At 44.1% G+C, this 72,089-nt stretch overlaps 4 protein-coding genes and 1 pseudogene across 4 annotated transcripts in view; all 5 read right to left on the minus strand.

Annotated features, from left to right (window-relative positions):
* Window positions 1-801: 801 nt before the first annotated feature.
* On the minus strand, window positions 802-2,059 carry LOC116198042 (annotated as a pseudogene).
* A 30,856-nt stretch (window positions 2,060-32,915) lies between these two features.
* On the minus strand, window positions 32,916-34,404 carry LOC116197953 (50S ribosomal protein L20-like). Its single transcript, XM_031528240.1, has 2 exons — window positions 33,984-34,404; window positions 32,916-33,107 (listed from the first exon to the last, which is right to left on the minus strand). Exons 1-2 carry the CDS (start codon window positions 34,167-34,169, stop codon window positions 32,916-32,918), a joined length of 378 nt encoding a protein of 125 aa, XP_031384100.1. The 5' UTR covers window positions 34,170-34,404.
* A 3,501-nt stretch (window positions 34,405-37,905) lies between these two features.
* LOC116197754 (50S ribosomal protein L20-like) lies at window positions 37,906-41,608 on the minus strand. Its single transcript, XM_031527988.1, has 2 exons — window positions 41,188-41,608; window positions 37,906-38,174 (listed from the first exon to the last, which is right to left on the minus strand). Exons 1-2 carry the CDS (start codon window positions 41,371-41,373, stop codon window positions 37,983-37,985), a joined length of 378 nt encoding a protein of 125 aa, XP_031383848.1. The 5' UTR covers window positions 41,374-41,608; the 3' UTR covers window positions 37,906-37,982.
* Window positions 41,609-49,453: 7,845 nt separating this feature from the next.
* LOC116197422 (50S ribosomal protein L20-like) lies at window positions 49,454-50,709 on the minus strand. Its single transcript, XM_031527568.1, has 2 exons — window positions 50,519-50,709; window positions 49,454-49,645 (listed from the first exon to the last, which is right to left on the minus strand). The coding sequence occupies exons 1-2, from the start codon at window positions 50,702-50,704 to the stop codon at window positions 49,454-49,456; spliced, it is 378 nt and encodes a 125-aa protein (XP_031383428.1). The 5' UTR covers window positions 50,705-50,709.
* Window positions 50,710-71,090: 20,381 nt separating this feature from the next.
* The window catches only part of LOC116193664 (50S ribosomal protein L20-like), a 2,798-nt gene continuing 1,799 nt past the window's right edge, over window positions 71,091-72,089 (minus strand). The window contains exon 4 of the mRNA XM_031522403.1: window positions 71,091-71,333. Within this exon, the coding sequence (XP_031378263.1) occupies window positions 71,091-71,333 (243 nt within the window). The remainder of the gene's footprint in view (window positions 71,334-72,089) is intronic.

A 72,089-nucleotide genomic window follows, 5' to 3' on the forward strand; every position in this document is an offset into this window, starting at 1 on the left:
AGGACAAGCAAATCGTACCATTATGATAAAGTGTTGCTAATTTTATTTTAATTATTTTTGGTTATAAACGTACACGTAATCCTCATCACACGAAAAGCGGGTGTTGTGATTTATAATTAGAATTTAGTAAATCTCTATATATTCTTCATGACGACAATGTGTGCATTCCATCTTTCATGTTTAAACTGGTGTTGCTGATGTGTGTTAAATTCGTGTTGTGTGTGTGATTCCGACAGAGAACTGCGATGGTTTCTAAAATCACAGATAAGATGTATAGTATAGGTTGATGCCTGGAGAGTGACTATAAGTAAACTTCTCTGTAATAATTTGTTTGTTCCATAAGCTCTCAAATGGAACTTTATCTGGGATATACGAGATCTCATGCTTATGGCAAATTCACAGGATTCTAGGACTGACCCATGTTAATCCAACAAGAGTTCATCATGAACCCGTTCTGTTCATCAATATGATGTCTCCCTTGGCTAGCAAAACCAGCCAAGCCTTGATTCAACATCAAAACAATGTCTTACTGAGCTTGTGTAATAGTCGAAATCAAACCTCTTCCTCCATTGCCCTTCATCTAATTCATATCTTCCTCATATCACAAAAGGGAATGAGAAGCTCCGAGAACATAGAATGCAGAATATTTGAGAGAACATGCAAGCAAAAGATGATTGAGTTCTCAAAGTTCAGGCCGTAAATCTTTCTAAACCAGTAGAAGCTTTGTAGGAACCACGAAACAATGGTTCAAACATCGAGCTCAAAAAAGAGAAACAAGAGACACAAAGCGACCACAACATACTAGACACTGACTGAAATGCTTACCTTCCTGGGAGGATGAACCACATTCTTGTTCCCAAGGAAGCATTACGGGAGATGTCCACAAGGGCCTTGAAGCTAAGTGGCTCATGCATGGACAATTTTGACAGAACTTTCCAGTTCAGCGGGATGTTCTCCTTCATCAACCGTGCATGAAGTTCCCGTAATTGACCTGAAAATCAGTACAAAATGGTCGTAAGACTATGAGATTATATGCAAAGTTCATCCACTGCAAATGCCCCGTGTTGTTTTGGAAAAAAATTAATATGTTGATGAGGTAAATAACCAATTTCAAGAAAACAATTGGTGCTCAAGCACAAGCCAACAATTATCTAATAAAAACCACCCAAATATCCAACAAATAGTTCATAAAGTTCTGGTATAACATCTGTGCTTAACCATGACATATACACGCATATATAAGAAATGCTAAGATGATTTGCAGGGCTAGTTTGAAATCTCAAAGGACTAAGTTTCTTGAATCCTTAAAAAACCGCTATTTCTTATCCTCCAATAGAACTTCGGCTTACACAGCAGAGACAGGGGATGAAAGTCATTAATTGAAAATGTTTTTTAACTCCCATTGAAGCGAGCAGAAGATACCGTTTTTACATCTTAGTTCTCATCTCAGCGTTCATGAAAGACCTCTATAGCAGTTGATGTTACTCATGAAACACCTATTTCTTTTGATATATGAGTCAAACATGGCATCAAGAGAATGTTCAGAAAGTAGAAAAGCCAAGTCGGAACGAGCACAAATGAACTACTTTCCATGCCTACAGGCAAAGAATACTCATCACCACACACCAATACTCATCTCTACAATTGGGAGATTCATGGATGAAGCTTACTCATCCCGGCAAGGGTAAATAACATGATATCGTCAACGGTATTATCCAAAGTTCCATTTAGCTCATATTCAGAATAAGTGCTTCAAGCCGATAACGAAACGAAATATATGAGACACAAGTAGGGCAAAAATCATTTGAAAATTTAGAACAAGCAGTCTTTCGATATATATGTAAAAAAGAAAAGTCGGACGGGTACGTACTGAGTGGAGGGGAAGCGAGTGCCGGCGTTGATGCGCTGGATCCAAAGAGACTGCATATCACGCTTCTTGTTGCGGCGGGGGTCTCTGTAGAGTACTGCTGGGCCTTCTCAACCCTCTCCCTCGCGATTCTAATGAGTCTTCGCCCTGCCTCAAAACCTTGGCCAGGTTGAACACCTTTTTCTTGTTCATCTTCTTTTCCTGCTTTCCTTCTCTTTTTCTGTGAACCAATCCTTTTACACCTCGCAGAAGAACAACATTTAACTTGCAATCAGGCAAGAAACTTCGTAAATCCATCTACCTTCTCCCCTAATTAGCCAAGAAATTAAGAATCTACAAACTAGAAAACCCTGAAAATTAAAATTCTCACTTTTTGCAGTTCAGCCGGGGCAACAACGACCGAGCTGCTACGAAGGCGGAACAAGCAGTCCCGTTTCCGTTCAGAGACCGTCCAGACTGAGAGAGGGGAGAGAGGGGGGAGAGAGAGAGAGAGATGCGAGGGAAGTAGAGAAAGCCTCAATGGTGAGAGGAATTCAGCCCGGCCCCAATAAAAAGTGTGTGGGCTGCCCAATAAGAGTAGAAAGCACTTTGCCCCTCGATTTTTGGGGCTAGGAAGCATTTACCCTCCGACCTCTATGAAAAATAGGCACTTACCCGTTCAGTCAATTTCCAGCCAAATCGTGTCATGTGCGGTTGCATATGATATTTTCAGGGATAAATTCGTCATTTTATCTCATAAAAAATAATAATAAATTAGAAAAAAGAAGTTGTGGGAGGAATGGATAAAGGAGATCAGACTCGGGAGAAGGAAGATGTACGGGGACGTCTCAAGCTGCAACCCTTACAACTAAGAAGACTCTACCTACATCCCTCATTCCCGATTGAATGGCGGTTGCCTTATTCATGATTATTCCTCTCCTGGTTTCAAAATTTTGGATCTTGGTGACAGTGGAGGGGGTTTGCTCCTACTCAGAGCTTGCCTTAGAGCATCGGCTAGAGAGGACATTGAACGGACCTCCTGTACATGACTAGGAGTTCGCCTCAGTTCCTAAGCTAGCCGCCCTCGCTGGAGATAGCCATGTAGCCGAATGCGGCCCCGCTTAGGTCGAAGTGGACCCGCCTCTTGGAGCAATATCCCCTCGGGCACTCGTCGGTGACAATGATGTTGACGGCTCGCGCGGGGGGAGCAGATGCTCCTATCGAGGCACCTGACCTTGTAGCAGGCGCCGCAACCCTCCCCTGGAATTTATATGGCATATATGTCGGGATTTTGGGTTCATTTCTTCTTCCAGGTACCCGCCTGAAAATCGGGTCATTTTTAAGCGGGTATTGGCCCCAAGTGGGAGAAAGACGGGGATCCCAATATCATTCTTTTGGCCCGCCTCAGCACATGCGAGTATGTGCTCGTCAACATTCAATTTCATTTTTTTTTTATTAGTGATTTGCTCACTGATATTAGCTTTAGATGAAACCAATATGAATGACCAATGTATCTTGTGGAATGCCAGCTGGAATGCAGCATCTAACAACCTTTAACTACTTTTTTTTTTCGTTTATTTTCAATTTATTTACGAGTTATAGTATGTATAAGTAATAACGTGATGTCACTGCTCCATAAAATACCTTAAAAATTATGATTCCTTTTATATCCTATATCAAACATAACACACATTAAATTGATATACTCTAAATTAGTTACAGCTTGTTACGTACATTGCTAAGTATAACCGAGACAACTTCTATAGTAACCGAGTATTTAAGCCAAGTTTCCACCTCCAAGAATAGTGACCACACTTATAGATGGCTGCAACATCATTCTCAAGGTCAAGGTCTTATTCTTCCGACTAGCACAATGGCAAGTGGTACGCATTCAATATGTGCCAAGAGTCTACACTCGCCATGCATGATTTTCATTGCTAACCCCATTGTCGCTCTATAGCGATATTTACGTTGTTGAAAGTGAACTAACTCGGGTCGTTATTTTATTAGCCTTCTCATTTCTGTGTAATTGGAGTTGACTAATTTCAGTGCATTTCTATGCACATTGGTCTTGAATGAAATGTTTAAACTCTATATGAAGGATGTCACTGTATCTTCTACTGGGAATGGTTAAAATTGAGTGGATAAATAAATTTGATTGCTGCTGCAAAAAAATTTAAGAAAAACTGAAATTTGATGTCCATGCAAAAAAGTTAAGATCCAGAATAGATCGCTAACAAGAATATCCTCAAAAATGTCAGAACACGAAGTTTTGGCACCAAAAATTAAATAAAAACTGGGTTGCAAATTAACATCTATGGATAAAGAAAGCTCTGAAACGTTGATCCATGTTCTCAGAAGCTCAAAGGTGATGAATAATCTTTAGCTCAGATTCCGTCATAAAAATCGTCTACTTATTATCTTCATCGTCATCTGCTCCAGCAGCTGAGTTGATGGCATTGAGTCACTCGATCAAACGAGCCTTCCTCTCCTCATATGCTAGCTTCTTCAAGTTGTATACGTTGTTGAAGAAGATGGGTTAAATTGATTCAATACCCACCAGAATCGAGAGTCCCCTAACGTAATCCCGGCAGTTAGGGGCCTCAATCCCGACAACCCACCCCCTACAGGGGTCACCAACGCCATCTGTGGTCACCAGCGACCACAACTGAGGGAGTTAGTGGTTGATAGTGAGGCCCCCACCGCTGACCACCGCCCCTCCTCCATCCCTTTGATTTTGCTCTTTTGTGATTTCTTTTTTTTCTAGAAAAACATTTTATTGTTACATAAAATATTATGGGTCCTACTTGAGCTATCATCATAAGCCACGTGGTATCGGTAATAAGCATAAGCATTTTCCATTCAAATTAACGGAAAAGTCGACTTCGTACTAGAATTTGTGTCAAATCAATAGTTTATGCATTTTTTAATTAAGGAAAAAATCGTACCAAATTGATAAAGTGTTGATTTATTTATTTATTTATTTTTGGTTATTAACACAGTACATTATACTTCACAAGCAAGCGGGTGGGACTAATGAATTTAGAATCCTCTATATATTTCTTCATGAGCCGACAATGGTGCTTCATCTTTCATTGTTAAACTAGTGTTCGGTGATGGGTTAATGATCTTTGTTGTGGTCATTCCGAGAACTGGGATGGTTTCTAAAATCACAGATAAGATGTATAGTATAGGTTGATGCCTGGAGTGACAAATAAGTAAACTTCTCTATAATTTGTTTGTTCCATAAGCTCTCAAATGGAACTTTATCTGGGATTACGAGACCTATCCTTACGGCAAATTCAAAGGATTCTAGGATTGACCCATGTTAATCCAACAAGAGTTCATCATGAACCCGTTCTGTTCATCAATATGATGTCTCCCTTGGCTAGTGTCAAAACCCATTTCGGTCCATCGGCTCGAGAGCCAAAATCGTCATTTTTTTCCAATTTATTACATTCTAAAAAAAAAGGGGGTCAAGTCGGTCAGACCGGTCTGACCGACATGACAGATGGGCAGGGTCGGTCAGAGATGGTCTGACGACCCATGCCACCATAAAAGGTCAACGAAACAAAGTCAAAGTTCACTTCCTTTTCTCCTTTTCGCCTTACCTTCTCCTTTGACTTCTTTTCCTCTTTCCTTTTCTCTTCCTCCTTCATTTTTCATTCTTCTGGTCCCTTCTTCTTCTCCTCGCGAAAACCCTAGCCGGGGGGGGGGACTCCAAACAAACCGAGCTCTAAAAAAAAATTTTCTCTCCGTTCCTCTACTCTTTCTCTCTCTCGGGTGACCTCTCACGCTGTCGTCCAGGATCCACTCACGAACGAAACCCCCGAGCTCTCTCTCTCTCTCTGTCACGGTTCCGGAACTCTGAGCTCGACCTCAAAAGGGAACTGCTTTAGCTCATCCACGGACACGACCCCCAGCTCCGAAACTCCCTCAGCTCCAGCTCTCTCTTCCTCCTCTCGCCCTCACGCTCTCCCTCGCCGAAACCCGCAGCTCGTTTTTTCCTTCTTCTTCCTCAGCTCGTCTTCACAGACCGCGACAGAGAGCTTGACCTCACGCCCGAGAACCGCAGCTCGACCTCTCACCCGAGACCCGCAGCTCCCGTCCTGCCCTCAGCTTGCTGCCCGACGCCCGGTCGCCCGAGTCCTCCCTTTTTGCTCTCGGTTCCCCGTTCAACGCTAACCGGGTTGATTTTTTTTTTGGCTTAACCTGGTCCAGCAGCCCAGCCCCTGGTTAGCAGCGGCTCAGCCCACGTCCAGCAGCCCAGCGCCAGCCATCAAGCAGCGGCCAAGCCCACTGTCGCGGCCCTGTTCGGTCCAGCAAGCCCGTCGGCCCAATCCATCCCAGTCCACCCCCACCGGATCTCGGCCCGGCCCAGCTCGTCCAGCATTTCAATTTTTTTAATTTTTTTTATTTATAGAATCGCCCCACAACTTCCCAAACTAGGTAAATTCTCGACTTAGTGGCATGATTAGGGCTCCATTCCTGAATATTAATGCTTGTTTGATGGATATGATGTGAAATAAGCAGTATGGGGTTGCGTGGGTGATCGGATTTGTCTCGAGCTCGATTTTACGAACTTTTTAATTTGTCTCATTTCAGTCCAGAGGACTCATTTTTATTTTTTCAGATCTGTCCCAAATTTTAAAATTATTTTCAGCCAAGTCCCAATCATTTTTATCATTTCCCATTCAGTCCTTGAATTTTCCAGAATTTTTCAAGCATCCCAAGGAACTTTTCAAGTTGTTTCAGTTTAGTCCCGGGGCCATTTTCGCCCTTTCAAATCTGCCCCGAATTTTAAAATTATTCTTAGTTAAGTCAGGCCATTTTTAATATTTCCCAATCAGTCCTTGAATTTTTCAAAATTTTCTAACCACTCCTAGAAACTTTTTAAGTCGTTTCAGTTGAGTCCCGGGGCTATTTTTTACCCTTTTCAGATCTGTCCCGAATTTTAAATTCGAATTTTCTACCCTTTTCAGATCGGACATTTTCTAAAGTATCCGACCCTTTCCTACTTGGATCACCCACCGACAATGTATGTGCCATGTTTAAATATTTTATTTTTGTAATTATATGTATACAACGTGACCGTGTCGGAAATTAGAGTTTATCGGGTGGTCAACTAATGGAATCTCGACGATTCGAAATCCGTAGATTAAAGCATTCGGCAAATTTTTTTAATTAACCTAAAATTCTACATACGGGATAATTGGGACGTTAAATTTGGCTAAATTAAATCACTTGATTTCTTTAAATAAATTGTACGAACCGATTAACAATCTGTAATCACGTCGACAGTTCAAGAACTGTTAGCCATGCCCTTTTCAAATTCACAATTTCAAAAGCACCGAGATATATGCAACGTAATCTTTATTTTCATACACACACATATTTACCGATTCAAGGGCATTACTACCGGTTCTTGTCCTGCCGTAACCCTAGCGTAAGTTTGTGCATAGAATTGGTCAAAACATGGGAAAACAAATTAATCACAAACTCGGCATAATCAACATGGGCAAATAGTCAAGTAGAGGGTTAGGTTTTTGGGTTTTATGTGAAAATACTCTTAATCTGTAAAAGCCATATTGCCACTATCAGCACCCCATTTCGGTCCATCGGCTCCAGGGGGCAAAATCGTCATTTTTCCAATTTATTACCTTTTCTAAATAAATAAATAAATAAATAAATAATTTAAATTTAAATTAAATTAAATTATATATATGCATGTAAAAAAGAAAAGAAAAGAAAAGAAAAGATTCGGGCACGGCCGGGCAAGCCATGCAACGTTGACTGGCTGCCCGTGACCGCCGGCCTTTTTATATATAAAAAAAAAGAAGATTCGGGCCGGGCAGGCCGCGCAGCGCTCGTCGGCTGCCCGTGACCCTAGCCGGCCCCGGAGATCCCCACAAAGAGAATTTCCGTGATTTTTCGCGAAATCGGCCGAAATCTTAACGGAAAGGGAATGGAATTGCAATTAAATGGAACATAAATAAGATTCGGATGGAAACGAACACGACCCAGCAAACAGAAACGGAAAATTTGCTCTCGTTTTAAGGAATTTGGAGATCGGAGGAACTCGGGAACCGTTGTCGGAAAATCGCGAAATTCTCTCTGATCCCGACGGTTTTAACTCCGGTGAGGCCCAGATCGACCACGGCGAAGCGTCGACGGTGTCCAGAACTGTCACCGGCGTCCATTCTGGCCCTCACCGCGGCGTCCAGGGGCGAGAACCGCCGCCCGCAGCCGCATCGCCGCTGTTCCCGGCGACCCCGATCGCCCGCCGGCTAACCAGCCTCGGCCCAGTTCACTTTCTTCGCAGGTCCAGCCCAGAAGTTCAGCCCATTTCGGCCCAACGTCCCTAGTCCGGCCCAGCATTCTTCCGGCCGGTTTCTCCTTTGGGCGGGCAGTCCGATCCGATCCGATCCGACCCAATTCGCCCAACGATTTTTTTTATTTTTACAGAATCACCCCTCAACTTTCCGAACTAGGTAAATTCTCAACTTAGTGGCATGATTAGGGCTCCTTTCTTGAATATTATTGCTTACTTGATGGATATAATGTGAAATGACTGTTCTTGGGTCGCGTGGGTGATCGGATTTGTCCCGAACTCAATTTTACGAACTTTCTGTTTTGTAACATTTCAGTCCAGAGGACGTATTTTATTTTTTTAAGATCTATCCCGAATTTCAAAATTATTTTCAATCAAGTTCCGGCCATTTTACTATTTTCCAATCAGTCCTTGGATTTTCCAAAATTTTTCCAAGAATCCCAATGAACTTTTCAAATTGTTTCAGTTTAGTCCTGGGACGATTTTTCACCCTTTTCAGATCTACCCTGAATTTCAAAATTATTTTCAATCAAGTCCAGGCCATTTTACTATTTTTGAATCAGTCCTTGCATTTTCTAGAATTTTTCCAATAATCCCAAAGAACTTTTCAAATTGTTTCAGTTTAGTTCTGGGACCATTTTTCACCCTTTTCAGATCTGCCCCAAATTTCAAAAAATTCTTTTCAATCAAGTCCCAGCCATTTTACTATTTTCCAATCAGTCCTGGAATTCCCAGAATTTTTCAAGCATCCCAAAGAACTTTTCGAGTTATTTCAGTTTAGTCCCTAGGCCTTTTTTTTGTTTTCAGATTAGTCCAGATTTTCAAATTCATTTCAAATAAGTCCTAGAATATTTTCAATAATTTCTACATAGTCCCCAATTTTTTTAGAATTTTCAAATCAGTCCCCAATTTCTTCAGAATTTTCAAATCAGTCCCTGCTCTTTAAAATCGTTCAATTTTGTCCCTTGGACATTTTCAAAAATATCCGACCCTTTCCTACTTGGATCACCCACCGGCAATGTATGTGCCCCATTTAAATATCTTATCTTTGTAACTATATGTATACATTGTGACCATGCCGAAAATTAGAGTTTATCGGTCGGTTAATTAATGGCTATCTCGACGACTCGAAATTCGTAGATTAAAGCATTCGGCAAATTTCTAATTAACCTAAAATTCTACATACGGGATAATCGGGACGTTAAATTTGGCTAAATTAAATCACTTGACTCTTTTAAATGAACTGTACGAACCGATTAATAATCTGTAATCGCATCGACAGTTCAAGAACTGTTAATCATGCCTTTTTCAAAATTCACAATTTCAAAAGCACCAAGATACGTACAACATAATCTTGATTTTCATGCACACACATATTTACCGATTCAAGGGCATGATTACCGGTTCTTGTCCTGCCGTCACTCTAGTGTAGGTTTGTGTTTAGAACGGGTTAAAACATGGGAAAACGAATTAATTTCAAACTCTACTTAAATCAAACATGGGCAATAGTCAAATAGAGTGTTATATCTTTTGGGTTTTACGTGAAAATACTCTTAATCTGTAAAAACCGTATTTTCACGATATACAATAATCTAAAAACAACCTACACATTCGAGACTTGACTATAAACATCATGTCTGTCGGGTCCGTTAAAATAATGTCGAATGCTACATACCCTATCCATCATCCCTTTTGTTTGCTTAAGGTAGGATTTGTATGCCAATATATCCCGGTTAATAATCAGTTAATTCACGTAAATTCAGCGATAATAGAACCCCGTTGTTTGTTTATTTGAGCTTGCTTGTTACATTTTTATAATTATTTGTTATGCGGATCGAGCCCGATCCTTTAGGACATGATCCTCTAGTCATAGCATTCTGAAAATGGTCAAACCGAGTCTGATCAAAAATAGGCAAAAAAATCCCTACGCGGGTCACAAGCGTAGCCGCCCTCCGGTACCTTGACGAGAAGGGTCCTAAGCCGACGGGCGTGTCGAATAATCGACAGAGCCGCTAGGGTATCATTGAGAATGTCTCGATATGCTCATGCATGACCAACAGGAGCCTTGGAGGGCCTCACATTAAGGCCTTCGAAAATAGGATCTCATTCGCATCGCCAAAGCAAAAACTCTCTACTGGTTGCCCAGGCGACCCGAAACTGAAGAACATGCATCGCGAACACATTCTTTTACCTGTGCTTATAAATTGCTAATAATCCCATGACTTACTAATGATATCAGGATCACAGGTACAACAAACGCCATAACTACGGCGGACTCTGATTCCCCATCCCTCGGGGTACGTGGGCACTTCGTCTAGAACTCGAGTCATTCATCGCAAGACCGGGGCGTCCCCATCAAACTACAATCGCCCTTGCGACAGAGTCAGCATCTGGCAGAGCAACGAGCAATCGCCCTAGTGGTGAGGTTGGTTTCTGGTAGATCAGACGTAAAACCGCCCGAGGGGCAAAGCGGGCCTCCAGCAAAGCACAACCACCCCGGCGGCAATGCAAGCCACGCCTACCACTGCACCATCCCAACAAAGCCATGACCCAATTCCAAGCGCCCCTCTTCGGCGCCCCGCGCCATTCCCTAACACTAGTCATTGCTTCTACATTCCCTGCATTTTCGCATCATGCCCACATTTACTGCTTTCTGGACTTCGTGTCTATCTTTACTGCTTTTCGGACTTCGCGTCGAGGACTCCGTGTCCACCTTTACTGCTTTTCGGACTTCGCGTCCAGGACTTCGTGTCCACATTTACAGGTCTCTGAACTTCGCGTCCACGGACTTCGTGTCCACATTTACTGCTTTCCGAACTTCGCGTACACGTTTACAACTTTCTGGACTTCGCGTCCACGGACTTCATGTCTACATTCACTGCATTTCCGGACTTCGTGTCCATATCTACTGCATTTGGACTTGGTATCCTCATTTACTACTTTCCGGACTTCGTGTCCACATTCACTGCATTTCGGACTTCGTGTCCGCATCTACTGCATTCCGGACTTCTTGTCCACATTCACTGCATTTCGGACTTCGTGTCCGCATCTACTGCATTCCGGACTTCGTGTCCACATTCACTGCATTCCGGACTTCGTGTCCGCATCTACTGCATTCCGGACTTCGTGTCCGCATTCACTGCATTCCGAATTTCGTGTCCATATCTACCGCATTTCGGACTTCGTGTCCTCATTTACTACTTTTCGGACTTCGTGTCCACATTTGAAATTCTCCCCGATCCCGACGGTTTTAACTCCGGTGAGGCCCAGATCGACCACTGCGTAGCGTCGGCGGTGTCCAGAACCGTCACCCGTGCCCATTCTGGCCCTCACCGCGGCGTCTAGGGGCGAGAACCGATGCCCGTAGCCGCATCACCGCCGTTACCGGCTACCCCGACCGCTCGCCGGCTAATGGGCCTCGGCCCAGTTCACTTTCTTCGCAGGTCCAGCCCAGAAGTTCGGCCCATTTCGGCCCAACGTCCCCAGTCCGGCCCAGCGTTCTTCCGGCCGATTTCTCCTTCGGGCAGGCAGTCCGATCCGATCCGATCCGACACGATTTGCCAAACGATTTTTTTTTTATTTTTACAGAATCACCCCTCAACTTTCCGAACTAGGTAAATTCTCAACTTAGTGGCATGATTAGGGCTCCTTTCTTGAATATTATTGCTTACTTGATGGATAAAATGTGAAATGAGTGTTCTTGGGTCGCGTGGATGATCGGATTTGTCCCGAACTCGATTTTATGAACTTTTTATTTTGTCACATTTCAGTCCAGAGGACGTATTTTATTTTTTTAAGATCTATCTCGAATTTCAAAATTATTTTCGATCAAGTCCCGGCCATTTTACTATTTTCCAATCAGTCCTTGGATTTTCAAGAATTTTTCCAAGAATCCCAAAGAACATTTCAAATTGTTTCAGTTTAGTCCCTGAACCATTTTTCACCCTTTTCAGATCTACCCCGAATTTCAAAATTATTTTCAATCAAGTCCCGGCCATTTTACTCTTTTCCAATCAGTCCTTGGATTTTCCAGAATTTTTCCAAGAATCCCAAAAAACTTTTCAAATTGTTTCAGTTTAGTCCCGGGACTATTTTTCACCCTTTTCAGATCTGCCCCGAATTTCAAAAATTCTTTTCAATCAAGTCCCAGTCATTTTACTATTTTCCAATCAGTCCTGGAATTCCCATAATTTTTCAAACATCCAAAAGGACTTTTCGAGTTGTTTCAGTTTAGTCCCAGGGCCTTTTTTTGTTTTCAGATCAGTCCAGATTTTCAAATTCATTTCAAATAAGTCCTAGGACATTTTCAGTAATTTTTACATAGTCCTCAATTTTTTTAGAATTTTTAAATCAGTCCTCAATTTCTTCAGAATTTTCAAATCAGTCCCCAATTTCTTCAAAATTTTCAAATCAGTCCCTGCTCTTTTAAAAGCGTTCAATTCAGTCCCCTGGACATTTTCAAAAATACCCGAACCTTTCCTACTTGGATCACCCACCGGCATTGTATGTGCCCCATTTAAATATCTTATCTTTGTAACTATATGTATACAATGTGACCATATCGGAAATTAGAGTTTATCGGGCGGTTAATTAATGGCTATCTCGACGACTCGAAATCCGTAGATTAAAGCATTCGGCAAATTTCTAATTAACCTAAAATTCTACATACGGGATAATTGGGACGTTAAATTTGGCTAAATTAAATCACTTGGCTCTTTTAATTGAACTGCACGAACCTATTAATAATCTGTAATCGCATCGACAGTTCAAGAACTGTTAATCATGCCCTTTTCAAAATTCACAATTTTAAAAGCACCAAGATACGTACAACGTAATCTTGATTTTCATGCACATACATATTTACCGATTCAAGGGCATGATTACCGATTCTTGTCCTACCGTCACTCTAGTGTAGGTTTGTGTTTAGAACGGGTTAAAACATAAGAAAACGGATTAATTTCAAACTCGACTTAAATAAAACATGGGCAATAGTCAAATAAAGGGTTATATCTTTTGGGTTTTAGGTGAAAATACTCTTAATTTGTAAAAGCCGTATTGTCACGATATAGAATAATCTAAAAACAACCCACACATTCGAGACTTGACTATAGACATCATGTCTGTCAGGTCCGTTAAAATAATGCCGAATGCTACATACCTTATCCATTATCCCTTTTGTTTGCTTAAGGTAGGATTTGTATGCCAATATACCCCGGTTAATAATCAGTTAATTCACGTAAATTCGGCGATAATAGAACCCCGTTGTTTGTTTATTTGAGCTTGCTTGTTACATTTTTACAATTATTTGTTATGCGGATCGAGCCCGATTCTTTTAGGACATGATTCACACGGGGTCCAATGCCCCCACACACCGAGTGCGCATTTAATTTAATTTTCGGTCTTTTCAAAAGCCATACGGTGAGCATGAGTGAAATAATGGCCGATCGCGAACCGACCGGGATTCAGTCATTGTAATTTATCTTTTATTTGAGAGAACAATACAAGATTTTATATTATACATATATTCATGTAAAATCCTGGTCGGAGAGTGGATGGTCAGAGTGTCTCTTCGAATTTACGGTGTCAAAACGCATAAGATGAGCGGAACTTAATTAAGCGGTATTTAAATTAAAATGGCAAGCCTAGACAAGCTATAGTACCGAAAGGGCGTGTGGGATATAGGCCCACACGTAATAGAACCCCCGAATTCGGGATTTTCGGTTCCGTACAGACCATTGCCTTAGCATAATAGGTGTACCCCGTACTCCTAGACCCGGGTAACTTGCCGGCCATCGACCTTCGGGTCATAAAATGGTAAGTGACGACTCCTTCTCACGTGCGTCCGTCGCGCGTCCCCGGGAAGGTGGACACTCCCAAGCCGTGTTGCATTTAGGCGCGCGCATGCATGCCCCGACGAGACGAAATTCGGGTGTGCACAGCCACGATACAGAATAATCTAAAAATAACCCACACATTCGAGACTTAACTGCAGACGTCATGTCTTGCGGGTCCGTTTAAAATAATGCCGAATGCTACATACCCTATTCACTTCCCTTTTGTTTGTTTTAAGGTAGGATTTGCATGCCAATATACCCCGGTTAATAATCAGTTAATTCACGTAAATTCGGTGATAACAAGAAACCTATTGTTTGTTTATTTGAGCTTGCTTATTACATTTTTGCACTTGTTTGTTATGCGGATCGAGCCCAATCCTTTAGGACTCTATTCACACTAGGTCTAACGCCCACAACCGTCGATCACAGAGTCCAATACCCCCATACACTGAGTGCGCATTTAATTTAATTTTCGGTCTTTTCCAAAACCATACGGTGAGCATTAGTGAAATCATGGCCGAATGCGAACCGACCGGGATTTAATCATTGTAGCTTGTCTTTTATTTATTTGAGAGAACAATGTAAGGGTTTATGATGTATATTTATTCATGTGATAATCCCGGTCAGAGAGCTGACGGTCGGAGAGCTTCTTCGAATTTACGGTGTCAAAACGGGTGAGTCAAGTGCAATCCTAAATCATGCGGTAAATAAATAAAATGGCTAGCCTAGCAAGGTAGAGTACCGAAAGGGCGTGTGGGACATAGGCCCACACGTAATAGAACCCCCGAATTCGAAATTTTCGGTTCCGTACAGACCATTATCTTAACATACTAGGTGTATCCCACACCCCTAGACTTGGGTAACTTGCCGGCCCTCGACCTTCGGGTCGTAAAATGGCAAGTGGCGACTCCTTCTCACGTGCGTCCGTCGCGCGTCCCTGAGAAGGTGGACACTCCCAAGCCGCATCGCATTTAGGCGCGTGCATGCGTGCCCCGACGAGACCAAATTCGGGTGCGCACAGCTTGGCGACTCCACTGGGGATACTTAGAGGGTTCGGGCTCGTTCCCGCTTGCTTTGTTTGCTTATTTATTAATCGCTTTTCGCAATTTCCCGCTTATCTACTTTACGCACTTTTATTTCTCGCACGCACATTGCATATCATACTAGCTTCAGGTACCTACGGGTCGCGTCCCACGACCGATTTTAGGAAACAAAGATTAGATAGGGGTTCCGAGTAAGGGTACGTCGCACGGTTGGACCGTCAATTAGGCACCCAAAGATCCATGCTCGATTTCAAGGAATTGACACCTTTGAGTCGGGAGCCCCCATACTTATGTAACACGGTCCCTGTAATACTAAAACCATGCATCCTGCAAGAGCTCCACGCCATCCTCCAACCCGATTCCAACAACAGTCCTTGAGTCGGCCTGCGCGCCAATTTGAATCTTTCTGTTCTTGAGAGAGATGTGCGATGTATACTATTCATTAAGCCGTTGGCATTTTATTTTTTACATGCATGTATCATCCAATTTCAAAATTAGGGTGTCATTCATATGTGTCAGCACCCCATTTTGGCCCACCGGCTTCCCGCACAAGGATTCCCGACTGAAGCTCAGGACACTATTCATCGCCCGGCAATCGGAGGCAAATAGGCAGGCACGGGGTCATGAACAATAAAGGAAAGCACGGTCCACTGAGAAAGGCGGAAGAAAGCAGTCAGAAGAACAGATGAACGAGGAATCCCGAAAACAACGGAGCTGGCACTGTGGCACTATTCATCACTGAGTCACCGAAGCACCGAAAGGTGCCCAATATGGGGCTCCAAAAATCCCCCTCAGTGCCAAAGTGACCAATGAAACGTCCGGGCGCATTTCCGGGACATCCTGCTTAAGCCGGGACACCCCGATCCCCCACGGACGCCTTTTCTGACAGAGCTCCCGGGGTTCGCTCCACTGACAAGCAAACGGCCCCTCAAAGCAGGCCTACAGGCACCCAGGGACCATCAAAGTCGGGGAACAAGCTTCAGATGACCTTCCGGAACCCGACTCGGCCTCCCGAGGGACGTCTCAGTGGTCATGAACGTCTCCCGGCGAGCCTTCGGGAATTTCCACGGAAAGCAGAGACCACAACGATCTTCGAGCACCTCACAATAATCCCCGAGCACCTCAAAGCATTCAGGGCACACTGAGAGAATCCCGGTCGAAGTCCCTAGGCCTTCCCGGGCCAACGGTCCCCGACCGAGGACAACGGGCCAACGATCCCCCACGGGGCAAAAGGATCGCCAAAACGAATGCAAGGATTCACAGAGATCAATCGGAGGTCAAGGGGTGTTAAATTCCACTCCGAACGTCCAAACAGGGCAAAACCGACTCCCGGGGCGCCATGTCGCCCGAACGCTCGTTCACACGACGTATGGCGATATTGGACTCATTCAAATCCTCGTAGTTCAAGCATTCCAAATCTTCAAATTAATTGGACATCGGAGATCGGATGCAAGCTCAATCAAGTCTCAAGCGTTTGCCGGCTTTTCTCCTAATCGGATGGGACCCACAGCCAAGCCAAGCCAAGCCATCAAGCCGCGGCTCAACCCCAAGCCACGGCTCAACCCTCGGCTCGGATTAGACAGCCCAAGCCGCTCAAGCCCTCTCACCCATCGGCTCCAATGCTCTCCCACCACACATTTTGAATTTTCCCCCCATCCATCACCTCCCTCCATCCATCCATCACCTCCCTCCATCCATCCATCACATCCATCACCCCTCTTGCTTCCCCTACACTCAATGTGACACTTTCCCTTCCCTAAACCCTTCTTAAAACTCGGCAGCCACATTAGGGTCCCCTTAACCGCAATTAAATTCCCTCAATCAAGCCATTAGTCATCCCTTTATAAGCCCTTGCACCATTAGACTTAATGACTTCTTCAACTTCACTCTCTCTCCAGCCAATCTCTCTCAAGAACTCTCTCAAACCTCAGCCCATCCCCTCACTTCCGTCCACCCCTTGCCAAGGCCGAAACCGGCCAAAACCGCCGGAAAACCACCCGGTATTCCGGTAACCACCCGACCCGACTTAACCCAAAAATTCTCAAACTTCATAGCCTACATATTTCCTACCCCCTAAGTCTATTTCCGGACTTGGATTTTCGATTTGAGGTCCCCAAGACCCCGTTCCAGCCGAAATTGCAATCGGGTCCCTAGACCCTCACCGTGCGTACCGAACACTAACGGCGTGCCATTTCATCCCACGACCTCGGAGAGTCGTGCCATCACATTTAAAGGGTTCCTCACAACCCTCACCCTCTCTCGTGAAGAGGTGGTCACGATCCGAGGGCCGACCCACCGTGCACGACCTCCGTTTTGCCCATTTTTACTAACCAGTTTTCTGTGTTTTCAAGAGAGGCATGACCGAAAATCCCGAGGCGGGCGGTCGTGGCAAAAGGAGAGTTCATCCTCTTTAGGTTGAGAGGTGCGGCCCCGAGGTGGGTGACCGTAGCAAAAGGAGAGCAAAACGAGAGATAAACAAAACAGTCGCCCGAGGCTCTCGCACCCTGCTCGAGCTAGGGATCCCCAAGGGAAATGGCCAGGATGTCTACTCCAACGCGATCCCCGATCGGCTCTTCAACATAAACTCAACTTTCTAAGGTGGATTCTTCCCCAGGCGTAGTGGACAACCGAGCACGCCATCTGAGGAGTTTGGCGCAGCCCACACCGCGAAAAGACAAAAAGGGGGTACATTTCGCTGCAGGCGTGAACCCGTGTATCCTTTTAGCTTGGGGCAACGTGCTCCCCAAGCTTTCTCTTTTCTCTTTGTCATTGCACAACTCCAAAATGGGTCACATTCACCCTTCAATCGGCTACCACAAAGCCAAAATCCTAGACATTTCTTTCCGGGAGTCTAGTCATAACACTCCGGAAATGACTAGACCGAGGTCTAACCAAAATTGAATAAAATTCCCCATGCGGGTTACAAATGCAGCCGCCCTACGGCACCCTGATAAAAAGGGTCCAAAGTTCACAGGCGCGTCGAACAACCGATAGAGCCGCTTGGGCACCTTTGAGAACGTCTCGATATGCCCATGCAAGGCCAACAGGAGCCCCGGAGGCCTCACATCGAGGCCTCTGAAAGCGGGATCCCATTCGCATCGCTAAAACAAAAACTCTTTGAGGGTCGCTCAGACGACCCGAAACTGAAGAGCGTGCGTCTCAAAGACATCTTTTTATCCGCGCTTACACGTTGTTAATAACCCCCATGACTTACTAATGATGTCAGGATCAAAGTACAACAAACGCGGGAACTACGACAGACTCTGATTCCTGACTCTTCGGGATACGTAGGCACTCTACCCCAGAGTCCGAGTCCCTCATCGCACGACCGGGCATCCCTAGCGAACTACAATCGTCACTGCGACAGAGCTGACATCCGGCAAAGTAACGACTAACCGCCCCAGCAGCAAAGCCGGCTTTCGGCAGATCAAACACACCGCCACCCCAAGGGCAAAGTATCGACGAAGCAACTTTATCGCAGCAGCAACGCCAATCTACCGCAGATCAACACCTTTGGGACAGCATCAGCCCTGTACACTTGGCGCGCACCACTGTCCACATGGCTAACGAAGAGTTATGCTCTTCTCTGCAGATACGCATGGAATCCCAAGAGGCATCTCCTTCTTGATGAACACGCGTTTGGCTTGTGCGGCAGATCAGGGCACCAAACCAAATGAGGGGCAGGATAAGGAACCCTTTTGATCCTGGCTCAAGGAAACGACAAATGACAAGCTCGACTTGGAACGGGACAATCTGCCTCTGCCGACGTCCCCGACGAACCGCTTAGCATCCTTTCCCGCCCTTACTTCCTCTCGCTCTCTCTACTTTATTGCTTTCCACGGGCTTCGGCCTAGTAACTTTACTGCTTTCAGGACTTCGCGTCCCCGGACTTTGCGTCCGGTTACTGCTTTCCGGACTCCGCGTCCACTTTACTGCTTTCAGGACTTCGCGTCCCCGGACTTCGCGTCCGGTTACTGCTTTCCGGACTCCGCGTCCACTTTACTGCTTTCAGGACTTCGTGTCCTCGGACTTTGCGTCCGGTTACTGCTTTCCGGACTCCGCGTCCACTTTATTGCTTTCAGGACTTCGCGTCCCCGGACTTTGCGTCCGGTTACTGCTTTCCGGACTCCGCGTCCACTTTATTGCTATTAGGACTTCGCGTCCCCGGACTTTGCGTCCGGTTACTGCTTTCCGGACTCCGCGTCCACTTTATTGCTTTCAGGACTTCGCGTCCCCGGACTTTGCGTCCGGTTACTGCTTTCCGGACTCCGCGTCCACTTTACTGCTTTCAGGACTTCGCGTCCCCGGACTTTGCGTCCTGTTACTGCTTTCCGGACTCCGCGTCCACTTTACTGCTTTCAGGACTTCGCGTCCCCGGACTTTGCGTCCGGTTATTGCTTTCCGGACTTCGCGTCCACATTTACTGCTTTCCGGACCTCTCGTCCATTTTACTGCTTTCTGCGGGCTTCGGTCCTTCACCTACCACTTCGCATTCTCTAAATCCCGCTCACACCACCATCTCATGACAGGGGAAGGGCGAGCTATCACAGAGAGCGACGACAGAAGCGGTCGCCGGGACCAAAAAGGGTGCCTCTCATGGTCTTTGGCTACATCCTCTAACCGAGCATGCAACCAAAGAGGGGCAAGCTGTCAGCACCCCATTTTGGCCCACCGGCTTCCCGCACAAGGGTTCCCGACTGAAGCTCAGGACACTATTCATCGCCTGGCAATCGAAGGCAAATAGGCGGGCACGGGGTCATGAACAATAAAGGAAAGCACAGTCCACTGAGAAAGGCGGAAGAAAGCAGTCAGAAGAACAGATGAACGAGGAATCCCGAAAACAACGGAGCTGGCACTGTGGCACTATTCATCACTGAGTCACCGAAGCACCGAAAGGTGCCCAATATGGAGCTCCAAAAATCCCCCTCAGTGCCAAAGTGACCAATGACGCATCCGGGCGCATTTCCGGGACATCCTGCTTAAGCCGGGACACCCCGATCCCCCACGGATGCCTTTTCTGACAGAGCTCCCGGGGTTCGCTCCACTGACAAGCAAACGGCCCCTCAAAGCAGGCCTACAGGCACCCAGGGACCATCAAAGTCGGGGAACAAGCTTCAGATGACCTTCCGGAACCCGACTCGGCCTCCCGAGGGACGTCTCAGTGGTCATGAACGTCTCCCGGCGAGCCTTCGGGAATTTCCACGGAAAGCAGAGACCACAACGATCTCCGAGCACCTCACAATAATCCCCGAGCACCTCAAAGCATTCAGGGCACACTGAGAGAATCCCGGTCGAAGTCCCTAGGCCTTCCCGGGCCAACGGTCCCCGACCGAGGACAACGGGCCAACGATCCCCCACGGGGCAAAAGGATCGCCAAAACGAATGCAAGGATGCACAGAGATCAATCGGAGGTCAAGGGGTGTTAAATTCCACTCCGAACGTCCAAACAGGGCAAAACCGACTCCCGGGGCGCCATGTCGCCCGAACGCTAGTTCACACGACGTATGGCGATATTGTACTCATTCAAATCCTCGTAGTTCAAGCATTCCAAATCTTCAAATTAATTGGACATCGGAGATCGGATGCAAGCTCAATCAAGTCTCAAGCGTTTGCCGGCTTTTCTCCTAATCGGATGGGACCCACAGCCAAGCCAAGCCAAGCCATTAAGCCGCGGCTCAACCCCAAGCCACGGCTCAACCCTCGGCTCGGATTAGACAGCCCAAGCCGCGGCTCAAGCCCTCTCACCCATCGGCTCCAATGCTCTCCCACCACACATTTTGAATTTTCCCCCCATCCATCACCTCCCTCCATCCATCCATCACATCCATCACCCCTCTTGCTTCCCCTACACTCAATGTGACACTTTCCCTTCCCTAAACCCTTCTTAAAATTCGGCAGCCACATTAGGGTCCCCTTAACCGCAATTAAATTCCCTCAATCAAGCCATTAGTCATCCCTTTATAAGCTCTTGCACCATTAGACTTAATGACTTCTTCAACTTCACTCTCTCTCAAGCCAATCTCTCTCAAGAACTCTCTCAAACCTCAGCCCATCCCCTCACTTCCGTCCACCCCTTGCAAAGGCCGAAACCGGCCAAAACCGCCGGAAAACCACCCGGTATTCCGGTAACCACCCGACCCGACTTAACCCAAAAATTCTCAAACTTCATAGCCTACATATTTCCTACCCCCTAAGTCCATTTCCGAACTTGGATTTTCGATTTGAGGTCCCCAAGACCCCGTTCCAACCGAAATTGCAATCGGGTCCCGAGACCCTCACCGCGCGTACCGAACACTAACGGCGTGCCATTTCATCCCACGACCTCGGAGAGTCGTACCATCACATTTAAAGGGTTCCTCACAACCCTCACCCTCTCTCGTGAAGAGGTGGTCACGATCCAAGGGCCGACCCACCGTGCACGACCTCCGTTTTGCCCATTTTTACTAACCAGTTTTCTGTGTTTTCACTGAAACTTCTCTCATCATTTCCGACTTATTCAGGGTTCGGCACGCTCGGAGCTTTCCGTGCCCACCTAGGTCTGCCTCTTAGGAGTCCAACGAGCCCAACCTTGCACCGTTCCGTGATCGGAGCGAGCGTGCCAAGCCGTTTTCCCGTGGTTGCCGCAGCCGCGCCCACCCGAGTTGCCTACTGCCCTTCGCCCTAACCGAGTCTTGCGACTCTCAAGGCCACTTCCCCGACTCTTCTCCTCGCACACCGAGGCTAGGTAACATCTCTTTGCGACTTAGAGAAGCTAGGATCCTTGATATTTGTTTACATGAAACGTTAAAATAGATTAAAGACTCGAAATGCATGCAAGTTCCCATTTTTCTTTCGGATCTATCTATTTCATGCATTTTCATGCAACGTACATCCATTATCTTTTCATGCACGACCTTGCCGTGCCTACATGATGTCCAAGTTCGCATGTCATGACGGGAAACAACCCGGATCCGGAGGGAAGAGGTCCCCTTGGCCACGGGTTGAGCCATGGGACTCACGGCCGAGTCTCTAGGGAGAGACCCGTGAGCTCCCTTGGCCCACCCGTGGCTAGATAGGTCTCCTCCTTCCCGAAAGAGGGTTGGTTCCCGTGTTTCCTTTACCGTCGAGCATAGATGACGTGATAGCATGACGGGAAAAGGCCCGAATCGGGACCGGAGAAGTCTTCCCGACTCATGTGGGCCATGGAAGCTCACGGCCTCCCTTGGAGGAATAGGGCCGAGAGCTTCCTCGGACCACACGCGTCCGGGAGGTTTTCTTCCGTCTCGAGACGGGTCGGTTCTCGTGTTTTATTTACTTCGTTATCATTCGAGTCAAGATCGTCTTGTTATTTCCGTTTAAATGTCTCGATTCATGCACGTTTGTGTGATTCCATGCAATTATGTTGTGGTGGTATCGAAGTTACTAAAACATGCGTTATTATCGTGGTTGATGTATTGTGTATGCAAGAAACGATTAGAACCGGTGCGGGAGATCTCTCAAAATCCGAGACAAATCAAGGGCCATTCGGCCCCTACCTTCGGGAAGTGGCCGAGAGTCCCCGGATTCCTCCCGGGTTTAAGGCGAACACCCTAGTCGTTTCGGATCGCTCCTTGGAATTGGGTGTCTTAATATTCGGGTCTTATCATTAGCTATATGGCGGTTACGTGATCGGCGCGTTGATTGTGGATAATCACTCGCCGAACCCGATGCCCATAATGTTGGACCATCATCATCGAATAATTTCACAAACGGGAAAGCGGGACGAATCATTCGATTAATCAAATCATTCGGACTAAATAATTGGGTTAATTGAACCCCCAATTTGTAAACGCATTGACGACTTATGGAATGGTGAGAATGCCCTTAAAAATTCACAATTTCAAAATACCGAGTCGTGTAACACGTATAGGATTGAGGTCTAGGGAGTACTCACATGCCATGACTCGAGTCCGGGCCCGATTTGAGGCGGCCCGAGTCGGGGCACGAGAGTCCTTCTTAGACCCCTTCGTGTGACACGATCTCCGATTTATACATGAACATCACGATTTTATTATTCAAGGGCATAATTATCATTCTTTGATTCACCGATACCCTAGGCAATAGGAAGTCGGAAACACCTCGATCTATGGACGAAAAAGGGCTACCCGTTCGGACATGAGTCTCATTCGTGCGGCCTATTCCGTCCATTTTCGGTGTTTCTGTCTCCCTATTGTAGATTCAGTGGGGAGCATTTTATTTCATATGTAAAACACGAACAACCGGATTAATCGTGCATTTGGCCTAACCAAACACTAGATAATGAATAGGTGGGATAATAGATCCCAATCTAGAGTCAAAACACGAGTTTGGTTAATTTGGTGAAACCGCAGTGACACTTAACTGAATAAGAGTCATAAAACAAAACACGCACATGTAGCCGGCCTAGAACCCTATTCTAATCCACCATCTACGTTTGCCTAGGTTAGATACATTGTTTCCTAATCAACTCCGGTTAATAACTGATTAAATCACGTATATTCGGCCTAATACATAATTCGTTTGTATTCACCGACACTTATTAGTAATTGTCAGTTGCTTTCTGTATTGTGTCAGTTATATCAGTTTTCTTCTGTTTTATTCTTGCTTTTGATGATTTATTGCGGTTCGGGCCCGAACCCATAGGTCACGTGTTACATGGGGTCCAACGCCCCAAATCACCGAACACGAGGTCCAACGCCTCTTGACTCACCGAGCGCGTGCAACCCGAGTGCGGAATGGGATGTAGCCTCGATTCACCGTCACACTCCGAATACGGCCTATGTGGAAGGCGGATTCGGATTGAGCGCGTGAAACGTGTTTAGATATCACCCGGGAGCTCGATCGGTCCAACGGTTACAGTGGGGATTAATCGGTTCTCCTGCAAACCGTCGGTTTGATTGGACCCGACCCCCGGCTCCTTGAGCCCGCGTTGCCTTAATTTGTTTATCGGTTATTCGAAACACACGATGAGCCGGAGTGGAATATTGGCCCAATACAAACCGATCGGGATCCATTTATTTCATTCAGTTGTATTCTGTACATTTATTCATATACTTGTAAGGATCCCCGATCGGTGAGCAAGAGGTCCGAGTGTCGAGTCGGTTAAGTCGGTCTATCGTCACCAAGGGATGAGTAAGCTCGAATAATCATGGTCTTGGTTCGCGCAGGGAATCGACCGTCACGGTTCGAAGAACTGTAACGCTAAGATAGCGAACCGATTCCTTGACTCACAAGCCTACTCATCTTTCGGATTCTTGGCCCAACTCAATCGATTCATCGATTTTACGGTGTCAAAACGGGCGAGTCGAGCACAACTCTAAATTACGCGGTAAATAAACAAAATGGCAAGCCTAGCAAGCTAGAGTACCGAAAGGGCGTGCGGGATATAGGCCTGCACGTAATAGAACCCCCGAATTCGGAATTTTTGGTTCCGTATGACCATTGCCTTAGCATTTAGGTGTACCTCGTACCCCTAGACCCGGGTAACTTGCTGGCCCTCGACCTTCGGGTTGTAAAATGGCAAGTGGCGACTCCTTCTCACGTGCATCCGTCGCGCGTCCCCGGGAAGGTGGACACTCCCAAGTCGCGTTTGCTTAGGCGCGCGCATGCGTGCCCCGACGAGATGAAATTCGGGTGCGCACAATATGGATGAGTCCTAAGTCAGTCTTCTTTTCGTCTTGGTAAGAGACGCCTTGCTCGGCCTCTTGTTCGTGCCTCGACAAAGTCCGTCAACACATGAAGGTCCCACCGAGTCTCCACAAACCAAGATCGGCGCACCTGCCAGGACATCCCCCACTTCAGGCACATCCACTATAGTCGACCTCACCAACAACAGGATCGATCACCTTCGTCGGTAAGCTGCTGAGAAAGATGAGGAACTGGTCGGCCAATCACAACTTCAGAGGGAGCTCGCTCAGACCCACGCCAAACTACAAAAATGCAATCTGCGCTCGCTCAAACTCCGAGTGTGGTATAAGATTGGCTTAGGGTTTTATTTTACAAAATTTACATTGTATTTTGAACCTTTTGAATCAATTTGAATGGCGGCATTAGTTTTGGAAAACTCACGCATCGCATACATCCTATTCATTTACTGTTTTGCATAACAGCTAACATCCCACCATACAAGTGAGTGAAGACCTCCTTCGCAGGTAGACCAACCGCGACCTTCACCTTCCCTCCAGGGCAAGGCGAGCCGTGGCCCGAGTACTAATGCACCTTCCTTGGCAAAGCTAGCTTCTCACAAATCCCACACAACTAAGCGTCATCGCGTGATCGCGTGATCGCGCACACGTCTCTTCGCGCAACTGAGTACATCCACCAGCACAACCGAGTGCGTCCTCCCGCGTCGTGCGAGCATGCCTTCACCTTACCCGTGCACACACCCCCGACACGCTCGCACGACGCCTACCAGGCTAGTTCGATCCCCCCACGCCATTGCGTTAAAATTGCGAACATAGTTTGCTTTTTCATCGTTCCCCTTTCCCCATTGCAGGAAATAACCGACAAGAAGGCAACATGAATCCCAAACGACCACAATCGAGACAGGAAACACTTCTCTGCTACCTCATTGGACTCCAAACATTGAAGACCGACCATCCCTCCACGAAAGATCACAGGCGACAGCTCCAACAAACATAGCATGTCCCAGCCCACCCGCCACGAAGCTTCTAGCACGATCACACTGCCGATCGAAGAAGGGGGCCAACCCACCCTCCGCTATGGCCACCAACCTGCTACCGGGCAACACATACTCTCCTTCAAATGCTCTTTTACTTTTATTCGCATTTCCAAACAAACTCTCGGCATGAACAAACCATTCAAGGGGCACTTGAACAGTCTCGAAGACGCCCTATTGGTTCTGTCGGACCTGTCCGACTTACATGTCCCAATGGGATTCTGCTCCTCGAGCTTTTTCTTAAGACGGCTGCACAGACCAACCCGCAATCGGGGAAAGTACAACTATGTGGTTCCCAGTCACAGTCTAACTGCTCCAGCATGGCGATGACCGAACTCCCGAAATTAAGTGTCCCCCACGCGTGGCACCCAATGGGCCGCGCGCTGGATGGGGGAATTTCCCATGGGTTCACCTTACATTTCTTACCACATATTTCACCGTATAATCACCTAATACATCATCTTCTTTATCATCCTTCGCAGGGGCATGTCGGCTACAAGCGAAGAGCGATACACGGGTTCACACCTCCACGAGAACTCCTATCGAGTCTCTCTCCCTCTACTTCGACAGGAAAGAGGCTTGATGCGGAAGTACCCCCCTTTTAACGAAGCCGAAGACAAAAACGACTGAGTGAGCCACATGCTGTCAACCCAACCATCTTAGTCGATAGCAAGCATGGCCCCCGAAGCAAAGCACGTATGTCAACTTCAAGAGCACCTATCCTCCTAGGGGCACCCTCCACGGGAGCGACAAGACACGGTCAGGAACGGCGTCCGACGCAGACCACGAAGACCGGGGCATCCGCGTTCAACACTCATGCTGGGGCAACCTCGGTCACCTGCACCCCAGGGAAAATCTTATTCTTCTTCTTAGATGATAGGGGAAATCATTTGTAAAGTTTGCAAGGACGAGCAACACGAAGTTCGGCTTCTGAATATCCAGGAGCCAAACCTCCATGAAAGGCCGGCCCTCACGAAATAAGGCGAAGCACACCAAAGCGACCACGCATTGCAAAGTCGAGGAGTTTCCAACAAATATACGGGGGACAAAACAAATCTCAGCTGCAAGAAAAAAAAAGGAGCGAAAAGAAGCATGAAAAACCGGCCAATGAACAAAACAAAGCACCACCGAGATATAAAACTCTGGCGCTGCCAATTCGAAAAAGAAATCAACAAACCCCGACAAAAAGGAGAGCAGCAGACGCAACTCCTCAATGGAAACAGAACACAACGCACTCAAAGGTCGAATCCTTCGAACCCTTCGTCCTTGCAAACTCGAGAGACAAAAGAGTCAAGCCCGCTAGGTCGAAAACCCTTTTCGGGGTAGCCTCGGCAAAAGTTAGGGCACAAGAGAGGCACGACCGGAAACCCCTTGTGGGTGGCCGTGGCAAAAGGAGAGTTTATCCCCTTTAGGTTGAGAGGTACGGCCCCGAGACGGGTGACCGTAGTAAAAGGAGAGTAAAACGAGAGATGAGCAAAATAGTCACCCTGAGCCTTCATTGCGCGGACTAGGGATCCCCAAGAGAAATGACCAGGTTATCTACTCCGACACAATCCCTGATAAACTCCCTAATGCGGCTCAACTGTCCTAGGCGGTTTCTTCCCCAAGCACAGTGCACAAGCAAGCACACCATCCGAGCACTTCACAATAGCCTACAGGACAAGAAGTCGAAAGAAAAGAGGGGTACATCTCGCGACAGGCGTGAACTCGTATGTCCTTTTAGCCTGGGGCAGCGTGCTACCTAAGCTTTCTCTTTTCTCTTTGTTAATCGGATAACTCTAAACGGGTCACAGCCACCCTACAATCGGCTACCACAGAGCCAAAGTCCCAGACATTCATTTTCGGGAGTCTAGTCATAACACTTTGGAAATGACTTGATCGAGGTCTAACCAAATTTGCACAGAAATCCCCATGCGGGTTACAAATGCAGCCGTCCTATGGCACCCTGACGAGAAGGGTCCCAAGCCGACGAGTTTCGTCGAACAATCGATAGGGCCGCTGGGGCATCATTGAGAATGTTTCGATATGCCCATGCATGATCAGCAAAAACCCTGGAGGCCTTGCATTGAGGCCTTCAGAAACAGGAATCCGTTCGTATTGCCAAAACAAAATTCTTCATGGGTCACTCAAGCGACCCGAAATTGAAGAACATGCGTCGCAATTACGCCTTTTTACCTGTGCTTACACATTGTTAGTAACTCACCACTGATTTACTGAATTTATCAGTACCACGGATACTTCAAACAATAAGAACTACGGTGGACTCTGATTTCCGATCCTTCGGGGTTCGTAAGCTCCAACCGAAGTTTGAGTCCCTCGTCGCAAGACCGGGGCATCCCCAGCAAACTACCACCGCCCATACGATAGAGCCGGCATCCGGCAGAACAACGAGCAACCGCCCCAGCAGCGAAGCCGGCTTCCGGTAGATCAAACACACTGCCGTCCCAGGGGCAAAGCACCGACGAAGCAACTTTATCGCGGCAACAACGTCAATCGATAGCAGATCAACACCTTTGGGACAGCATCAGCCCTGTACACTCAGCGCACACCACCGTCCACATGACTAACGAAGAGTTATGCTCTTCTCTACAGCACCGCCTCTCTACGATAACATTCACAAGCTACTGGGGCATCCTCGATGCGCATGGAACCCCAAGGGGCATCTCCTCCTTGACGGACTCATGTCTGCCTCATACGACAAGATCGCAATCTCAAACTCGAGCGAAAGGCCCTCAAGGAGGCACCTGGCACCATCATCTGACAAATCCGTCAGCATCAACGGCCCAAGTCAACTCTCTCCCGTTCTCGGGCCATCTTCGATGACCGAATCCTTTTACTGCTTTGGGTTTGGACACCCACCTTTACTACTTTGGGTTTGGACACCCACCTTTTACTGCTTTGGGTTTGGACACCCACCTTTACTGCTTTGGGTTTGAACACCCACCTTTTACTGTTTTGGGTTTGGACACCGACCTTTACTGCTTTGGGTTTGGACACCCGCCTTTTACTGCTTTGGGTTTGGACACCCGCCTTTTACTGCTTTGGGTTTGGACACCCCCCTTTTACTGCTTTGGGTTTGGACACCCGCCTTTACTGCTATGGGTTTGGACACCCGACATTTATTGCTTTGGGTTTGGATACCCGACAAAATGCTTTGGGTTTGGATACCCACCATTTTGTTTTGTGGTTTGGACACCCACTTTTTTACTTTCTTTGGGCCCGTAAACCCATCTTTACTACTTTCAGGGCCATAAGCCCATCTTTATTGCTTTTGGATCCATAAACCACCTCTTCACTACTTTCAAGTACATACGTTTATCCAACTCCCTCCCATAAATCCAAAATCAAAGAGAACAAGTGGCCATGGGGAAAGATGCCACGACGATCGTCGAGATCAGACAGGGTGCTTCTTATGGTCTTTGGCTGCATCCTCTATTCGAGCACACAACCAAAGAGGGGCAAGCTGTCAGCACCCCATTTCGGTCCATCGGCTCCAGGGGGCAAAATCGTCATTTTTCCAATTTATTACCTTTTCTTAAAAAAAAGGGGGGGTCAAGTCGGTCAGAATCGGTCTGACCGACATGACAGATGGGCAAGGTCGATCAGAGCTGGTCTGACCGGCCGTTGCCCACCACAAAAAGAAAAAGGTCAAACGACCACTTTGACTTCCTTTTCTTCCCTTCCCGCCCACCTCTTTTCCTTTTCTTCTACTTTCCTCCTTCATTTTTCTTTCCTTTCATTCTGGTCCCTACAACCAAACCAGGATCTTCTTCTAATCTTTCGCAATTTCCGGCGAAAATCTCGCCCGATCTCCGTTCCGTTTCCTTCTTCTTCTTCCTCGCGAAACCCTAGCCGGGGGGGGGGACTCCAAAAAAAAAATCGAGCTCTCTCTCTCTCTCTCTCTCTCTCTCTCTCTCGGGTGGTCCCGGTTCCGGAACTCCGAGCTCGACCTCAAACGGGAACTCCTTTAGCTCGTCCACGGACACGGCCCCCAACTCCGAAACTCCCTCAACTCCGGATCTCTCTTCCTCCTCTCGCCCTCACGCTCTCCTTCACCGAAACCCGCAACTCGTTTTTTCCTTCTTCTTCCTCAGCTCGTCTTCACAGACCGCGGCAGAGAGCTCGATCTCATGCCCGAGAACCGCAGCTCGACCTCTCACTCGAGACCCGCAGCTCCCGTCCTGCCCTCAGCTTCCTGCCCGACGCCCAGCCGCCCGAGTCCTCCCCTTTCACTCTCTGTTCCCCGTTCGACGTTAACCAGGTTGATTTTTTTTTTTGGCTAAGCCTGGTCCAGCAGCCTAGAAGCCCAGCTCGTGGTCAGCAGCGGCTTGGCCCACGTCCAGCAGCCTAGCGGCAGCCATCAAGCAGCGGCCCAGCCCACTGCCTCGGCCCTGTTCGGTCCAGCAAGCCTGTTCAGCCCAATCCAGCCCAGTCCACCCCCACCGGATCTCGGCCTGTCACAGCCCGGCCCAGCTCGTCCAGCATTTTATTTTTTTAAAATTTTTTTATTTACAGAATCGCCCCACAACTTTCCAAACTAGGTAAATTCTCGACTTAGTGGAATGATTAGGGCTTCATTCCAGAATATTAATGCTTGCTTGATGGATATGATGTGAAATAAGCGGTCTGGGGTTGCGTGGGTGATCGGATTTGTCTCGAGCTCGATTTTACGAACTTTTTAATTTGTCTCATTTCAGTCCAGAGGACGCATTTTTATTTTTACAGATCTGCCCCAAATTTTAAAATTATTTTCAGCCAAGTCCCAGTCATTTTTATCATTTCCCATTCAGTCCTTGAATTTTCCAGAATTTTTCAAGCATCCCAAGGAACTTTTCAAGTTGTTTTAGTTTAGTCCCGGGGCCATTTTCGCCCTTTCAGATCTGCCCCGAATTTTAAAATTATTCTTAGTTAAGTCCGGCCATTTTTAATATTTCCCAATCAGTCCTTGAATTTTTCAAAATTTTCTAACCACTTCTTGAAACTTTTCAAGTCGTTTCAGTTGAGTCCCGGGGCTATTTTACACCCTTTTCAGATCTGTCCTGAATTTTAAATTCATTTCAGTAGACTCCCGGCCGTTTTCAGCATATTCCCATCGGTCCCTAAATTTTTCAGGATCTTTAAATCAGTTTTGAAAACTTTTTCATGTTATTTCAGTTCAGTCCCTGGGGCATTTTTCACTTTTTAGATCTGCCCGAACTTTCAAATTCATTTCAAAAAAAGTCCTGGGACATTTTCAATAATTTTTACACAGTCCTTAATTTTTTTTCAGAATTTAAAAAATCAGTGCCCTAAACTTTATCCGAATTTTCAAATCAGTTCCTGCTCTTTTAAAATCGTTCAATTCAGTCCACCTAGACATTTTCTAAAGTATCCGACCCTTTCCTACTTGGATCACCCACCGACAATGTATGTGCACCGTTTAAATATTTTATTTTTGTAATTATATATATACAATGTGACCGTGTTGGAAATTAGAGTTTATCGGGCGGTCAACTAATCGCTATCTCGACGATTCGAAATCCGTAGATTAAAGCATTCGGCAAATTTTTTTAATGAACCTAAAATTCTACATACGGGATAATCGGGACGTTAAATTTGGCTAAATTAAATCACTTGATTTTTTTAAATAAATTGTACGAACCAATTAACAATCTGTAATCACGTCGATAGTTCAAGAACTGTTAGCCATGCCTTTTTCAAATTCACAATTTCAAAAGCACCGAGATATATGCAACGTAATCTTTATTTTCATACACACACATATTTACCGATTCAAGGGCATGACTACCGGTTCTTGTCCTGCCGTAACCCTAGCGTAGGTTTGTGCATAGAATTGGTCAAAACATGGGAAAATAAATTAAGCACAAAACTCGGCATAATCAACATGGGCAAATAGTCAAGTAGAGGGTTAGGTTTTGGGTTCTATGTGAAAACACTCTTAATCTGTAAAAGTCATATTGCCATGATACAGAATAATCTAAAAATAATCCACACATTCGAGACTTGACTACAAACGTCATGTCTAGCGGGTCCGTTTAAAATAATGTCGAATGCTACATACCCTATGCATCTTCCCTTTTGTTTGTTTTAAGGTAGGATTTGCATGCCAATATACCCCGGTTAATATTCAGTTAATTCATGTAAATTCGGCGATAACAAGAAACCTATTGTTTGCTTATTTGAGCTTGCTTATTACATTTTTGCACTTGTTTGTTATGCGGATCGAGCCCGATCCTTTAAGACTCGATTCACATTGGGTCTAACGCCCACAACCGTCGATTACGGGGTCCAATGCCCCCATACACTGAGTGCGCATTTAATTTAATTTTCGGTCTTTTCCAAAACCATACGGTGAGCATGAGTGAAATCATGGCCGAATGCGAACCGACTGAGATTTAATCATTGTAGCTTGTCTTTTATTTATATGAGAGAACAATGTAAGGGTTTATGATGTATATTTATTCATGTGATAATCCCGGTCGGAGAGCTGACGGTCGGAGAGTTTCTTCGAATTTACGGTGTCAAAACGGGCGAGTCAAGTGCAACCCTAAATCATGCGGTAAATAAATAAAATGGCAAGCCTAGCAAGCTAGAGTACCGAAAGGGCGTGTGGGATATAGGCCCACACGTAATAGAACCCCCGAATTCGGAATTTCCGGTTCCGTACAAACCATTGCCTTAACATACTAGGTGTATCCCACACCCCTAGACCTAGGTAACTTGTTGGCCCTCGACTTTCGGGTCGTAAAATGGCAGGTGGCGACCCCTTCTCACGTGCGTTCGTCGCGCATCCCCAGGAAGGTGGACACTCCCAAGCCGCGTTGCATTTAGGCGCGCGCATGCGTGCCCCGACGAGACGAAATTCGGGTGTGCACAGCTAGCAAAACCACCCAAGCCTTGTATTCAACATCAAAACAATGTCTTACTGAGCTCGTAATAGTCAGAAATCAAACCTCTTCCTACATTGCCCCTCATCTATTCATATCTTCCTCATATCACAAGGGAATGAGAAGCTCCGAGAACATAGAATGCAAAATATTGAGCGAACATGCAAGCAAAAGATGATTGAGTTTCCAAAGTTCAAGCCGTAAATTCTAAACCAGTAGAAGCTTTGTAGGAACCACGAAACAATGGTTCAAACATCGAGCTCAAAAAGAGAAACAAGAGACACAAAGTGACCAACATACTAGACACTGACTGGAATGCTTACCTTCCTAGGAGGATGAGCCACATTCTTGTTCCCAAGGAAGGCATTACGGGAGATGTCCACAAGGGCCTTGGAGCTAAGTGGCTCATGCATGGACAATTCTGACAGAACTTTCCAGTTCTGCTGAATGTTCTCCTTCATCAACCCGTGCATGAAGTTACCATAATTGACCTGAAAATCAGTACAAATGGCCGTAAGACTATGAGATTATATGCAAAAGTTCATCCACTGCAAATGCCCGTGTTGTTTTGGAAAAAAATTAATATGTTGACGAGGTAAATAACCAATTTCAAGAAAACAATTGGTGCTCAAGCACAAGCCAACAATTATCGAATAAAAACCACTCAAATATCCAACAAATAGTTCATGTTAAAGTTCCGGTATAACATTTGTGCTTAACCATGACATATACACACATATATAAGAAATGCTAAGATGATTTGCATGGCTAGTTTGAAATCTCAAAGGACTAAAGTTTCTTGAATCCTTAAAAACCACTATTTCTTATCCTCCAATAGAACTTCGGCTTACACAGCAGACAGGGGATGAAAGTCATTAAATGAAAATGTTTTCTAACTCCCATTGAAGTAGAAGATACCATTTTTGCATCTTAGTTCTCATCTCAGCGTTCATGAAAGACCTTCTATAGCAGTTGATGTTACTCATGAAAAACCTATTTCTTTTTATATATGAGTCAAACATGGCATCAAGAGAATGTTCAGAAAGTAGAAAAGCCAAGTTGGAACGAGCACAATGAACTACTTTCCAAGCCTTACGGGCAAAGAATATTCATCAACCACACCACAATACTCATCTCTACACTTGGGAGATTCATGGATGAAGCTTACTCATCCCGGCAAGGGTAAACAACATGATATCGTCAATGGTATTATCCAAAGTTCCATTTAGCTCATATTCAGAATAAGTGCTTCAAGCCGATAAAGGAAACCAAATATATGAGACACAAGCAGGGCAAAACTAATTGAAAATTTAGAACAAGCAGTCTTTCGATATATATGTAAAAAATAAAAGTCGGACGATACGTACTGAGTGGAGGCAAGTGCCGGCGTTGATGCGCTGGATCCAGACAGACCGCATATCACGCTTCTTGTTGCGGCGGTCTTTGTAGGAGTACTGCAGGGCCTTCTTGACCCTCTCCCTCGCGATTCTAATGCAGTTCTTCGCCTTGCCTCGGAAATCCTTGGCCAGGTTGAACACCTTTTTCTTGTTCATCTTCCTCTTCCTGCTTTCCTTCTCTTTTTCTGTGAACCAATCCTTTTACACCTCGCCGAAGAACAACATTTAACTTGCAATCAGGCAAGAAACTTCGCAAATCCATCTACCTTCTCCCCTAATTAGCCAAGAAATTAAGAATCTACAAACTAGAAAACCCTGAAAATCAAAATTCTCACTTGTTGCAGTTCAGCCTGGAAACAACGACAGAGCTGCTATGAAGGCGGAACAAGCAGGTCCCGTTTCCGTTCAGAGACCGTCCAGACTGAGAGAGGGGGGAGAGAGAGAAAGAGAGAGAGAGAGAGATGCGGGGGAAGTAGAGAAAGCCTCAATGGTGAGAGGAATTCAGCTCGGCCCAATAAAAAGTGTGTGGGCGGCCCAATAAGAGTAGAAAGCACTTTGCCCCCCGATTTTTGGGGCTAGGAAGCATTTACCCTCCGACCTTTGAAATTTTGTACAATGCCTCCCGACCTTTATGAAAACTAGGCACTTTACCCCATTCAGTCAATTTTCCAGGCAAATCGTGTCATGTGCGGTGCATATGATATTTTCAGGGATAAAGTCGCCATTTTATCTCATAAAAATAATAATAAGAAATTAGAAAAAAGAAACTATAGGAGGAATGGATAGAGGAGATTGGACTCGGGAGAAGGAAGATGTACGGGGACGTCTCAAGCTGCAACCCTTACAACTATGAAGACTCTACCTACATCCCTCATTTCCGATTGAATGGCGATTGCCCTATTCATTGATTCTTTCCTCAACTGGTTCGAAATTTTTTATCTTGGTGACAGTGGAGGGGTTTGCTCTGACTCAGAGCTTGCCTTAGAGCATCGGCTAGAGAGGACATTGAACGGACCTCCTGTACATGACTGGGAGTACTCCTTAGTTCCCGAGCTAGCCGCCCTCGCTGGAGATAGCCATGCGGCCGAATGCGGCCCCGCTTAGGTCGAAGTGGACCCACCTCTTGGAGCAATATCCCCTCGGGCACTCGTCGGTGACAATGATGTTGACGGCTTGCGCGGGAGCAGGATCTCCTATCGAGGCACCTGACCTTGTCGCAGGCGCCGCAACCCTCCCCTAGAATTTATATGGCATATATGTTGGGATTTTGGGTTCATTTCTTCTTCCAGGTACCCGCTCGAAAATCGGGTCGGTTTTAAGCAGGTATTGGCCCCAAGTGGGAGAAACACGCGAGGGGGAGGGGGGGGGGGGAGCAACATCATTCTTTTGGCCCACCTCAGCACATGCGAGTATGTGCGCATCAACATTCAATTTCGTATTTTTTTTTGCTTAGTGATTTGCTCACTGATATTAGTTTTGGATGAAACCAATATGAATGACCGATGTATCTTGTGGAATGCCAGCTGGAATGCAGCATCTAACAACCTTTAACTACGTTTTTTTTTTTTGTTTTTTTTCAATTTACGAGTTATATTATGTATCAGTAATAACGTGATGTCACTGCTCCATAAAATACCTTAAAAATTATGATTCCTTTTATATCCTATATCAAACATAACACACATTAAATTGATATACACTAAAGTAGTTACAGCTTGTTATGTACATTGCAAAGTATAACCGAGACAAACTTCTATAGTAACCGAGTATTTAAGCCAAGTTTTTACCTCCAAGAATAGTGACCACACTTGTAGATGGCTGCAACATCATTCTCAAGGTCAAGGTCTTATCTTCCGACTAGCACAATGGCAAGTGGTACGCATTCAATATGTGCCAAGAGTCTACACTCGCCATGCATGATTTTCATTGCTAATCCCATTGTCGCTCTATAGCGCATCTATTTAAGTTGTTGAAAGTGAACTAACTCGGGTCGTTATTTTATCAGCCTTCTCATTTCTGTGTATATTGGAGTTGACTCATTTCAGTGCATTTCTATGCACATTGGTCTTGAATGAAATGTTTAAACTCTATATGAAGGATGTCACTGTATCTTCTACTAGGAATGGTTAAAATTGAGTGGATGAATAAATTTGATTGCTACTGCAATAACAATTGAAGAAAAACTGAAATTTGATGTCCATGCAAAAAGTTAAGATCTAGAATAGATCGCTAACAAGAATATCCTCAAAAATGTCATAGCACGAAGTTTTGGCACCAAAAATTAAATAAAAACTGGGTTGTAAATTAACATCTATGGATAACGAAAAACTCTGAAACGTTGATCCATGTTCTCAGAAGCTCAAAGGTCATGAACGCTCCGTTTGTTTTCAAAGTCGTGATTTAAGATTTTAACTTTAACTTTAACTCAAAACACTACACAACAAAACACACATTTCAAAAGTCAAATTGGTGGGCCCCATATATTATTAAAATACAATCCCATTATAATTAATTATCTATACCTTCCATTCATTTCATATTTCAAAAGTCAAACTGGTGGGCCCCATATATTTTTGTCTTCTTCTACAATCACAATCACAATCACAAATTCGTGACTTTAACTCCGAAAACAAACGCATTGGAATAATCTTTAGCTCAGATTCCGTCATAAAAATCGTCTACTTATTATCTTCATCGTCATCTGCTCCAGCAGCTGAGTTGATGGCATTGAGTCACTCGATCAAATGAGCCTTCCTCTCCTCATATGTTAGCTTCTTCAAGTTGTATACGTTGAAGAAGAGGGGTTAAATTGATTCAGTACCCACCAGAATCGAGAGTCCCCTAACGTAATCCCGGAAGTTAGGGGCCTTAATCCCGACAACCCACCCCTTACTGGGGTCACCAACGCCATCTGTGGTCACCAGCGACCACAACTGAGGGAGTTAGTGGTTGACAACGAGGCCCCCACCGCCGACCACCGCCCCTCCTCCATCCCCTTTGATTTTGCTCTTTTCTTGATTTTTTTTATTTTCTAGAAAAACAATTTTATTGTTACATAAAATATTATGGGTCCTACTTGAGCTATCATCATAAGCCATGTGGTATCGGTAATACGCATCAGCATTTTTTATTCAAATTAACGGAAAAGTCGACATCGTACTAGAATTTGTGTCAAATCAATAGTTTATGCATTTTTTAATTAAGGAAAAAAATCGTACCAAATTGATAAAGTGTTGATTTATTTATTTATATCTTTTTGGTTATTAACACAGTACATTATACTTCACAAATAAGCGGGTGACTAATGAATTTCGAATCCTCTAAATATTTCTTCATGAGCCGACAATGGTGCTTCATCTTTCATTGTTAAACTGGTGTTCGGTGATGGGTCAATGATCTTAGTTGAGGTCATGCCGAGAACTGGGATGGTCTCTAAAATCACAGATAAGATGTATAGTATAGGTTGATGCCTTGGAGTAACATATAAGTAAATTTCCCGGTAATTTTGTTTGTTCCATAAGCTCTCAAATGGAACTTTATCTGGGATTACGAGACCTATGCTTATGGCAAATTCACAGGATTCTAGGATTGACCCATGTTAATCCAACAAGAGTTCATCATGAACCCGTTCTGTTCATCAATATGATGTCTCCCTTGGCTAGCAAAACCAGCCAAGCCTTGTATTCAACATCAAAAAATGTCTTACTGAGCTCGTAATAGTCAAAAATCAAACCTCTTCCTACATTGCCCCTCATCTATTCATATCTTCCTTATATCACAAGGGAATGAGAAGCTCCGAGAACATAGAATGCAGAATATTGAGAGAAGATGCAAGCAAAAGATGATTGAGTTCCCAAAGTTCAGGCCGTAAATTCTTTCTAAACCAGTAGAAGCTTGTAGGAACCACGAAACAATGGTTCAAACATCGAGCTCAAAAAGAGAAACAAGAGACACAAAGCGACCAACATACTAGACACTGACTGGAATGCTTACCTTCCTGGGAGGATGAACCACATTCTTGTTCCCAAGGAAGGCATTACGGGAGATGTCCACAAGGGCCTTGAAGCTAAGTGGCTCATGCATGGACAATTCTGACAGAACTTTCCAGTTCAGCTGGATGTTCTCCTTCATCAACCCGTGCATGAAGTTACAGTAATTGACCTGAAAATCAGTACAAATGGCCATAAGGCTATGAGATTATATGCGAAAGTTCATCCACTGCAAATGCCCGTGTTGTTTTGGAAAAAAATTAATATGTTGATGACGTAAATAACCAATTTCAAGAAAACAATTGGTGCTCAAGCACAAGCCAACAATTATCAAATAAAAACCACCCAAATATCCAACAAATAGTTCATGTTAAAGTTCCGGTACAACATCTGTGCTTAAGCATGACATATACACACATATATAAGAAAAGCTAAGATGATTGGCATGGCTAGTTTGAAATCTCAAAGGACTAAAGTTTCTTGAATCCTTAAAAACCGCTATTTCTTATCCTCCAATAGAACTTCGGCTTACACAACAGACAGGGGATGAAAGTCATTAACTGAAATGTTTTCTAACTCCCATTGAAGTAGAAGATACCGTTTTTGCATCTTAGTTCTCATCTCAGCGTTCATGAAAGACCTTCTATAGCAGTTGATGTTACTCATGAAAAACCTATTTCTTTTTATATATGAGTCAAACATGGCATCAAGAGAATGTTCAGAAAGTAGAAAAGCCAGGTCGGAACGAGCACAATGAACTACTTTCCATGGCTTACGGGCAAAGAATACTCATCAACCACACCACAATACTCATCTCTACACTTGGGAGATTCATGGATGAAGCTTACTCATCCCGGCAAGGGTAAATAACATGATATCTTCAACGGTATTATCCAAAGCTCCATTTAGCTCATATTCAGAATAAGTGCTTCAAGCCGATAAAGGAAACCAAATATATGAGACACAAGCAGGGCAAAAATCATTGAAAATTTAGAACAAGCAGTCTTTCGATATATATGTAAAAAAGAAAAGTCGGACGGTACGTACTGAGTGGATATTCAGTTAATTCATGTAAATTCGGCGATAACAAGAAACCTATTGTTTGCTTATTTGAGCTTGCTTATTACATTTTTGCACTTGTTTGTTATGCGGATCGAGCCCGATCCTTTAAGACTCGATTCACACTGGGTCCAACGCCCACAACCGTCGATTACGGGGTCCAATGCCCCCATACACTGAGTGCGCATTTAATTTAATTTTCGGTCTTTTCCAAAACCATACGGTGAGCATGAGTGAAATCATGGCCGAATGCGAATCGACCGAGATTTAATCATTGTAGCTTGTCTTTTATTTATATGAGAGAACAATGTAAGGGTTTATGATGTATATTTATTCATGTGATAATCCCGGTCGGAGAGCTGACGGTCGGAGAGTTTCTTCGAATTTACGGTGTCAAAACGGGCGAGTCAAGTGCAACCCTAAATCATGCGGTAAATAAATAAAATGGTAAGCCTAGCAAGCTAGAGTTCCGAAAGGGCGTGTGGGATATAGGCCCACACGTAATAGAACCCCCGAATTCGGAATTTCCGATTCCGTACAGACCATTGCCTTAACATACTAGGTGTATCCCACACCCCTAGACCTAGGTAACTTGTTGGCCCTCGACCTTCGGGTCGTAAAATGGCAGGTGGCGACCCCTTCTCACGTGCGTTCGTCGCGCGTCCCCAGGAAGGTGGACACTCCCAAGCCGCGTTGCATTTAGGCGCGCGCATGCGTGCCCCGACGAGACGAAATTCGGGTGTGCACAGCTAGCAAAACCACCCAAGCCTTGTATTCAACATCAAAACAATGTCTTACTGAGCTCGTAATAGTCAGAAATCAAACCTCTTCCTACTTTGCCCCTCATCTATTCATATCTTCCTCATATCACAAGGGAATGAGAAGCTCCGAGAACATAGAATGCAAAATATTGAGCGAACATGCAAGCAAAAGATGATTGAGTTCCCAAAGTTCAAGCCGTAAATTCTAAACCAGTAGAAGCTTTGTAGGAACCACGAAACAATGGTTCAAACATCGAGCTCAAAAAGAGAAACAAGAGACACAAAGTGACCAACATACTAGACACTGACTGGAATGCTTACCTTCCTAGGAGGATGAGCCACATTCTTGTTCCCAAGGAAGGCATTACGGGAGATGTCCACAAGGGCCTTGGAGCTAAGTGGCTCATGCATGGACAATTCTGACAGAACTTTCCAGTTCTGCTGAATGTTCTCCTTCATCAACCCGTGCATGAAGTTACCATAATTGACCTGAAAATCAGTACAAATGGCCGTAAGACTATGAGATTATATGCAAAAGTTCATCCACTGCAAATGCCCGTGTTGTTTTGGAAAAAAATTAATATGTTGACGAGGTAAATAACCAATTTCAAGAAAACAATTGGTGCTCAAGCACAAGCCAACAATTATCGAATAAAAACCACTCAAATATCCAACAAATAGTTCATGTTAAAGTTCCGGTATAACATTTGTGCTTAACCATGACATATACACACATATATAAGAAATGCTAAGATGATTTGCATGGCTAGTTTGAAATCTCAAAGGACTAAAGTTTCTTGAATCCTTAAAAACCACTATTTCTTATCCTCCAATAGAACTTCGGCTTACACAGCAGACAGGGGATGAAAGTCATTAAATGAAAATGTTTTCTAACTCCCATTGAAGTAGAAGATACCGTTTTTGCATCTTAGTTCTCATCTCAGCGTTCATGAAAGACCTTCTATAGCAGTTGATGTTACTCATGAAAAACCTATTTCTTTTTATATATGAGTCAAACATGGCATCAAGAGAATGTTCAGAAAGTAGAAAAGCCAAGTTGGAACGAGCACAATGAACTACTTTCCAAGCCTTACGGGCAAAGAATATTCATCAACCACACCACAATACTCATCTCTACACTTGGGAGATTCATGGATGAAGCTTACTCATCCCGGCAAGGGTAAACAACATGATATCGTCAATGGTATTATCCAAAGTTCCATTTAGCTCATATTCAGAATAAGTGCTTCAAGCCGATAAAGGAAACCAAATATATGAGACACAAGCAGGGCAAAACTAATTGAAAATTTAGAACAAGCAGTCTTTCGATATATATGTAAAAAATAAAAGTCGGACGATACGTACTGAGTGGAGGCAAGTGTCGGCGTTGATGCGCTGGATCCAGACAGACCGCATATCACGCTTCTTGTTGCGGCGGTCTTTGTAGGAGTACTGCAGGGCCTTCTTGACCCTCTCCCTCGCGATTCTAATGCAGTTCTTCGCCTTGCCTCGGAAACCCTTGGCCAGGTTGAACACCTTTTTCTTGTTCATCTTCCTCTTCCTGCTTTCCTTCTCTTTTTCTGTGAACCAATCCTTTTACACCTCGCCGAAGAACAACATTTAACTTGCAATCAGGCAAGAAACTTCGCAAATCCATCTACCTTCTCCCCTAATTAGCCAAGAAATTAAGAATCTACAAACTAGAAAACCCTGAAAATCAAAATTCTCACTTGTTGCAGTTCAGCCTGGAAACAACGACAGAGCTGCTATGAAGGCGGAACAAGCAGGTCCCGTTTCCGTTCAGAGACCGTCCAGACTGAGAGAGGGGGGAGAGAGAGAAAGAGAGAGAGAGAGATGCGGGGGAAGTAGAGAAAGCCTCAATGGTGAGAGGAATTCAGCTCGGCCCAATAAAAAGTGTGTGGGCGGCCCAATAAGAGTAGAAAGCACTTTGCCCCCCGATTTTTGGGGCTAGGAAGCATTTACCCTCCGACCTTTGAAATTTTGTACAATGCCTCCCGACCTTTATGAAAACTAGGCACTTTACCCCATTCAGTCAATTTTCCAGGCAAATCGTGTCATGTGCGGTGCATATGATATTTTCAGGGATAAAGTCGCCATTTTATCTCATAAAAATAATAATAAGAAATTAGAAAAAAGAAACTATAGGAGGAATGGATAGAGGAGATTGGACTCGGGAGAAGGAAGATGTACGGGGACGTCTCAAGCTGCAACCCTTACAACTATGAAGACTCTACCTACATCCCTCATTTCCGATTGAATGGCGATTGCCCTATTCATTGATTCTTTCCTCAACTGGTTCGAAATTTTTTATCTTGGTGACAGTGGAGGGGTTTGCTCTGACTCAGAGCTTGCCTTAGAGCATCGGCTAGAGAGGACATTGAACGGACCTCCTGTACATGACTGGGAGTACTCCTTAGTTCCCGAGCTAGCCGCCCTCGCTGGAGATAGCCATGCGGCCGAATGCGGCCCCGCTTAGGTCGAAGTGGACCCACCTCTTGGAGCAATATCCCCTCGGGCACTCGTCGGTGACAATGATGTTGACGGCTTGCGCGGGAGCAGATGCTCCTATCGAGGCACCTGACCTTGTCGCAGGCGCCGCAACCCTCCCCTAGAATTTATATGGCATATATGTTGGGATTTTGGGTTCATTTCTTCTTCCAGGTACCCGCTCGAAAATCGGGTCGGTTTTAAGCAGGTATTGGCCCCAAGTGGGAGAAACACGCGAGGGGGAGGGGGGGGGGAGCAACATCATTCTTTTGGCCCACCTCAGCACATGCGAGTATGTGCGCATCAACATTCAATTTCGTATTTTTTTTTGCTTAGTGATTTGCTCACTGATATTAGTTTTGGATGAAACCAATATGAATGACCGATGTATCTTGTGGAATGCCAGCTGGAATGCAGCATCTAACAACCTTTAACTACGTTTTGTTTTTTGTTTTTTTTCAATTTACGAGTTATATTATGTATCAGTAATAACGTGATGTCACTGCTCCATAAAATACCTTAAAAATTATGATTCCTTTTATATCCTATATCAAACATAACACACATTAAATTGATATACACTAAAGTAGTTACAGCTTGTTATGTACATTGCAAAGTATAACCGAGACAAACTTCTATAGTAACCGAGTATTTAAGCCAAGTTTTTACCTCCAAGAATAGTGACCACACTTGTAGATGGCTGCAACATCATTCTCAAGGTCAAGGTCTTATCTTCCGACTAGCACAATGGCAAGTGGTACGCATTCAATATGTGCCAAGAGTCTACACTCGCCATGCATGATTTTCATTGCTAATCCCATTGTCGCTCTATAGCGCATCTATTTAAGTTGTTGAAAGTGAACTAACTCGGGTCGTTATTTTATCAGCCTTCTCATTTCTGTGTATATTGGAGTTGACTCATTTCAGTGCATTTCTATGCACATTGGTCTTGAATGAAATGTTTAAACTCTATATGAAGGATGTCACTGTATCTTCTACTAGGAATGGTTAAAATTGAGTGGATGAATAAATTTGATTGCTACTGCAATAACAATTGAAGAAAAACTGAAATTTGATGTCCATGCAAAAAGTTAAGATCTAGAATAGATCGCTAACAAGAATATCCTCAAAAATGTCATAGCACGAAGTTTTGGCACCAAAAATTAAATAAAAACTGGGTTGTAAATTAACATCTATGGATAACGAAAAACTCTGAAACGTTGATCCATGTTCTCAGAAGCTCAAAGGTCATGAACGCTCCGTTTGTTTTCAAAGTCGTGATTTAAGATTTTAACTTTAACTTTAACTCAAAACACTACACAACAAAACACACATTTCAAAAGTCAAATTGGTGGGCCCCATATATTATTAAAATACAATCCCATTATAATTAATTATCTATACCTTCCATTCATTTCATATTTCAAAAGTCAAACTGGTGGGCCCCATATATTTTTGTCTTCTTCTACAATCACAATCACAATCACAAATTCGTGACTTTAACTCCGAAAACAAACGCATTGGAATAATCTTTAGCTCAGATTCCGTCATAAAAATCGTCTACTTATTATCTTCATCGTCATCTGCTCCAGCAGCTGAGTTGATGGCATTGAGTCACTCGATCAAATGAGCCTTCCTCTCCTCATATGTTAGCTTCTTCAAGTTGTATACGTTGAAGAAGAGGGGTTAAATTGATTCAGTACCCACCAGAATCGAGAGTCCCCTAACGTAATCCCGGAAGTTAGGGGCCTTAATCCCGACAACCCACCCCTTACTGGGGTCACCAACGCCATCTGTGGTCACCAGCGACCACAACTGAGGGAGTTAGTGGTTGACAACGAGGCCCCCACCGCCGACCACCGCCCCTCCTCCATCCCCTTTGATTTTGCTCTTTTCTTGATTTTTTTTATTTTCTAGAAAAACAATTTTATTGTTACATAAAATATTATGGGTCCTACTTGAGCTATCATCATAAGCCATGTGGTATCGGTAATACGCATCAGCATTTTTTATTCAAATTAACGGAAAAGTCGACATCGTACTAGAATTTGTGTCAAATCAATAGTTTATGCATTTTTTAATTAAGGAAAAAAATCGTACCAAATTGATAAAGTGTTGATTTATTTATTTATATCTTTTTGGTTATTAACACAGTACATTATACTTCACAAATAAGCGGGTGACTAATGAATTTCGAATCCTCTAAATATTTCTTCATGAGCCGACAATGGTGCTTCATCTTTCATTGTTAAACTGGTGTTCGGTGATGGGTCAATGATCTTAGTTGAGGTCATGCCGAGAACTGGGATGGTCTCTAAAATCACAGATAAGATGTATAGTATAGGTTGATGCCTTGGAGTAACATATAAGTAAATTTCCCGGTAATTTTGTTTGTTCCATAAGCTCTCAAATGGAACTTTATCTGGGATTACGAGACCTATGCTTATGGCAAATTCACAGGATTCTAGGATTGACCCATGTTAATCCAACAAGAGTTCATCATGAACCCGTTCTGTTCATCAATATGATGTCTCCCTTGGCTAGCAAAACCAGCCAAGCCTTGTATTCAACATCAAAAAATGTCTTACTGAGCTCGTAATAGTCAAAAATCAAACCTCTTCCTACATTGCCCCTCATCTATTCATATCTTCCTTATATCACAAGGGAATGAGAAGCTCCGAGAACATAGAATGCAGAATATTGAGAGAAGATGCAAGCAAAAGATGATTGAGTTCCCAAAGTTCAGGCCGTAAATTCTTTCTAAACCAGTAGAAGCTTGTAGGAACCACGAAACAATGGTTCAAACATCGAGCTCAAAAAGAGAAACAAGAGACACAAAGCGACCAACATACTAGACACTGACTGGAATGCTTACCTTCCTGGGAGGATGAACCACATTCTTGTTCCCAAGGAAGGCATTACGGGAGATGTCCACAAGGGCCTTGAAGCTAAGTGGCTCATGCATGGACAATTCTGACAGAACTTTCCAGTTCAGCTGGATGTTCTCCTTCATCAACCCGTGCATGAAGTTACAGTAATTGACCTGAAAATCAGTACAAATGGCCATAAGGCTATGAGATTATATGCAAAAGTTCATCCACTGCAAATGCCCGTGTTGTTTTGGAAAAAAATTAATATGTTGATGACGTAAATAACCAATTTCAAGAAAACAATTGGTGCTCAAGCACAAGCCAACAATTATCAAATAAAAACCACCCAAATATCCAACAAATAGTTCATGTTAAAGTTCCGGTACAACATCTGTGCTTAAGCATGACATATACACACATATATAAGAAAAGCTAAGATGATTGGCATGGCTAGTTTGAAATCTCAAAGGACTAAAGTTTCTTGAATCCTTAAAAACAGCTATTTCTTATCCTCCAATAGAACTTCGGCTTACACAACAGACAGGGGATGAAAGTCATTAACTGAAATGTTTTCTAACTCCCATTGAAGTAGAAGATACCGTTTTTGCATCTTAGTTCTCATCTCAGCGTTCATGAAAGACCTTCTATAGCAGTTGATGTTACTCATGAAAAACCTATTTCTTTTGATATATGAGTCAAACATGGCATCAAGAGAATGTTCAGAAAGTAGAAAAGCCAGGTCGGAACGAGCACAATGAACTACTTTCCATGGCTTACGGGCAAAGAATACTCATCAACCACACCACAATACTCATCTCTACACTTGGGAGATTCATGGATGAAGCTTACTCATCCCGGCAAGGGTAAATAACATGATATCTTCAACGGTATTATCCAAAGCTCCATTTAGCTCATATTCAGAATAAGTGCTTCAAGCCGATAAAGGAAACCAAATATATGAGACACAAGCAGGGCAAAAATCATTGAAAATTTAGAACAAGCAGTCTTTCGATACATATGTAAAAAAGAAAAGTCGGACGGTACGTACTGAGGTGATATTCAGTTAATTCATGTAAATTCGGCGATAACAAGAAACCTATTGTTTGCTTATTTGAGCTTGCTTATTACATTTTTGCACTTGTTTGTTATGCGGATCGAGCCCGATCCTTTAAGACTCGATTCACACTGGGTCCAACGCCCACAACCGTCGATTACGGGGTCCAATGCCCCCATACACTGAGTGCGCATTTAATTTAATTTTCGGTCTTTTCCAAAACCATACGGTGAGCATGAGTGAAATCATGGCCGAATGCGAATCGACCGAGATTTAATCATTGTAGCTTGTCTTTTATTTATATGAGAGAACAATGTAAGGGTTTATGATGTATATTTATTCATGTGATAATCCCGGTCGGAGAGCTGACGGTCGGAGAGTTTCTTCGAATTTACGGTGTCAAAACGGGCGAGTCAAGTGCAACCCTAAATCATGCGGTAAATAAATAAAATGGTAAGCCTAGCAAGCTAGAGTTCCGAAAGGGCGTGTGGGATATAGGCCCACACGTAATAGAACCCCCGAATTCGGAATTTCCGATTCCGTACAGACCATTGCCTTAACATACTAGGTGTATCCCACACCCCTAGACCTAGGTAACTTGTTGGCCCTCGACCTTCGGGTCGTAAAATGGCAGGTGGCGACCCCTTCTCACGTGCGTTCGTCGCGCGTCCCCAGGAAGGTGGACACTCCCAAGCCGCGTTGCATTTAGGCGCGCGCATGCGTGCCCCGACGAGACGAAATTCGGGTGTGCACAGCTAGCAAAACCACCCAAGCCTTGTATTCAACATCAAAACAATGTCTTACTGAGCTCGTAATAGTCAGAAATCAAACCTCTTCCTACATTGCCCCTCATCTATTCATATCTTCCTCATATCACAAGGGAATGAGAAGCTCCGAGAACATAGAATGCAAAATATTGAGCGAACATGCAAGCAAAAGATGATTGAGTTCCCAAAGTTCAAGCCGTAAATTCTAAACCAGTAGAAGCTTTGTAGGAACCACGAAACAATGGTTCAAACATCGAGCTCAAAAAGAGAAACAAGAGACACAAAGTGACCAACATACTAGACACTGACTGGAATGCTTACCTTCCTAGGAGGATGAGCCACATTCTTGTTCCCAAGGAAGGCATTACGGGAGATGTCCACAAGGGCCTTGGAGCTAAGTGGCTCATGCATGGACAATTCTGACAGAACTTTCCAGTTCTGCTGGATGTTCTCCTTCATCAACCCGTGCATGAAATTACCATAATTGACCTGAAAATCAGTACAAATGGCCGTAAGACTATGAGATTATATGCAAAAGTTCATCCACTGCAAATGCCCGTGTTGTTTTGGAAAAAAATTAATATGTTGACGAGGTAAATAACCAATTTCACGAAAACAATTGGTGCTCAAGCACAAGCCAACAATTATCGAATAAAAACCACTCAAATATCCAACAAATAGTTCATGTTAAAGTTCCGGTATAACATTTGTGCTTAACCATGACATATACACACATATATAAGAAATGCTAAGATGATTTGCATGGCTAGTTTGAAATCTCAAAGGACTAAAGTTTCTTGAATCCTTAAAAACCACTATTTCTTATCCTCCAATAGAACTTCGGCTTACACAGCAGACAGGGGATGAAAGTCATTAAATGAAAATGTTTTCTAACTCCCATTGAAGTAGAAGATACCGTTTTTGCATCTTAGTTCTCATCTCAGCGTTCATGAAAGACCTTCTATAGCAGTTGATGTTACTCATGAAAAACCTATTTCTTTTGATATATGAGTCAAACATGGCATCAAGAGAATGTTCAGAAAGTAGAAAAGCCAGGTCGGAACGAGCACAATGAACTACTTTCCATGGCTTACGGGCAAAGAATACTCATCAACCACACCACAATACTCATCTCTACACTTGGGAGATTCATGGATGAAGCTTACTCATCCCGGCAAGGGTAAATAACATGATATCTTCAACGGTATTATCCAAAGCTCCATTTAGCTCATATTCAGAATAAGTGCTTCAAGCCGATAAAGGAAACCAAATATATGAGACACAAGCAGGGCAAAAATCATTGAAAATTTAGAACAAGCAGTCTTTCGATACATATGTAAAAAAGAAAAGTCGGACGGTACGTACTGAGGTGATATTCAGTTAATTCATGTAAATTCGGCGATAACAAGAAACCTATTGTTTGCTTATTTGAGCTTGCTTATTACATTTTTGCACTTGTTTGTTATGCGGATCGAGCCCGATCCTTTAAGACTCGATTCACACTGGGTCCAACGCCCACAACCGTCGATTACGGGGTCCAATGCCCCCATACACTGAGTGCGCATTTAATTTAATTTTCGGTCTTTTCCAAAACCATACGGTGAGCATGAGTGAAATCATGGCCGAATGCGAATCGACCGAGATTTAATCATTGTAGCTTGTCTTTTATTTATATGAGAGAACAATGTAAGGGTTTATGATGTATATTTATTCATGTGATAATCCCGGTCGGAGAGCTGACGGTCGGAGAGTTTCTTCGAATTTACGGTGTCAAAACGGGCGAGTCAAGTGCAACCCTAAATCATGCGGTAAATAAATAAAATGGTAAGCCTAGCAAGCTAGAGTTCCGAAAGGGCGTGTGGGATATAGGCCCACACGTAATAGAACCCCCGAATTCGGAATTTCCGATTCCGTACAGACCATTGCCTTAACATACTAGGTGTATCCCACACCCCTAGACCTAGGTAACTTGTTGGCCCTCGACCTTCGGGTCGTAAAATGGCAGTGGCGACCCCTTCTCACGTGCGTTCGTCGCCGTCCCCAGGAAGGTGGACACTCCCAAGCCGCGTTGCATTTAGGCGCGCGCATGCGTGCCCCGACGAGACGAAATTCGGGTGTGCACAGCTAGCAAAACCACCCAAGCCTTGTATTCAACATCAAAACAATGTCTTACTGAGCTCGTAATAGTCAGAAATCAAACCTCTTCCTACATTGCCCCTCATCTATTCATATCTTCCTCATATCACAAGGGAATGAGAAGCTCCGAGAACATAGAATGCAAAATATTGAGCGAACATGCAAGCAAAAGATGATTGAGTTCCCAAAGTTCAAGCCGTAAATTCTAAACCAGTAGAAGCTTTGTAGGAACCACGAAACAATGGTTCAAACATCGAGCTCAAAAGAGAAACAAGAGACACAAAGTGACCAACATACTAGACACTGACTGGAATGCTTACCTTCCTAGGAGGATGAGCCACATTCTTGTTCCCAAGGAAGGCATTACGGGAGATGTCCACAAGGGCCTTGGAGCTAAGTGGCTCATGCATGGACAATTCTGACAGAACTTTCCAGTTCTGCTGGATGTTCTCCTTCATCAACCCGTGCATGAAATTACCATAATTGACCTGAAAATCAGTACAAATGGCCGTAAGACTATGAGATTATATGCAAAAGTTCATCCACTGCAAATGCCCGTGTTGTTTTGGAAAAAAATTAATATGTTGACGAGGTAAATAACCAATTTCACGAAAACAATTGGTGCTCAAGCACAAGCCAACAATTATCGAATAAAAACCACTCAAATATCCAACAAATAGTTCATGTTAAAGTTCCGGTATAACATTTGTGCTTAACCATGACATATACACACATATATAAGAAATGCTAAGATGATTTGCATGGCTAGTTTGAAATCTCAAAGGACTAAAGTTTCTTGAATCCTTAAAAACCACTATTTCTTATCCTCCAATAGAACTTCGGCTTACACAGCAGACAGGGGATGAAAGTCATTAAATGAAATGTTTTCTAACTCCCATTGAAGTAGAAGATACCGTTTTTGCATCTTAGTTCTCATCTCAGCGTTCATGAAAGACCTTCTATAGCAGTTGATGTTACTCATGAAAAACCTATTTCTTTTTATATGAGTCAAACATGGCATCAAGAGAATGTTCAGAAAGTAGAAAAGCCAAGTTGGAACGAGCACAATGAACTACTTTCCATGCCTTACGGGCAAAGAATATTCATCAACCACACCACAATACTCATCTCTACACTTGGGAGATTCATGGATGAAGCTTACTCATCCCGGCAAGGGTAAACAACATGATATCGTCAATGGTATTATCCAAAGTTCCATTTAGCTCATATTCAGAATAAGTGCTTCAAGCCGATAAAGGAAACCAAATATATGAGACACAAGCAGGGCAAAAATCATTGAAAATTTAGAACAAGCAGTCTTTCGATATATATGTAAAAAATAAAAGTCGGACGATACGTACTGAGTGGAGGCAAGTGCCGGCGTTGATGCGCTGGATCCAGACAGACCGCATATCACGCTTCTTGTTGCGGCGGTCTTTGTAGGAGTACTGCAGGGCCTTCTTGACCCTTTCCCTCGCGATTCTAATGCAGTTCTTCGCCTTGCCTCGGAAACCCTTGGCCAGGTTGAACACCTTTTTCTTGTTCATCTTCCTCTTCCTACTTTCCTTCTCTTTTTCTGTGAACCAATCCTTTTACACCTCGCCGAAGAACAACATTTAACTTGCAATCAGGCAAGAACTTCGCAAATCCATCTACCTTCTCCCCTAATTAGCCAAGAAATTAAGAATCTACAAACTAGAAAACCCTGAAAATCAAAATTCTCACTTGTTGCAGTTCAGCCGGGCAACAACGACAGAGCTGCTATGAAGGCGGAATTATGATTCCTTTTATATCCTATATCAAACATAACACACATTAAATTGATATACTCTAAATTAGTTACAGCTTGTTACGTACATTGCTAAGTATAACCGAGACAACTTCTATAGTAACCGAGTATTTAAGCCAAGTTTCCACCTCCAAGAATAGTGACCACACTTATAGATGGCTGCAACATCATTCTCAAGGTCAAGGTCTTATTCTTCCGACTAGCACAATGGCAAGTGGTACGCATTCAATATGTGCCAAGAGTCTACACTCGCCATGCATGATTTTCATTGCTAACCCCATTGTCGCTCTATAGCGCATCTATTTACGTTGTTGAAAGTGAACTAACTCGGGTCGTTATTTTATCAGCCTTCTCATTTCTGTGTATATTTGAGTTGACTCATTTCAGTGCATTTCTATGCACATTGGTCTTGAATGAAATGTTTTAACTCTATATGAAGGATGTCACTGTATCTTCTACTGCGAATGGTTAAAATTGAGTGGATGAATAAATTTGATTGCTGCTGCAATAACAATTTAAGAAAAACTGAAATTTGATGTCCATACTGTGCGCACCCGAATTTCGTCTCTTCGGGGCACGCATGCGCGTGGCTAAATGCAACGCGCATGCGTGCCCCGACGAGATGAAATTCGAGTGCGCACAGCTTGGCGACTCCACTGGGGACACTTAGAGGGTTCGGGCTCATTCTCGCTTGCTTTGTTTGCTTGTTTATTTATCGCTTTCCGCAATTTTTCGCTTATCTACTTTACGCACTTTTATTTTCCGCACACGCATTGCATATCATACTAGCTTCTATGTACCTATGGGTCGCGTCCCACGACCGGTAATAGGAGCATAGGTTAGATAGGGGTTCGAAGTAGGAGTACGACGCGCAGTTCGACTACCGCTTCGGCCTTGAAAAGAATCTCGCTCGGTTTCAAGGAATTGATACCCTTGAGTTGGGAGCCCCCATCCTACGTAGCACGGTCCTTGTAGCACTAAAACCATGCATTTTGCAGGAGCTCCATGCCATCCTCTAACCCGGCTTCGACGAACAATCCATCGAGTCTGCCTGCGTGCCACTTGAGTCTTTTCTGTTTCAAGAGCGATGTACCTTGTAATTTGTACTAAGCCGTGGGCATTTATTTTCTTCGCACACATGCATCATCTGTTTTACAAAGTTAAGGTGTCATTCATATGGACGAGTGCTAAGTCGATCTTCCTTTCGTCTTGGTAAGAGACGCCTCACTCGGCCTCTTGCTCGCACCTCGATAGAGCTCGCCAATCTATGAGGACCTCACCGACTCGCCACAGGATGCATGCCACACGTCTCCCAGGACACCCTTTCCTTCGAGCACAAACACTGTGATTGACTTCACCAACACTAGGACCGATCACTGAGAGATTGTTGAGAGATGAGGAATTCGTCGGCCAACCACAACTTCAGAAGGAGCCCGCATGAGCGAACGCCGTCCTGGAGAGGTCTAGGAAGAGGGCTCGTAGAGACCCACACATGCGCTCTATGATAGATGTCTCCGCAAGGCCCTCGCTTAGAACTGGTGCTTTTCAATGCCGCGCTCGCTCAAACTTCAAGTGTGGTGGAAGATCGGCTTAGGGCTTTATTTTACAAAATTTACATTGTACTTTGAACTTTTTGAGTCAATGTGAATGACGGCATTAGTTTTAGAAAACTCACGCATCGCATGCATCCTACTCATTTACTGTTTTGCATAACAACTAACATCTCACCATACAAGCGAGTGAAGACCTCCTTTGCAGGTAGACTAACCACGACCTTCACCCTCCTTCCACGGCAAGGCGAGCCATGGCCCGAGGACCGATGCACCTTCCTTGGCAAAGCTAGCTTCTCTTTAGCCCCACGCAATCAAGCGTCATCGCGTGATCGCACACATCTCTTCGCGCAACTGAGCACAGCCGCCTGCACAACCGAGTGCGTCCTTTCGCGTCGTGCGAGCATGCCTCCACCTTACCCATGCACACACCCCGGCACGCTCGCACGACACCTACCAGGCTAGTTCGATCCCCTACGCCCTTACGTGAAAATTGCGAACATAGTTTGCTCCGTCATCTTTCCTCTTTTTCCCATTGCAGGAAATAACCAACAAGAAGGCAATCTGAATCCCAAATGACCACAATCGAGACAGGAAACACTTCTCTGCTACCTTCCTGGACTCCAAACACTGAAGACCGACCCTCCCTCCATGAAATATCACAAGCGACAGCTCCAATGATCATAGCATGCCCCAGCCCACCCGCCACGGGGCTTCCAGCACGATTACACTGCCGATCGAAGAATGGGGCCAACCCACCCTCCGCTATGGCCACCAACCTACTACCGGGGCAACACACACTCTCCTTCAAATGCTCTTTTTACATTTATTCGCATTTCCAAACAAGCTCTCAGCATGAACGAACCATTCAAGGGGCACTTGAACAGTTTCGAAGACGCCCTATTGGTTCTGTCGGACCTGTTCGACTCGCATGTCCTAATGGGACTCGGCTCCTCGAGCTTTCCCTAGGGCGGCTGCGCAGACCAACTCGCAATCGGGGAAAGTACAACTATGCGGTTCCCAGTCACAGTTTAACCGCTCCAACGTGGCGATGACTAGACTCCCGAAATAGAGTGTCCCCCGCGCTCAGCACCCCTTGGGTCACGCGCTGGATGAGGGAATTTCCCATGGGTCCACCTTACATTTCTTACCACATATTTTACCGTATAATCACCTAATACATCATCTTCTTTGTCATCCTTCACAAGGGCACGCCGGCTACAAGCAAAGAGCGATACACGGGTTCACACCTCCACGAGAACTCCTATCGGGTCTCTCTCTTTATACTTCGACAAGAAAGAGGCTTGATGCGGAAGTACCCCCTTTTACGAAGCCGAAGACAAAAACGACTAAATGAGCCACATGCTGTCAACCCAACCATCTCAGTCGATAGCAAGCATGGCTCCGAAGCAAAGCACGTACGCCGACTTCAAGAGCACCTATCCTCCTAAGGGCACCCTCCCCGGGAGCGACAAGACATGGTCAGGAACGGCGTCCAACGCAGACCATGAAGACCGAGGCATCCGCGTTCAACACTCATGCCGGGCAACCTCGGTCACCTGCACCCCAGGGCAAATCTTATTCTTCTTCTTAGACGATAGGGGAAATCATTTGTAAAGTTTGCAAGGACGAGCAACACGAAGTTCGACTTTCGAATATTCAGGAGCCAAACCTCCATCAAAGGCCGGCCCTCACGGAATAGGGCAAGGCACACCGAAGCGACTACTCAATGCAAAGTCGAGGAGTTTTCAACAAATACACGGGGCACAAAACAAACCCCAGCTGCAAGAAAAAACAGAGCGAAAAGAAGCGGGAAAAACCCACCAAGGAAGAGAGAGAGAAAAGACGCGGGAAAAACCCGCCAATGAACAAAACAAGGCATCGTCGAGATATAAAACTCCGGCACCGCCAATTCGAAGAAGAAATCAACAAACCCCGACAAAAAGGGGAAACAACAGACGCAACTCCTCGATGGAGACAGAATGTAACGTACTCGGAGGTCGAATCCTTCAAACCCTTCGCCCTTGCAAACTTGAGAGACAAAAGAATTTTGCCTACTAGGTTGAAAACCCTTTTTGGGGGCGGCCTAGGCAAAAATTAGGGCAAAAAAAGGCACGACTGAAAATCCCGAGGCGGGCAGTCGTAGCAAAAGGAGAGCTAATTCCCTGTAAGTTGAGAGGTACGGCCCCAAGGCGGGTGACCGTAGCAAAAGGAGAGTAAAACGAGAGATGAGCAAAACAGTCACCCTGGGCTTCCGCACACTGCACGGACTGGGGATCCCCAAGAGAAACGATCAGGTTATCTACTCCAACACAATCCCTGATCGACTCCCTAATGCGGCTCAACCGTCCTAGGCGGTTTCTTCCCCAAGCTCAGTGCACAAGCAAGCATGACATCCGAGCACTTTGCAATAGCCTACAGGACAAGAAGTCGAAAGAAAAGGGGGGTACATCTCGCGACAGGCGTGAACTCGTGTATCTTTTTAGCCTGGGGCAGCGTGTTCCCTAAGCTTTCTCTTTTCTCTTTGTCAATCGCATAACTCCAAACGGGTCACAGCCACCCTCCAATCGGCTTTCACAAATCCAAAACCCCAAACATTCCTTTCCGGGAGTCTAGTCAAAACCCTTTGGAAATGACTAGACGAAGGTCTGACCAAATTTGAACAGAAATCCCAATGCGGGTTACAAACGCAGCTGCCCTACGGTGCCCTGACGAGAAGGGTCCTAGGCTGACGGGCACGTCGAACAACCAATAAAGCCGTTGGGGCATCATTGAGAACATCTCGATATGCCCATGCATGGCCGGCAGAAGCCCCGGGGGGCCTCGTATCGAGGCTTTCGAAAACGGGATCCCATTCGCATCGCCAATACAAAAACTCTTCACCGGGTTGCTCTTGCGACCCGAATCTGAAGAGCATGAGTCGCAAAATTTCCTTACGCTTGTGCTTACACATCACTAGTAACTCACCCGTGACTTACTGATGATAACAGGATCACAGGTACTACAAGCCGCAAAAGCTACGGCGGACTCTGATTTTCGACTCCTTGGGATACGTAGGCGCTCCACCCCAAAGCTCGAGTCCCTCATCATACGATCGGGGCATCCCCAGTGAGCTACAATCGCCTCTGTAGCAGGGCCGGCATCCTGCAAAACAACGAGCAACCATCCCAACGGCGTGGCCGACCTCAGGCAGATCAATACCCAACCACCGTTGCAATAGGGCCAGATTCCACTAAGTTGCACGAATTCTTCAATAGCGATGCCAACATAAGGTAGATCAGCGCCTTTGGGATAGCATTAGCCCTGCACACTCAGCGCACACCGCCATCCGCACGACTAGTGGAGAATCACGCTCACCTTTAAGGGTGAACCACCTACAATTCTCACTCTTCAACAAGACAAGATGGGTCACGGTCCCAAGCGCCGAGTCAATCCACAGCAGCGCTACCTTGCGATAACATTTACAAGCAAAGCGGGCAACCCTGGTGAACACAACAACCGAACCATCCCGCCAAGCAAGCGATGCGGTCCATCCAGCACGCGCTAGTCATACAACAAATCAGCAGGCCGCGCCTATCTTTGCATCATCCAAGCATAATCTTAATTCAGCGCCGTGCTTTTTCCTAACACTGACCTCTGTTCTCACATTTCCTACCCTTTCCTATCACCATATTTACTGCTTTGGGTTTGGACACCTACCTTTTTACTGCTTTGGGTTTGGACACCCACATTTACTGCTTTGGGTTTGGACACCCACCATTTATTGCTTTGGGTTTGGACACCCACCTTTTTACTGCTTTGGGTTTGGACACCCACATTTACTGCTTTGGGTTTGGGTTTGGACACCCACCATTTATTGCTTTGGGTTTGGACACCCACCTTTTACTGCTTTGGGTTGGACACCCACATTTACTGCTTTGGGTTTGGACACCCACCTTTTACTGCTTTGGGTTTGGACACCCACTGTTTATTGCTTTGGGTTGGACCCCACCGTTTATTGCTTTGGGTTTGGACACCCACCGTTTACTGCTTTGGTTTGTTTGGACACCCACCTTTTACTGCTTTGGATTTGGACACCCACCGTTTACTGCTTTGGGTTTGGACACCCACCTTTTACGGCTTTGGGTTTGGATACCCACTGTTTACCGCTTTGGGTTTGGGTTTGGACACCCACCCTTTACCGCTTTGGGTTTGGACACCCACCTTTTTCATTCTTTGGGCCCGTAAACCCATCTTTACTGGTTTCAGGGCCATAAGCCCATCTTTATTGCTTTCGGATCCATAAGTTACCTCTTCACTGCTTTCAGGTACATACGTCTATCCAACTCTCTCCCATGAATCAAAACCAGAGAGAACAAGTGGCTATGGAAAGACGCCGGAACGGTCGCCGAGATTAGACGGGGTGCTTCTCATGGTCTTTGGCTGCATCCTCTATCCGAGCACGCAACCAAAGAGGGGCAAGCTATCAAACCCATTTTGGCCACCGGCTCCAAAAGGGACAAAATCGTCACTTTGTCACCCCGAATGAGGGAAGTATTTCTAGTAAATTGCTCGAGCATTCATGGCCTTTGAAAAAATGATATTTTTCTATTTTTAACATCAATTTTATAAAAATATATATTTTTACGGGGTGTCTTTGAATTTCGCGCGCGTCGACGTCAATTTTCAAATCCAGGAAGAAAACTCAAGGTCGGGAAATATTTTATTGCATAACATTGATCTGTAAATTTTTTTTTTCTGAACACAATGCCGATCCCGGATCATTTTTTTGGACATCCAATTGCAAAGATAAGAATTTTAATTTCGACGAGCGTTAAATTTGAATTTTCGAAAAAAAGAAGAAGAAGAAGTCAGGTCGGTCACCGACATGACAGACAAGTCAGGGTCGATCAGACCTTGTCTGACCGACTGCTGCCCCTAAAAAAAAAGGGTCAGAGGCAACGGTCAACTCCTCCTCCTTCTCCCCCCTGTTTACCTTTTTACTGCTTTGGGTTTGGACACCCACATTTACTGCTTTGGGTTTGGACACCCACCATTTATTGCTTTGGGTTTGGACACCCACCTTTTTACTGCTTTGGGTTTGGACACCCACATTTACTGCTTTGGGTTTGGGTTTGGACACCCACCATTTATTGCTTTGGGTTTGGACACCCACCTTTTACTGCTTTGGGTTTGGACACCCACATTTACTGCTTTGGGTTTGGACACCCACCTTTTACTGCTTTGGGTTTGGACACCCACTGTTTATTGCTTTGGGTTTGGACACCCACCGTTTATTGCTTTGGGTTTGGACACCCACCGTTTACTGCTTTGGGTTTGGACACCCACCGTTTACTGCTTTGGGTTTGGACACCCACCTTTTACTGCTTTGGATTTGGACACCCACCGTTTACTGCTTTGGGTTTGGACACCCACCTTTTACGGCTTTGGGTTTGGATACCCACTGTTTACCGCTTTGGGTTTGGGTTTGGACACCCACCCTTTACCGCTTTGGGTTTGGACACCCACCTTTTTCATTCTTTGGGCCCGTAAACCCATCTTTACTGGTTTCAGGGCCATAAGCCCATCTTTATTGCTTTCGGATCCATAAGTTACCTCTTCACTGCTTTCAGGTACATACGTCTATCCAACTCTCTCCCATGAATCCAAAACCAGAGAGAACAAGTGGCTATGGGAAAGACGCCGGAACGGTCGCCGAGATTAGACGGGGTGCTTCTCATGGTCTTTGGCTGCATCCTCTATCCGAGCACGCAACCAAAGAGGGGCAAGCTATCAACAACCCATTTTGGCCCACCGGCTCCAAAAGGGACAAAATCGTCACTTTGTCACCCCGAATGAGGGAAGTATTTCTAGTAAATTGCTCGAGCATTCATGGCCTTTGAAAAAATGATATTTTTCTATTTTTAACATCAATTTTATAAAAATATATATTTTTACGGGGTGTCTTTGAATTTCGCGCGCGTCGACGTCAATTTTCAAATCCAGGAAGAAACTCAAGGTCGGGAATATTTTATTGCATAACATTGATCTTGTAAATTTTTTTTTTCTGAACACAATGCCGATCCCGGATCATTTTTTGTGGACATCCAATTGCAAAGATAAGAATTTTAATTTCGACGAGCGTTAAATTTGAATTTTCGAAAAAAAGAAGAAGAAGAAGTCAGGTCGGTCACCGACATGACAGACAAGTCAGGGTCGATCAGACCTTGTCTGACCGACTGCTGCCCCTAAAAAAAAAGGGTCAGAGGCAACGGTCAACTCCTCCTCCTTCTCCCCCCCTGTTTTTTGTTTTTTTTCTGCTTTCTTCTTCTTCCTTCCTTCTTCTTCCTTCCTTGAAAAAAAACCGAAAAGGAAAGACAAATCTCGGATCCGATCTTGCCTCTCCTTAGCTGATTCTCCGCGATTTCCAACTTCGAAAACCCTAGCCGCGCTCCTCTTCCTCTTTCCGTTATTTTTCTTTCTCGATTAAAAAGGAAATGAAAGGAAAAAAATAGGAGGAGAGAACAAATAAAGAAAAAAATCCGAACGGCATGGGGGGCTCTCGGGATTCTCGGATCGGACACATGAAAAACCCTAGCCGCAAGAGAACTTAAAAGGAAAAAAAAATTGGAGCTAACCCGGGGGGCTCCCACAGCTCACCCGGAATTTAGACGCCCACAATTCCCAAAATTCTCCTTCAGCTCGCACGCGAAAAGAAAAACCTTAGCTCGGCCTCTTCTCCCTCAGCTCACCGGGATTTTTCCCCGATAACTCCCATGCCCACAACTCCGGAATCCCCTCAGATTCCGGTGCCACGATCCTCCGACTCGTGTCGCTCCCTTCGCCCACTGATACACGCCGGTTCAGAGCCACCCTCGACCACCTTTGGTCGCCTTTCGGAAGCCCGAAGCATCGTCGTCCACCTGGATCAGCCGTTCGAGCCGTACGAACTAGCGAGCTCCCTCCCAGGAGTTTCCAATCCAGTCGGGTAGCGGTCTGGCTCGGTAGACCAGCGCGGCCCAACAGTCTAGTCCAGCCCAGACAGCGTGCGGCGGCCCAGCCCAGCCCGGTCAGTCCAATCCAATTCGGTCCAGTCCGCCGCCATTGGCCCAGTCCAGCAACCAATGGCCCATCTCGGCCCAGCAACCCACTTGCCCCAATCTCCCCAGAAGCCCAATCCGTCCGGCGATTTTTTTTTATTTTTTTATTTTTTTATTTACAGAATCACCCCTCAACTTCTTGAACTAGGTAAATTCTCGACTTAGTGGCATGATTAGGGCTCCATTCCTGAATATTAATGCTTGCTTGATGGATATGATGTGAAATGAGTGTTCTTGGGTCGCGTGGGTGATCGGATTTGCCTCGAACTCGATTTTACGAACTTTCTATTTTGTCACATTTCAGTCCAAAGGACGTATTTTATTTTTTTTAAGATCTACCCCAAATTTCAAAATTATTTTTCAATCAAGTCCTTGGATTTTACTATTTTCCAATCAGTCCTTGGATTTTTCAGAATATTTCCAAGAATCTCAAAGAACTTTTCAAATTGTTTCAGTTTAGTCCCAAGACCATTTTTCACCCTTTTCAGATCTGCCCCGAATTTCAAAAATTCTTTTCAATCAAGTCCAAGTCATTTTACTATTTTCTAATCAGTCCTGGAATTCCCAGAATTTTTCAAGCATCCCAAGGAACTTTCCAAGTTGTTTCAGTTTAGTCCTGGGGCCTTTTTTTTTCAGATCAGTCCATATTTTCAAATTCATTTCAAATAAGTCCTAGGACATTTTCAGCAGTTTTACACAGTCCCCAATTATTTCAGATTTTTTAAATCGGTCCCCGATTTTTTAGAATTTTCAAATCGATCCCTGAAACTTCATCCGAATTTTCAAATCAGTCCCTGCTCTTTTAAAATCGTTCAATTCAGTCCCTTGGACATTTTCTAAAAATATCCGACCATTTCCTACTTGGATCACCCACCGACAATGTATGTGCCCCATTTAAATATTTTATTGTTGTAATTATATGTATACAATGTGACCATGTCGAAAATTAGAGTTTATCGGGCGATCAATTAATGGCTATCTCGACGGCTCGAAATCCGTAGACTAAAGCATTCGGTAAATTTCTAATTAACCTAAAATTATACATACGGGATAATCGGGACGTTAAATTTGGCTAAATTAAATCACTTGACTCTTTTAAATGAATTTCACGAATCGATTTAATAACCTGTAATCGCATCGACAGTTCAAGAGCTGTTAGTCATGCCCTTTTCAAAATTCACAATTTCAAAAACACCGAGATACATACAACATATTCTTGATTTTCATGCACATACATATTTACCGATTCAAGGGCATGATTACCGGTTCTTGTCCTACCGTCACTCTAGTGTAGGTTTGTGTTTAGAACGGGTTAAAACAATGGAAAACGGATTAATTTCAAATTCGGCTTAAATCAAACATGGACAATAGTCAAATAGATGGTTATGTCTTTTGGGTTTTAGGTGAAAATACTCTTAATTTGTAAAAGCCGTATTGTCACGATATAGAATAATCTAAAAATAACCCACACATTCGAGACTTGACTACAGACATCATGTCTGTCGGGTCCATTAAAATAATGCCGATTGCCACATACCTTATCCATCATCTCTTTTGTTTGTTTTAGGGTAGGATTTGTATGCCAAGATACCTCGGTTAATAATCAAGTAATTCACGTAAATTCGGCGATAGCAAAAACCCCATTGTTTGTTTATTTGATCGAAGTAAATCTCTAAGGCCATAACTCAATGTTGTCCAGATTATAAATCACTCTTATAGTTGCCTTAAAACACTCGAAATAACGTGATACGTAAAGGAAAATTATTCTAAGAGGCCTAGGTGTGAGAATGACTCATTGTACGACTTAAATATGATTGACATGAGTCTCTAAGGCTATTATTCATTCATGACGAACATGCGCAAGAACATTGCATCGAGCTTGACATGAGAGAATAAAAATTGCTGGACCTCTAGAAAATCTTAGAATCTGCCACAGGACACGCTTGTACTCAAATAAGTCGTCAAGTCCTCGAAATCAAACTGAATAACTCAGTCCTATACCAATCATGACTGACGATTATTAAGATCAAGACTAACTATTCCAAATTGAAGGGGTACACCAAACAATTCAGTCGTCAGCAAGAACACGTCATTCTATCATCAAAGCCAAGACAAACACGCTCGAATCTATTTAAGGAACAATGTGCGTCTCAGTTGGTGTCTCAATCTCGATCTCAAGCCATAAGAGTTGAGTGAAATGCGTCTGAACCATTTAAATACCCACACTAAAGCTCAATCACCAGTAACTAGTGATTTTCAAGACGAAAGAGGATCACTTGACCCCCTCTATTGAACGGTGTCGAGCTGCTGAACGGATGGCGCAAGAGGCTGTTTTGATAGCTTATCAACTAGGCTAGACCTGAAAACGTACAAAAAATAAAAATAAAAATAATAAAATAAAAAAGGGGGAAGCATAATAGAAAAGTGAAACACATGCACATATAGAGAAAAAAAAAATTGCCCAGCAAGAGAACAAGAGTGGAAAGGGAAACGAGGACTTAGCTGATGAGAGCTCGAGAGGGGCTGCTGCCATGGAAGCCCGAGCTGGATGTGCGTGTGTGCATGCTGGGGAAAGAGTGCGATCTTAGAGTGAAGGAGTCTGCATTGTCGGAGCTGAGGGTGAGGACGGGAATGAGCTTAGGGCTCTGAATCTGAGGGAAACCGAGCCCGGGTGAGCTGAGGGATTTTGTGAGGGAATGAGGTGAGGGAGAATCAAGGTGTGTAGTGTTGCGGCTGTGAGGTGAGAGGGAAGCTAGGGTTTTTTTTAAGATCCGAGAGGAACGTTGATGGTGTAATGGTAGAACCGAGAGGAGAGCAGTAGCTGAAAGGAAAAACATCCAGAATGAGCCAAGGGGAGGCCCCGTGAGGTGTCCAGCTGTGGGAGTGGTGGCTAGGGTTTTCGAGAGAGTGCCTTAGGGTTTTTTTTCGGGAATGAGGTGAGGGTTGAGAGGAAAGGAGGCAGCAGGAGGAGAGAAGTCAAGGTGCTGTCACCAACAGTCCATGAGCTGACCTCAACATCCCGAATTTTCCTGAATTTCTCATGAACCTTTCGGTCTATCTGATATTTTTCCTTGATCTCTACATGAGTTGGGCACATCTTTGTAAAATTTGAAGATCGTTCGACCTCGGGAAGTTCCCGAAACAATTTTTCTTTGACAGCTGGCCCGAACCGGGAGATTTGGTTATAATCTGTGAGAATATATTCGATTCTGTACTAATCTAGCCAAAAATATCTCCTATTTCTTTTTATTTTCTGAATCTTCAGTGAATTATGAATCCAATGACGTTGGCCATACTCGAAAATACGAAGAATTGAATTTTTTATGGATTTTCTCCCTCGACTGATAGAGTCTGTCCTGGTTTAACAGTTTCGGGCATGGTGCGCTAAAAAATTCATAACTCTCTCTCCGTATTGAATCTTGGAATGAACGACCCGTCAAATTGAACCTAACTCGATTTTCTAGGTCAAGCATATGGAGTTCATCCTTTTAGGTTCAGCATTGACCGTGATATGATGCGTCGAATCCCATGCTCGAGCTGTTGTATTCACTGTTTGGGCACCCCAGCTCCCACGAATTTTATCTTTTTGTTCGAAAGGGCTCTCGACGTGATTTTTGCATTGAAATGTCCGTAACTCACCAAAAATTGATCTAAAAATATCAAAATTAGTTCTAGAATCCACGAAGATAGTCGTTCTCATCGAAGAAAATGATACAGAGACGTGATTTCCCCTTTGTCCATTGCTTTCGGTTCGAATATTGATAATTCGTGCCTTACTCTTCGAGATCAATTGTGTGTGCTGCAAAATTCCATATGTTGCACTCGCCATTTTTTTGTTAGAGTTGTGGAACCCTAGTCGGGAGCCTTGTTGATGTCATATCCTAGAGCCGGTGGACCAAAATGTGGTGCTGACAAGGTCATGCCGAGAACTGGGATGGTTTCTAAAATAATAGATAAGATGTATAGTATAGGTTGATGCCTTTGAGTAACATATAAGTAAACTTCCCTGTAATTTTGTTTGTTCCATAAGCTCTCAAATGGAACTTTATTTGGGATTACGAGACCTATGCTAATGGCAAATTCACAAGATTTTAGGACTGACCCATGTTAATCCAACAAGAGTTCATCATGAACCCGTTCTGTTCATCAATATGATGTCTCCCTTGGTTAGCAAAACCAGCCAAGCCTTGTATTCAACATCAAAACAATGTCTTACTGAGCTCGTAATAGTCATAAATCAAACCTCTTCCTACATTGCCCCTCATCTATTCATATCTTCCTCATATCACAAGGGAATGAGAAGCTCCGAGAACATAGAATGCAGAATATTGAGAGAACATGCAAGCAAAAGATGATTGAGTTCCCAAAGTTCAGGCCGTAAATTCTTTCTAAACCAGTAGAAGCTTTGAAGGAACCACGAAACAATGGTTCAAACATCGAGCTCAAAAAGAGAAAAGCGACCAACATACTAGACAATGACTGAAATGCTTACCTTCCTGGGAGGATGAACCACATTCTTGTTCCCAAGTGTGCGCACCCGAATTCCATCTTGTTGGGGCACGCATGCGCGCGCCTATGCAACGCGGCTTGGGAGTATCCACCTTCCCGGGGACGCACGATGGACGCACGTGAAAATGAGTCGCCACTTGCCATTTTACGGCCCAAAGGTCGGGGGCCGGTAAGTTACCCGGGTCTAGGGGTACGTGGTACACCTAAAATGCTAAGGCAATGGTCTGTACGGAACCGAAAATTCCGAATTCGGGGGTTCTATTACGTGTGGGCCTATATTCTACACGCCCTTTCGGTACTCTAGCATGTCTAGGCTTGCCATTTTAATTTAATTACCGCTTAATTAAGCTCCGCTCATCTTATGCGTTTTGACACCGTAAATTCGAAGAAATACTCTGACCGTCCATTCTCCGACCGGGATTTTTACATGAATATATGTATAATAATAAACCTTATCTCAAATAAAAGATAAATTACAATGACTGAATCCGGTCGGTTCGCATTCGGCCATTATTTCACTCATGCTCACCGTATAGTTTTGGAAAAGACAGAAAAATAAATTAAATGCGCACTCAGTGTATGGGGGCATTGGACCCCGTGATCGACAGTTATGGGCGTTGGACCCAGTGTGAATCGAGTCCTAAAGGATCGGGCTCGATCCACATAACAAATAATTGTAAAAATGTAACAAGCAAACTCAAATGAACAAATAACGGGGTTTTGTTATCGCCGAATTTACGTGAATTAACTAATTATTAACCGAGGTATCTTGGCATACAAATCCTACCTTAAAAACAAACAAAAGGAGTGATAAATAGGGCATGTAGCATCCGGCATTATTTTAACGGACCCGACAGACGTGATATCCATAGTCAAGTCTCGAATGTGTTGGTTGTTTTTAGATTATTCTGTATCGTGACAATATGGCTTTTACAGATTAAGAGTATTTTCACCTAAAACCCAAAAACTTAACCCTCTATTTGACTATAGCCCATGTTTGATTTAAGCCGAGTTTGAGATTAATCTGTTTTTCCATGTTTTAACCCGTTCTAAACACAAACCTATACTAGAGTGACGGCAGGACAAGAACCGATAGTCATATCCCTTGAATCGGAAAATATGTGTGTGTATGAAAAATCAAGATTACGTAGCACATATCTCAATGCTTTTGAAATTGTGAATTTAAAAAGGGAGTGACTAATAGTTCTTGAACTGTCGACGCGATTACAGATTATTAATCGGTTCGTACAATTCATTTAAAGGAGTCAAGTAATTTAATTTAGCCAAATTTAACGTCCCGATTATCTCGTATGTAGAATTTTAGGTTAATTAGAAATTTGCCGAATGCTTTAATCTACGGATTTCGAGTCGTCGAGATAGCCATTAGCTGACCGCCCGATAAACTCTAATTTTCGACATTTTCACGTTGTATACATATAATTACGAAAATAAAATATTTAAATGGGGCACATACATTGTCTGTGAGTGATCCAAGTAGGAAAGGGTCGGGTATTTTTAGAAAATGTCCAGGGCACTGAATTGAACGATTTTAAAAGAGCAGGGACTGATTTGAAAATTCTAAAAAAATTGGGGACTGATTTGAAAATTCTAAAAAAATTGGGGACCGTGTAAAAATTACTGAAAATGTCCTAGGACTTATTTGAAGTGAATTTGAAAATCGGGACTGATCTGAAAACAAAAAAGGCCCCGGGACTAAACTGAAACAACTTGAAAAGTTCCTTGGGATGCTTGAAAAATTCTAGGAATTCAAGGCTGATTGGAAAATAGTAAAATGACTGGGTCTTGATTGAAAAGAATTTTTGAAATTCGGGGCAGATCTGAAAAGGGTGAAAAATAGTCCCGGGGCTAAATTGAAACAATTTGAAAAGTTCTTTGGGATTCTTGGAAAAATTATGGAAAATCCAAGGACTGATTGGAAAATAGTAAAATGATCGGGACTTGATTGAAAATAGTTTTGAAATTCCTGGTAGATCTTAAAAAAATAAAATGCGTCCTCTGGACTGAAATGTGACAAAATAGAAAGTTCGTAAAATAGAGTTCGGGACAAATCTGATCACCCACGCGACCCAAGAACACTCATTTCACATTATATCCATCAAGCAAGCAATAATATTCAGGAAATGAGCCCTAATCATGCCACTAAGTCGAGAATTTACCTAGTTCGAAAAGTTGAGGGGTGATTCTATAAAAATAAAATAAAAATCGCCGGACGAATCGGGTTGGATCGGATCGGATCGGACTGCCCGCCCAAAGGAGAAACCGCCCGGAAGAGAAGCTGGGCCGGACTGCGGCATGTTGGGCCTGAATGGACCGAACTTGCGAAGAAAGAGAAATGGGCCGAGGCCCGTTAACCGGCGGGCGATCGGGATCTCCGGGAACGGCGGCGACGGCGCTGTGGGCGGCGGTTCTCGCCCCTGGACGCCGCGGTGAGGGCCGACGCTTCGCCGTGGTCGATCTGGGCCTCACTGGAGTTTAAGCGGTCGGAATCGGGGGATTTTTTCGATTTTCCGGCCGCGGCTCCCGAATTCCACCGATTTCAAAATTCTCTCAAACGAGAGCCAATTTCCCATTTTCTCTCACTGGGTTTTGTTCCCCCTCATCCGAATTGCTTTTCTGTCCATTTAATTGCAATTTCTTCCCCTTTTCTGTCCACCCGGGCCCTCAGCAGCTTAACGTCCACCAGCGACCCGTACCCGTAAGCCCCACCTTCAAATTAGACCCTATTGTAGTGCCATTGTCGACCATTCAAGCAAATGATTATATGCATGAGTGCGAAATCTCGCGTAATGTTACGATTTTGATGAACTTCTACTTAAAAAAAAATGGTGTTTTGATGTGAACAAGGCACAATGCAAGTGGGTTTAGTGGCTTCTTAGTTCCTACCGTCGCTGCCATTGCCCTTAGGGTCGCCATACCAAGTGGCAATGGCCGGCTTCCACAGCTAGTTGGACTTGGCGGAGGCTGCATCCGTCAGCTGCGCCGACGAGCAAAGCCCACGGCCCGAAAAACAGCCCAGACCCGCGGAGGCTCTGCGACTGCATAGTGGCACGTGTCGTACAATGTCGAGCCGGCTTAGGCAGCAGAGATACCTAGGGGATAGTGATTGAAGGCCCTCTGCCAACAGACACTCGACTAAAGCTCGGAGAGGGGGAGAGAGGGCTTCGATTTCTTGGCCGTATTGTGGTTTCTCTATGGCTCTGTTCCTGTTCAATTTGAGGGTTTTTGGTTTCAGAAACTTGGCCCAGAGCATCAACCTCCTCAAATTTGTTGAATTTGTCGAACATTTGCTGCTTAGAGGTAGAGATTGAGCAAACCGTTCAAGCTGGATACCCTTCTCCAATCTCTATTAGGTTCTTTTTTTTTAACTAAAATTTTTAATTTGATTATTCATTAATCAGGTCAAATGACTTAATTGTCCCTAGAAAATGTCATATGTTGCTCACATGACTCAATTTGGCTAAAAAATCAACCTGAAGGGGCAAAGTGCCTATCCTTTTGAAGGTCGGGGGCACGGTGCAAATTTTTAAAGGTGAGGAGGCAAACGTTGTTTAACTCCAAAGGTCAGGGGGTAAAATGCTTTCTACTCGCCCAATAATCTAACCATATACATATTATACGGGATGTGCATGGATACCGGATATACCCGGAACCGATCGGAACCTACCTATTAGGGTAAGGTCCAGATAGGTCGTATTGAAAATAAGATAGAATCTCGGTATTAGAATACGAAACCGGTAAAAACTGATTTCGGTTCTTGCATGTAAGGTACCTAGAACCCCAAAGAATCGAAACTGAAATCGATTTTCACCGGTTCTGTATTCTAATATCCGGACCGTACCCTATTTTCAATATGAGATCCAAACCAGGATAATAATTTCCCCCATTATATATAGTTATATTAAGATATTCCTATATTTAAAAAATATAGTCACTAATTTTAAAAAAATTATAAATCTATGTTGACATTCTGTTTTGTGTGATTATTGATTATGAATGAGATATTTTTGGTTTTATTTAGCGAGACAAAAGAAAATTTACAAGTTCTAACATAGTATCCGGAATCTGTGGTATAATACAAGTTCCGGGTAGGCTCCGGTTCCAAGACTCAACATGATAGGGTCTAGTTTCAAAATCTTGGAATATGTCATTTACAAGGTAGAGTTCAGGTATTGTGAAAAAAAAGGGTACCTGAACCCACACATCCCTATGTACACAATAAAATTCACGAACTTCACCAGTTGTGCCAAATCTGAATTGCAGATGCACAAAATCCGCGATTTATCATCATGGTAGTGGTGCTCTACCATGTATTGCCATCTTCTCGCCATGTTGCCTTGATTCTCGAACAGGGTGATGACCCTCCAATATTATGTTCGGGGGAACAATGATGAAGTTCGTATGCTGGTTGATGATAGCAAGCAAGAGTGTTCTCAGTCTCCTCCAGAGTCACAAGCAACAAAGACAGTCAGGCCGAGGTTGCTTTATCAAATGCCACTCATCCGTAAACTTGTTGGTCGACGCGGTCGATAATTCTTCATGGGTACACACATGTTGAGACGAATATTCAGCTCAAAATGAGCATTTTTCCTGGAATTTATATGGCATATGTGTCGGGATTTTGGGTTCATTTCTTCTTCCAGATACCCACCCGAAAATCGGGTCGGTTTTAAACTGGTATTGGCCCTAAGTGGGAGAAACATGGGGGGGCCCAATATCATTCTTTTGGCCCGCCTCAGCACATGCGAGTATGTGCTCATCAACATTCAATTTGATATTTTTTTGCTTAGTGACTTGCTCACTGATATTAGCTTTAGATGAAACCAATATGAATGGCCAATGTATCTTGTGGAATGCCAGCAGGAATGCAGCATCTAACAACCCTTAACTACGTTATTTTTTCGTTTTTTTTTCAATTTACGAGCTATATTATGTATCAGTAATAACGTGATGTCACTGCTCCATAAAATACCTTAAAAATTATGATTCCTTTTATATCCTATATCAAACATAACACACATTAAATTGATATACTCTAAAGTAGTTACAGCTTGTTACGTACATTGCTAAGTATAACCGAGACAAACTTCTATAGTAACCGAGTATTTAAGCCAAGTTTTTACCTCCACGAATAGCGACCAAACTTGTAGATGGCTGCAACGTCATCTCAAGGTCAAGGTCTTATTCTTGTGATGACTAGCACAAGGGCAAGTGGTCCACATTCAATGTGTGCCAAGAGTCTACACTCACCATGCGTGATTTTCATTGCTAACCCCATCGTCGCTCTATACCGCATCGATTAAAGTTGTTGAAAAGGAACTAACTCAGGTCGTTATTTTATCAGCCTTATCATTCCTCTGTGTATATTGGAGTTGACTAATTTCAGGGCATTTCTATGAACATTGGTCTTGAATGAAATGCTTAACCTCTATATGAAGGATGTCATTGTATCTTCTACTGAGAATGGTTAAAATCGAGTGGATCAATAAATTAGATTGCTGCTACAATAACAATTTAAGAAAAACTGAAATTTGATGTCCACGCAAAAAGCTAACATCCAAAATAGATCACTAACAAGAATATTCTCAAAAATGCCACAACATGAAGTTTTGGGCCAAAATTTAAACAAAAACTGGGTTGCAAATTAACATCTACGGAAAAAGAAAACTCTGCAATGCGGGTCTATGTTATCAGAAGCTCAAAGGTGATGAATATAATCTTTAGCTCAGATTCCATTGTAAAAATCGTCTACTCATCATCTTCATTGTCATCTACTCCAACAGCTGAGTTGATGGCATTGAGTCACTCGATCAAACGAGCCTTCCTTTCCTCATATGTTAGCTTCTTCAAGTTGTATATGTTGAAGAAGAGGGGTTAAATTGATTCAGTACCCACCAGAATCGAGAGTACCCCTAACGTAATTCCGGCAGTTAGGGGCCTCGATCCCGACAACCCACCCCCTACTGGGGTCACCAACGCCATCTGTGGTCACCAGCGACCACAACTGAGGGAGTTAGTGGTTGACAGTGAGGCCTCCACCGCCGACCACTGCTCCTCTTCCATCCCCTTTGATTTTGCTCTTTTCTTGATTTTTTTTATTTCTAGAAAACAATTTTATTGTTACATAAAATATTATGGGTCCTACTTTAGCTATCATCATAAGCCACGTGGTATCGGTAATACGCATCAGCATTTTCCATTCAAATTAACGGAAAAGTCGACATCGTACTAGAATTTGTGTCAAATCAATAGTTTATGCATTTTTGAATTAAGGAAAAAAATCGTACCAGATTGATAAAGTGTTGATTTACTTATTTATTTATTTTTGGTTATTAACCCAGTACATTATATTTCACAAGCAAGCGGGTGACTAATGAATTTAGAATCCTCTATATATTTCTTCATGAGCCGACATTGGAGCTTCATCTTTCATTGTTAAACTGGTGTTCGGTGATGGGTCAATGATCTTAGTTGAGGTCATGACGAGAACTGTGATGGTTTCTAAAATCACAAATAAGATGTATAGTATAGGTTGATGTCTTGGAGTAACATATAAGAAAACTTCCCTGTAATTTTGTTTGTTCCATAAGCTCTCAAATGGAACTTTATCTGGGATTACGAGACCTATGCTAATGGCAAATTGACAGGATTCTAAGACTGACCCATGTTAATCCTACAAGAGTTCATCATGAACCCGTTCTGCTCATCAATATGATGTCTCCCTTGGCTGGCAAAACTAGCCAAGTCTTGTATTCAACATCAAAACAATGTCTTACTGAGCTCGTAATAGTTAGAAATCAAACCTCTTCCTACATTGCCCCTCATCTATTCATATCTTCCTCATATCACAAGGGAATGAGAAGCTCCGAGAACATAGAATGCAGAATATTGAGAGAACATGCAAGCAAAGATGATTGAGTTCCCAAAGTTCAGGCCGCAAATTCTTTCTAAACCAGTAGAAGCTTTGAAGAAACCACGAAACAATGGTTCAAACATCGAGCTCAAAAAGAGAAACAAGAGACACAAAGCGACCAACATACCAGACACTGACTGGAATGCTTACCTTCTTGGGAGGATGAACCACATTCTTCTTCCCAGGGAAGGCATTACGAGAGATGTCCACAAGGGCCTTGAAGCAAAGTGGCTCATGCATGGACAATTCTGACAGAACTTTCCAGTTCAGCTGGATGTTCTCCTTCATCAACCCGTGCATGAAGTTACCGTAATTGACCTGAAAATCAATACAAATGGCCGTAAGACTATGAGATTATATGCAAAAGTTCATCCACTGCAAATGCCCATGTTGTTTTGGAAAAAAATTAATATGTTGATGAGGTAAATAACCAATTTCAAGAAAACAATTGGTGCTCAAGCACAAGCCAACAATTATCGAATAAAAACCACCCAAATATCCAACAAATAGTTCATGTTAAAGTTCCGGTATAACATATGTGCTTAACCATGACATATACACACATATATAAGAAATGCTAAGATGATTTGCATGGCTAGTTTGAAATCTCAAAGGACTAAAGTTTCTTGAATCCTTAAAAACCGCTATTTCTTATCCTCCAATAGAACTTCGGCTTACACAGCAAATAGGGGATGAAAGTCATTAACTGAAAATATTTTCTAACTCCCATTGAAGTAGAAGATACCGTTTTTTGCATCTTAGTTCTCATCTCAGCGTTCATGAAAGACCTTCTATAGCAGTTGATGTTACTCATGAAAAACCTATTTCTTTTTATATATGAGTCAAACATGGCATCAAGAGAATGTTCAGAAAGTAGAAAAGCCAAGTCGGAACGAGCACAATGAACTACTTTCCATGCTTTACGGGCAAAGAATACTCATCAACCACACCACAATACTCATCTCTACACTTGGGAGATTCACGGATGAAGCTTACTCATCCCGGCAAGGGTAAATAACATGATATCGTCAACAGTATTATCCAAAGTTCCATTTAGCTCATATTCAGAATACG

This window comes from Punica granatum, chromosome 2 (assembly GCF_007655135.1).
Source record: "Punica granatum isolate Tunisia-2019 chromosome 2, ASM765513v2, whole genome shotgun sequence".
Lineage (NCBI taxonomy): Eukaryota > Viridiplantae > Streptophyta > Magnoliopsida > Myrtales > Lythraceae > Punica > Punica granatum.

What these genes read in the sequence shown, in the direction of transcription:
- LOC116197422 (XM_031527568.1), bottom strand. Translation starts at nt 50,704, where the DNA reads ATGAACAAGAAAAAGGTGTTCAACCTGGCCAAGGGTTTCCGAGGCAAG. An exon ending in CCGGCACTTGCCTCCACTCA is followed by an intron (nt 49,646 to 50,518) that starts GTACGTATCGTC and finishes ACTGATTTTCAG; the next exon opens with GTCAATTATGGTAATTTCAT.
- LOC116197754 (XM_031527988.1), bottom strand. Translation starts at nt 41,373, where the DNA reads ATGAACAAGAAAAAGGTGTTCAACCTGGCCAAGGGTTTCCGAGGCAAG. An exon ending in CCGACACTTGCCTCCACTCA is followed by an intron (nt 38,175 to 41,187) that starts GTACGTATCGTC and finishes ACTGATTTTCAG; the next exon opens with GTCAATTACTGTAACTTCAT.
- LOC116197953 (XM_031528240.1), bottom strand. Translation starts at nt 34,169, where the DNA reads ATGAACAAGAAAAAGGTGTTCAACCTGGCCAAGGATTTCCGAGGCAAG. An exon ending in CCGGCACTTGCCTCCACTCA is followed by an intron (nt 33,108 to 33,983) that starts GTACGTATCGTC and finishes ACTGATTTTCAG; the next exon opens with GTCAATTATGGTAACTTCAT.